Source organism: Dendropsophus ebraccatus, chromosome 1 (genome assembly GCF_027789765.1).
Source record: "Dendropsophus ebraccatus isolate aDenEbr1 chromosome 1, aDenEbr1.pat, whole genome shotgun sequence".
Taxonomy (NCBI): Eukaryota; Metazoa; Chordata; class Amphibia; order Anura; family Hylidae; genus Dendropsophus; species Dendropsophus ebraccatus.
The window spans coordinates 147,321,872-147,393,960 of NC_091454.1; the positions used below are offsets into that span (position 1 = coordinate 147,321,872).

At 43.2% G+C, this 72,089-nt stretch overlaps 2 protein-coding genes across 8 annotated transcripts in view; both read right to left on the bottom strand.

Moving 5' to 3' along the window:
- Positions 1 to 1,516: 1,516 nt before the first annotated feature.
- On the bottom strand, positions 1,517 to 51,633 carry AP3B2 (adaptor related protein complex 3 subunit beta 2). Of its 7 annotated transcripts, none has more exons than XM_069956460.1 (28): positions 51,490 to 51,633; positions 35,089 to 35,164; positions 34,942 to 35,016; positions 33,619 to 33,714; positions 31,884 to 32,044; positions 28,701 to 28,767; positions 27,818 to 28,000; positions 27,385 to 27,561; positions 26,809 to 26,906; positions 24,994 to 25,048; positions 23,599 to 23,670; positions 23,029 to 23,091; positions 22,138 to 22,270; positions 21,543 to 21,652; positions 20,824 to 21,000; positions 19,840 to 20,026; positions 17,568 to 17,686; positions 15,796 to 15,907; positions 15,041 to 15,203; positions 14,175 to 14,364; positions 13,691 to 13,763; positions 12,544 to 12,650; positions 12,178 to 12,409; positions 11,887 to 11,971; positions 11,478 to 11,575; positions 10,128 to 10,266; positions 7,011 to 7,049; positions 1,517 to 2,008 (listed from the first exon to the last, which is right to left on the bottom strand). In XM_069956460.1, the coding sequence occupies exons 1-28, from the start codon at positions 51,594 to 51,596 to the stop codon at positions 1,858 to 1,860; spliced, it is 3,345 nt and encodes a 1,114-aa protein (XP_069812561.1). In that variant the 5' UTR covers positions 51,597 to 51,633; the 3' UTR covers positions 1,517 to 1,857. The 7 variants fall into 7 exon arrangements, with proteins under 7 accessions (XP_069812561.1, XP_069812560.1, XP_069812558.1 ...); XM_069956459.1 differs by having other exon boundaries at positions 17,556 to 17,686; XM_069956457.1 differs by lacking the exon at positions 51,490 to 51,633 and adding an exon at positions 42,228 to 43,206.
- A 9,862-nt stretch (positions 51,634 to 61,495) lies between these two features.
- Positions 61,496 to 72,089, bottom strand: part of OAZ2 (ornithine decarboxylase antizyme 2) — a 17,251-nt gene continuing 6,657 nt past the window's right edge. The window contains 5 exon segments of the mRNA XM_069981674.1: positions 61,496 to 61,952; positions 68,045 to 68,130; positions 69,271 to 69,446; positions 70,925 to 71,005; positions 71,007 to 71,082. Of these exon segments, the coding sequence (XP_069837775.1) occupies positions 61,822 to 61,952; positions 68,045 to 68,130; positions 69,271 to 69,446; positions 70,925 to 71,005; positions 71,007 to 71,082 (550 nt within the window). The 3' untranslated portion in view covers positions 61,496 to 61,821.

Genomic DNA, 72,089 nt, shown 5'->3' on the forward strand with positions numbered 1-72,089 from the left:
TCTGTATTGTGTTTCTGTACTTCCTGGTTGAGCAGTTCCCAGAATGCAGTTCTGGTTCCAGAATGCAATGCTTTCCCTCAGCTGTTCATCACAGTCCACAGTCCTTGCTGCACCTGCTTCTGGCCGGTCAGAGATGGTAAATCACTCAGGGGATTGGTGGATCCAGCCAAGCCTCCTGTGACATCACGCCCTGCCCCCTGTCTGCATCATCAGCAAACACACACAATGTGAGACAGAGGCATGGAAGATTTGTCTCCTAAGGTGGGAGAGCAGTGGGGGCAGGAGACAATGTGAATTGGCACAGAGGCCATTTTCCTTCACTTCCTGAATTTCAGCTCCAGTGTGGCAGAACAGATATGGTAATACATTGTATAGACACATCTATATAATTTTAATGTACTTTTAATAAAAAACTAATTTTCCTTATGTGGAGTTCCCCTTTAAATTCTGCTTGCCTTCTGCTTGAATTTCGCTTGAATTCTGCTCAAATTCTGCTCCTATTCTGCCACAGCTGAATAGGCGAGGAATTTCAAGCAGAAAATATTCCTCTCCAATTCCTCAAGAATACATCAGTGTGCACATACCCTAAAACTGGAAGTACAGTATAATACAATAGTACAAATATTCTGAGGGGAAAAAAGACACAACCAATTCATGCTTCTTCATGTTCACCTTTTATTGAGAGGGTCAACAATGTTCATAAATAAAATTATATTCTTACACTGAAAACAGTACACAGGGCTAGGAAACAGTACGAACAAGAGTCACATCAGGGGTACAGTGTACTATTGTCACATTGTCATTTCCCATCAGCAGGTGCATCAGTCAAGGAATCATAATTTGTTGTGTAGGAGGCACAGCACAAACAGGAATACGAGTAGATCTCTCTAATGGAACCTGAATGTATCAACATTAATAAATTATAATTTTTACACATATTTTAGTTGTGCTGTAAAGTAACTTCCCATATGATTCTACAGAACACAACCCTATACCAATATATTCCCAAAAGATCCACATATCAATATATTGTTACCTATGTTTGACCTTTTCTATTGTGAAGCACTGGTAACGCTAAAGGCTTGTAAACACTATATTAGTAAGTGGTTCATCCATTCTATCAGTTCTAAAAAATATAAATAATAAAAGACAACTGCAGACCTGTATTTTTAACAGTATGCTATAAAGATACATAATATTCTGCATTCATTGTTCTACCCTTTGCTACTGACATTTCTGAGTCAAAATAATGTTAAGGCCATGCGAGTGCAGTGTCTTTGTCTCTTTTACTTCCTCCTGTCTCATAATATATATGACTTAAGATTTAAAGGGATTTTCCAGAAAAACACCAAATTCAACCCCATGCCCCCCAAGGTACTAAAATAACAAATTCCCCCACACTTACCTCACCTTCTCCCTTGACATTGCAGCTTGATATCTTCTGGTTGCAGCTCCTATAGCTCTTCTTCCTTTACTCCCATTCAGCCAATCACAGAGCAGAGCAGGGGAGTGGGACATTAGCAGTAAAGCAATAGGACATCATCGGATGAGCAGCACAGGAGCAACCACTGGAAGATATCACAGCTGCAGCTTCGGGGGAGGTAAGTATGTTGACGGTTTTTGTCTTTGTGTATGGGGAGGCATGCAGTTAACTTTGTTTTTTTTTCCTGGAAAAACCTCTAATATTTTGCCATGATTCCTTTTAAGAAGAAAGACTAACCTACAAAATAACTTATTCATCAGTAATATAATATGTTCCACAGGTCACACTGCATCTCATCTTTACATATTTTTCAGTGCAAGGATTAAACCAATACCAAAAGCACTCTTGCTGTAACTATATCAAGCACTAACTGCTCATTGTGTCAGAGCCTGGACAATGTCCTTGGCTAACATGGTCGCAATCACCATTTTTTCGCTATTGATAGTCAGCGCTGCAGAAGTAGCATCCTTCATAGTCAAGGTCACCAGGACGAGGGTTCCACTGGATACTGTTTTAGCTGCAAATCTGTAGAGTCATTACAAATATTATTATTAATATAAATAATATTAATTATGAAAGTGAATATACCACCAGGTACTTCGCTTTGGGTTTTCTACATTAATAGATGCTAGTGGCGCGACCCCTTTTTTAAACCGCTGCGCGGTTCCCATGCACGTTGTCGGTCTGTTCCTGAGCAGCAGCCCACCGACGAGCACTGTGAGAAGGCCCGCCAGCCCCCAGTGTTATGAAACACCCTCCCCTCTGTGATGTGGCTCCATTGGAGGGGAAGGAAGATCGTCACACTGGGGGCCAGCGGGCCTTCCCCCAGCATCGGTTCAAAAGAAGGAACCACCTGCATCCCCGCACCGGCTGCGGGCTGTTAATGTAAAAAAACTCAAAGTGATGTACCTAGTGGTACATTCACTTTAAGTTGTGTGTGTATATAAAGTTATATTTTCTTCTATAGCACAGTACTGAGTTGTACGATAATGTTTTACCAGGTTAAAAACAGAACAAGGCAAACAACTAGAAGCAGTAGGTGAGAAAGGACAGGTAGATTGAAACAACCAGGGGTCAGCACTCAGATACCAGATCATAATATCACTTAGCTTTAGAGATGATTTACATTACATTTAAAGGGAATCTGTGAGCAGCAGCCCAGCTTCCAAACTGCTGACACTGTTAGGCAAGGAGACACATAACATCTTTCATATGACTGAATTTATCACCATCATGTCTGTCAGTCTATATACAGCAGCATCTCAGCATCATGTCTGTCAGTCTATATACAGCAGCATCTCAGCATCTTGTCTGTCAGTCTATATACAGCAGTATCTGATCCTCATGTCTGTCAGTCTATATACAGCAGCATCTCACTATCATGTCTGTCAGTCTATACAGCAGCATCTCAGCATCATGTCTGTCAGTCTATATACAGCAGCATCTCACCATCATGTCTGTCAGTCTATATACAGCAGCATCTCAGCATCATGTCTGTCAGTCTATATACAGCAGCATCTCAGCATCATGTCTGTCGGTGTATATACAGCAGTATCTCAGCATTATGTCTGTCGGTGTATATACAGCAGTATCTCACCATCATGTCTGTCGGTCTATATACAGCAGCATCTCACCATCATGTCTGTCGGTCTATATACAGCAGCATCTCACCATCATGTCTGTCAGTCTATATACAGCAGCATCTCAGCATCATGTCTGTCAGTCTATATACAGCAGCATCTCAGCATCATGTCTGTCGGTGTATATACAGCAGTATCTCAGCATTATGTCTGTCGGTGTATATACAGCAGTATCTCACCATCATGTCTGTCGGTCTATATACAGCAGCATCTCACCATCATGTCTGTCGGTCTATATACAGCAGCATCTCACCATCATGTCTGTCAGTCTATATACAGCAGCATCTCACCATCATGTCTGTCGGTCTATATACAGCAGCATCTCACCATCATGTCTGTCAGTCTATATACAGCAGCATCTCAGCATCATGTCTGTCAGTCTATATACAGCAGCATCTCAGCATCATGTCTGTCGGTGTATATACAGCAGTATCTCAGCATTATGTCTGTCGGTGTATATACAGCAGTATCTCACCATCATGTCTGTCGGTCTATATACAGCAGCATCTCACCATCATGTCTGTCAGTCTATATACAGCAGCATCTCAGCATCATGTCTGTCAGTCTATATACAGCAGCATCTCAGCATCATGTCTGTCAGTCTATGTACAGCAGCATCTCAGCATCATGTCTGTCGGTGTATATACAGCAGTATCTCACCATCATGTCTGTCAGTCTATATACAGCAGCATCTCAGCATCATGTCTGTCAGTCTATATACAGCAGCATCTCAGCATCATGTCTGTCAGTCTATGTACAGCAGCATCTCACCATCATGTCTGTCAGTCTATATACAGCAGCATCTCAGCATCATGTCTGTCGGTGTATATACAGCAGTATCTCACCATCATGTCTGTCAGTCTATATACAGCAGCATCTCACCATCATGTCTGTCAGTCTATATACGGCAGCATCTTACCATCATGTCTGTCAATCTATATACAGCAGCATCTCACCATCATGTCTGTCAATTTATATACAGCAGCATCTCACCATCATGTCTGTCAGTCTATATACAGCAGTATCTGATCCTCATGTCTGTCAGACTATATACAGCAGCATCTCAGCATCATTAGGTGTCAGTCTATATACAGCAGCATCTTACCATCATGTCTGTCAGTCTATATACGGCAGCATCTCACCATCATGTCTGTCCGTCTATATACAGCAGCATCTCACCATCATTAGGTGTCAGTCTATATACAGCAGCATATTACCATCATGTCTGTCCGTCTATATACAGCCAGTAGCGGTCTTTGGCACGAAGCACCCCAAGCAATCGCTTGGGGCCCCCAACATCCAGGGGGGCCCCCACGCCCGCTCTTCTCTTGTGCTCAAGACCACTAGACAGGGCCGCTGCCCCGCTCGCTGCTGTGATCTGAACTGTAACTATGAGCACTCGTAATGAGCGCTCACAGTTACATGCAGCAGCAGCACTGACAGGGCGGGAGCCATTGGCTCCCTTCCTGTCAGTCACTCTTGTGGCCGCAGGAAGTGTTTTCCCTGCAGTCACAGGTGGCCGCTCTGTCCTTGTGGCGCCAGGACAAGGGGAGCGCAGCCTCTTGTGACCGCAGGGAAAACCCTTGCGGCCACAAGAGTGAAGAGGAGACGCCCGGACCCAGGTAAGTGTAAGTGTTTGTTTTATTGTGTTATATACTATATGGGAGGGGGAGCACACAGGAGCCTGTGTAACTGGGGGAGCGCACAGCGGGGGTCTATATAAATGGGGGGAGCACACAGTGAGGCTATATAACGGGGAAGACACAGGGGGGCTATATATAACTGGGGGAGCACACAGGGGGGCTATAGACTACTGGGGCTTCACAGAGGGGTCTATATACTACTTGGGTCAGCACACAGAGGGTCTATATACTACTTGGGGCAGCAGAATGGGGTCTATATACAACTGGGGGAGCACACAGGAGGTCTATATCCAAGTGGGGGAGCACACAGGAGGTCTATATCCAAGTGGGGGAGCACACAGGGGGGCTATATACTACTGGGGGAGCACACAGGGGGTCTATATACTACTGGGGTAGCACACAGGGGGTCTATATACTAGTGGGGTAGCACACAGGGGTCTATATACTACTGGTGGGGCACACAGGGGGTCTATATACTACTGGGGGAACACACAGGGGTCTATATACTACTGGTGGGGCACACAGGGGGTCTGTATAGTGCTGAGGAAGCACACAGGGGGTCTATATATAACTGGGGGGGCACACAGAGGTCTATATACTACTGGGGCAGCACACAGGGGGTCTATATACTACTGGAGGAGCACACAGAGGTCTATATACTACTGGTGGGGCACACAGGGGTTCTATATACTACTAGAGGAACACACAGAGGGTCTATATACTACTGGGGGCAGCACACAGGGGGTCTATATATAACACAGAGCACACAGGGGGTCTATATACAACTGGGGGAGCACACAGGGGGTCTATATATAACTGGGGGCAGCACACAAGCGGTCTATATACTGCTGGAGGAGCACACAGTGGTCTATATACTACTGGGGGAGCACACAGGGATCTATATAATACTGGTGGAGCACACAGGGGGTCTATATACTACTGGGGGAACCACACAGGGGGTTTATATACTACTGGAGGAGCACACAGGGGTCTATATCCAAGTGGGGGAGCACACAGGAGGTTTATATCCAAGTGGGGGAGCACACAGGGGGGCTATATACCACTGAGGGAGCACACAGGGGAGCTATATACAAGTGGGGGAGCACACAGGGGGTCTATATACTAGTAGAGGAGCACACAGGGGGTATGTGTAACTGGGGGCAGCACACGGGGTATATACGACTGGGGGCAGCACACAGGGGGTTTATATACAACTGGGACAGCACACAGGGGGTCTATATACTTTTGGGGGAGCACACAGGGGGCTATATATAACTAGGGGAACACACAGGCGTCTATACACTACTGGGGGAAGCACACAAGGGGTATATACTACTGAGGGGAAGCACACAATGGGTATATACTACTGTCGGCTGCGCACAAGGGGTATATACTACTGGGGGCAGAACACAGCGGTCTATTGTTGTGGAGTGAGTGTCGATGGGGGGGGCCCAGACATAACTTTGCTTGGGGCCCCAGAAATGGCAAGACCGCCCCTTTATACAGCAGCATCTCACCATCACGTCTGTCAGTCTATATACGGCAGCATCTCACCATCATGTCTGTCCGTCTATATACAGCAGTATCTCACCATCATTAGGTGTCAGTCTATATACAGCAGCATCTTACCATCATGTCTGTCCGTCTATATACAGCAGCATCTCACCATCATGTCTGTCACTCTATATACGGCAGCATCTCACCATCATGTCTGTCCGTCTATATACAGCAGCATCTCACCATCATTAGGTGTCAGTTTATATACAGCAGCATCTTACCATCATGTCTGTCCGTCTATATACAGCAGCATCTCACCATCATTAGGTGTCAGTCTATATACAGCAGCACCTTACCATCATGTTACCATCACCCCCCCGCCGCCGCTCTATTCGCCACCCCCGCTGCCGCTCCGATCGCCACCCCCGCTGCCGCTCCGATCTCCACCACCACCCCCGCCGCTCCGATCGTCACCCCGCTGCCGCTCCGATCGTCACCCCGCTGCCGCTCCGATCGCCACCGCCGCTCCGATTGCCACCCCCGCCGCCGCTCCGATCGCCACACCGCCTGGCTTTGGCTTCAAATCTTTGGCAGATAATCTGTCAGATAATCTTTCTGTGTAAATGGACCATTATTCAAATTCCTAAAATAAAAACACATGCTTCACTTTTGTTCGTAAAAGACCAAAGGGAGAATGAAATTTTAAAGGCTGGATGTACTACTTTAAACACACCATGCAGGCACTACCTTATGCATGGGGGCTCTGCCTCTGGAATATCTGGGTCACTGTATTAGGAAAACAGCTGATTAACACAGGCTAAAGTCCAAAAGAAAAAAACACTGTTGCATATACAGACTATGACTAGGTTCACACTATATAAAAATGACATCAGTCTTTTATAACAACATCCGTCACTGAACAAATAACGTCCTTGTTTTTTTAAATAGCACGTTATTTGCGCAATAACGGCTGTTATTATGAAAAACAGACATTATTTTTACATAGTGTGAGCCTAACCTATAAATCTTTAGGAATAAAAAAAATGGTATAATATAGTACTAGCACAAGTTATAAAAAAATAATGTAGAAGCTTTTGTTTATTGATTATTGTATTTACCTTTTTTACTCTATAGGGAAGATTTATTAAACATTGTATAAAATAAAATTGTCTTAGTTGCCCCTAGCAACCAGATTCCACCTTTCATTTTTCAAAGAATCTGTGAGGAATGTAAAGTGGAATCTGATTGGTTGCTAGGGGCAACTGAGCCAGATCTACTTTACACCAGTTTGATAAATCTCCCCCTATGTGTCAAATGTGGGTCATTGGCCTTCTTGGCTTTATCTTCCCTTCCCTTCTGTAATCTCCAAACACACTCTCATGCACAGCACTGCAGCTTGGCCAACTGCGTTTTTGAGTCTCCCAGATTACCAGTTTATGCTTGGAAATGGACCAAATGCAGTCACTAGTATATGTTGGCATACTGGTATGCCAAAGTATACCACAAACAGAGGGTAATTATTAGATGTGAAAATATTCTTATAAAAGCCAGAAGTGGTATTACAGGGGTTTTCTTGGACTGTTTTAGCTAGAGCCATGGCACCCACCTATACAGTAAAAAGAGCCAGAAGCAGACAGCTCTGTATATTATATAGAGGGCCGTACTGGGTTAATACAGCTTAGGCTACGTTCACATCAGCGTTTGACCATCCGGCACCATTCTGTCTACTTTTTCCGTTTTGGAGTAAGCAAAACGGAAACTGTCAGATCCGTTAAAATCCCCATAGATTCCCATGATATTTTAGTGTGCTCTGTTTGCCCTAATTGTGCTCCGTTTGCATGCAATCCATTCAAGATCCGTTTTTTTGAACGGAAGAAAAAATAGTGTTTGCAGTATTTTTCTTTCCTCTTAAAAAAACGGATCACGAACGGATGCACTTCCGTTTTTTTTTACACTGTAGTCAATGAGGACGGATCTAAAGCGGAAGGTATTTCCGTTCACATCCGTTTTTTTTCATCCGTTTTTGCACTGAGCATGCGCAGAAGCAGCAAGAAACCAAAGAAGAAAAATAAACGGATAGAAAAACGGATGCTGACTGATGCAAACGGATGCAAACTGATGTACAAAAGTCAGTTTTTTTAAGCCAAAATACAAATGGACCATAAAAAAAGATGAACATTTTGCAATCAGTTTGCATCAGTCTGCTCATCAGTTTATGCTCATCCGTTTAATTAATATGGGCGGATCTGTTAGAAACAAAGAAAAAGGCTAGTGTGGCCGAGCCCTTAGCTCACATTCACTTTAATGGGAGTCGAGTTGCAGTAACCCAGCACAGCCACTACAAAATGCATGGGGCTGTCTGCTTCAATCTTTTTATTACTTTGTATGCAGATTATGTAAATGCCACGGATCAGGCAAAGGACAGACCCTTACTGATCAGGTATTGATAGCCTATCACCTCAATGAAAAAAAAAACAAAAAAAACCCACGAAAGCCTGTCTGGAGTTTGCAAAACAAACAAACAAATAAACAAACAAAAAAAAACTCCACCCAAAGGACTCTAAGACTGTGAGAAACAAAAATCTTCTGTCTGATTAAACCAAAATTGAACTTTTTGTCCTCAACTGTAAGTATCATTTTTGGAGGAAACCAGGCGCTGCTCATCACCTTTCCAATACCATCTCTGATGGAGGCAGCATCATGCTCTGGAGGTGTTTTTTATTTGTTGGGACGGGGAGACTAGTCAGGGCTGAGAGAAAGCTGAATGGAGATATTAATTAAACCGGATCCAGAGTGCTCTGGGTGAAGGTTCACCTTACAAAAAGACAATGAAATAAGTGGCTTAGGGACAACTCTTTGAATGTCCCTGAGTGGCCCAGACGGTGTCCCGACCTAAACCCAAATGAACATGTCTGAAGAGACCAGAAAACCCCCAAATCCAGGGATGCGAACCTTGTCATATTAAATTCAATAAGACTGGGGGCTGTAATAACTGACAATGGTGCTTATGCAAGTACTGAGTAAAGGCTCTGAATACTTCTGTCAATTTAATATTTAAGTTTTTCATTTTCAATATATTATCAAAAGAAAGATTTCTAACAGTCTGCTTTCACTTTATCATCATGGGGTATTCAGTGCACAATGATGGGGGAAAACATGAATTTAGTTATTTGAATTTTAGCATAAGGCTGTAACATAACAAAGTGAAGAAAGTAGACTGAAGACTTTCCGAATTAACTGTATGCACTTTAAGGCTATGTTCACAGAACGTAAGTTCAGTATTAATCACGGCCGTTTAAACTACGACCGTGATTAATACTAAACTTACACTGTGCTGCCCTCTATGGAATCCCGGCCGGAGTGTATACACATAGGGAGAGATTTATCAAACATGGTGAAACTGTCTCAGTTGCCCCTAGCAACCAATCAGATTCCACCTTTTATTTTCCATAGAGTCTGTGAGGTAGGATAAGTGGAATCTGATTGGTTGCTAGGGGCAACTGAGCCAGTTTCACTTTACACCATGTTTGATAAATCTCCCCCATAGTGTACACTCCAGCCGAAATCCCTAGCAGAGTCACAAAAAACTGACATGTCAGTTTTCTGCGGTTGCTATTTAATGAATAGCGGCCGTAGAGAACCTGTCATTGTGTGCAGCGGCGGATTCAGATGCGGGCGCGTACGGATGCGCCCACATGCGAATTCAACACCAGCCGTAGTCTTACGCCATGTGAACATGGCTTTAAGGTATATTCATTTAGGCTAAAACACAGGATGCTGCCACAATGATTTGCCTGCCAAAATGTTTGTCTTTATGGACTACAAATTTTATATCAAATGTCTTAATTTTTCAGTGTTTCTTACCTGTATTCTTTATCTGCACCACAAGGAACACGGTTCAAGTTAGCAGCAGAGGTGACTCGCTGTACAATGACATGGTCACTTTGATATTTCCCAGACACTGACAATCGTTCTGTGATCTCATTCATACCAGTAAGTTTACCTGCATTACAGAAATATATAGTGATAAATGCTTTAATGCTATTATTTCTTTTGTAGTAAAAGGCAGACAATGATATTTTGATACATTTGTGTACAGATTATAAAAATGACAAAATATTACTGAACAAATTGACAGCATTTTTATAACTACATAGAAAGTATACTGTTACATACCAAAAAATACCATCTTAAGGCTGGGTTCACACTATGTATATTTTAGTCAGTATTTTGGTCCTCATATTGCAACCAAAACCAGGAGTGGATTAAAAACAGAGAAAGGATCTGTTCACACAATGTTGAAATTGAGTGGATGGCCGCCATTTAATGGCAAATATATGCTGGTATTTTAGAACAACGGCTGTTGTAATGAAATAATGGCAGTTATTTACTGTTATATGGCGGCCATCCACTCAATTTCAACATTGTGTGAACAGATCCTTTCTGTGTTTTTAATCCACTCCAGGTTTGGAGGACCACAATACTGACTGAAATATACGTAGTGTGAACGTAGTAAGGCTATGTTCACACTCTGTACAAACAGCATCCATTCCATGTTGTCTAACGCTACCTCCTGCTGGAATTAATGATCATAATCATTAATGGAGCAGAACAGCCATTGTTTGTACAGTGTGTAAACATAGCTGAAAAAACAAAACACTGTAGTTAGGTTCTTTTCATACATGGTCTTTTCTCTATGCTTAGTACATACAGAAAGTGATCCCATCATATATGCCAAATGTAAGTCTTCAATGACTCCCAAATATACACTGCAAGGCTATGTTCCCACAACATCTTTTTTACGTGAAAAATGTCTGTCTTTTAATAAACACATACATTTTTAAATTTTTACATTTTAAATGTAAGTAAATAAGACATTGTGGAAACAAAGCCCAAGAGATAGGAGATTTCTGCCAAGTAACCTAGTGAATGTGCTGTCCAATAAAGGGGAAAAGGACAGACTAAGATATACCAAATGAATATGTGTGAAAATTTTGCCTTAGGACAATACATAGGAATATACCCACTAGGCAGGATTAACAAAGCGTAAACATTGCCCAACCAAGCAATGTTTGTGAAGTAAAATGGCATTTCTTACTTACAAGATAGTTTTTATTTTTTGAGAGTACTAAGGTGTGTTTAAAAACTAGACCTACTAGAAAATAATATTGGTCCAGCAAGAACAAGTAACATGTTTTCTCTTCCAAAACTCACCCTGCTCTCTCTTGAACTCATTTTCACTCATGAACACAGGAAGCATTAGCTCTCCCACTGGAGGTTGGATGGACACGTAGAACTGGCGTGTGTGTGTGCTGCAAAATAAATATAGTACATTATGCTGCATTTCTTTACACTATTATTATTTTTTTCCAAACATATTTATGGAAATTTTCGCCATTTTGACAAAGATAAGTATAAAGTACAGTATCTCTTGTATTATCACAGTAAATGATAATATGTACATAGTAATACAGAATATGAGATAATTCACAGCACTACAGTATACATAAAAGAGATAAGAATGTCCAAAATTAAGACCCCTAGTATTTGTAACCCTATTGAGATATAAACTGAATTTGCAAAAATAAACTATGTTTTTAATAAATATAATTTAGGCTCTCACCAGAGTTGGAAGTTGGCAGCTTGCGTGGAGTCACAGAAATCAATGCCCATTATCACAGTGGCACTTTCACCTGGTGGAAGGGATTCTGTGGAATAAAATGGATATACTGATGTCAGAGTGGTTGGTTCAAGTTGTACAGGTAGGTCAAAGGAAATGGATAATATTTCCTATAATAGAGAAAAGATTTCATATGGGAGGAAGTATCTTTTCTTCTATGTCATATTAGTAATGAGGACAACAGTTGATGTCCATGTAAATATAACTATCTTATATAGCATAAAAAAGATTGACCTGTTTCTGGAAACTCCTGCATCCTCATGCCACACAGAAGCTTGGGCTCGCTTATACGGATATTTCGCACTTCACTTTCAGTGTTGTTGGAGATCTTTATTTGAACTGACACCATGCGATGATCAGTAGTAAAGGGCTGGCGGCTGAATATATATTCTACAGAAAGACCCTCTCCTGTCATTCGATGTAGTAGCTCAAATGTGCGACTAGAGGAGAATATAGGGCTGATTACCTGAAGAGGAAAATTGACAGGAATACAGAAACACTTGTTAAACATGAAATCAAAAGTTAACATTTTGTTAATGGCAAATTTTTACTCCACTAGGGCTGCTAAAAGCCACCATGAGACAGCATAAAGTTACTCACTGTGGGGGTTAGAGATGTATCTGTTAGTGATAATCCTTCCAGGTCAGTGACCAGACTGGATGAGACAATGCTTCCTGAAGTTGATGGAGGAGCAGAGGGCACTGAGACTAAAACAAGAAACACTTATGCTAATTTATATAACAAGAGTCTGGGGACTTTCTTCTTCAGAATAGTATACATACATACATACATACATATATACATACATACATATGTTATTCTACATATACTGGAATTCTAAATGCTTAAAGTGATATATCTGTTACCAGGAATAATCAGAAATAAATACCCGCAGCACAAGACAAAGCAGTAAGAATGGAGTGAATGTACATCTCGTATCGGACCCAGGTAGGTGGTATATCCAAAAAAGGTAGAAGTAGACAGGACGTATTTAAAAAAAAAGGGAGTTTAATTCACAACAGTGAATGACGTTTTGCTCTTGTGTAGCCTTTTTCAAACACTGCTAGAAAAAAGCTACAGAAAAGCCAAAACGTTGTGCACTGGCAGACAGCATGGCAGCTGCAGGGGACTGATTAACAATTGTCACTGGACTGATTAAAGGGAAACTAACAGCATGCATATGCAAAGTTTCACACTGCCAATCGCACAAGCAGTGCATACTTACCATTCACGCTGCTCTGTGATCTGGCATCCTAAAAACCATCCTTTATTCCAGAGATGACAGTGTCACAGTGGTGAGTGTGTGACACTGTCTGCACCTGCTCTGCACAGCCTCAGCCCACCACGCTCTCCATCCAATGCTGTATCTTCAGGCCACCTCCTGCCTCCTCCGGAATGATTGTCAGCCAAAGGAGGCGGGCGGTGGATTGAAGCTACAGCATTAGATGGAGAGCGGAGCAGGCTGAGGCTATGCGGGCAAAGACAGTGTCACAGACACATCTCTATGAAACTGTCAGCCTGGGGAAAAAGGATGCTGGATCACAGTGCAGCGCTCGTGGTAAGTATGCACAAGTATCCTATGATACTTGGCAATGGGAAACTGGCAGCACGGATATATGGATATCTGTCCTGTCAGTTTCCCTTTAAAAAGCTGCAGAGTAAAGTGTTCAAACTCTTTCAAACATTTCTTCAAACGCTAAAGGTGTGCCGCACTGGGTGGGTGACCAATAATACAAAAAATTCTTACAGTCATCTAGATCCAGTAGAGACATCTCCTTGGTGTCCCTGGACTGCTTCACTGTTGGCTTAGTAACTGTAGACTGTAAAGAAAAAAAAAGTCACCCTTAAATACAGTAGAACTCATTTGTTAGAAGCTGAAACAACAGATTGATAAATCACACTTTTCGGTTCTCCCATAAAAACCAAGAGGGTCTTGAGAAAAGGGAGACCATCAGGAAAGCCATCAAGGATAACCCATGTCTTGGTCAAGAATAAATAACTGTCTTTGTTCTTGCAGTCTCCTTTACTCCCAGGCACCAACACCAATGTCGACTCTATTCTAAGGAGTTCTGATATTGGCGCACTGCAGTAAAGAGGTATGCAGGAATGAGGAGAGGTGAGTCTCTGCAGAGTTTGGTCTGGTATCTGTATTAATCTAGAGGGTCTAGTGTCTGTATTAGTTTACGGTGTTTGTTCTGTATTTGCTTTATTAGATAAAGATTAAGACTTACAGGCTTCTTCTTTTTGGGCTCAGGCTGTGTTTGTTCTTTCTCATCCTCTTCCTCATCATCCTCTTCTGAAGAAGATTCACTCTCAGATTCGCTCTCTGAGCTGCTTTCTTCTGAGGCTGACTTTTTAGATGTTCTTACGGGGGTTTTCTTCCCTTTTGGTGTGTTTTTTTGATCCCGATCACTTTCATCACTGTCATTGAAGAATGTATCCATTAAGTTTAATCATTCTTTCTTTACTTGCGAACTTCTTTAAGTAATTCCTATCAATATGTCTATTAATAAAGAAACATTACTTAAATAGTTTGATATAATGGCCAGTATAGGTAAGACTTTAAAAAAGGTAAGTTTACAGTGTCCTATATAGACAGGGCTATATATTCCATTAGACAATCTTGGTCTTGTAAAATGAGTCCACAGCTCCCTAGTAAGAAAGATTCAGACTTTATTCAGGTACATCTGATAATAATTCACATATAGATTATGTACTGTATGTATATCCTTTTAAGATGTTCCAGAATAAAGTCTGAATCTTTTATACTACAGAGCTGTGGAAGATAAATCCATGTTTTTCAACCAAAGGAGGAAACCTCTCCAGGCCACAGATGCCAGGCTGTGGTTTTCCCCTTTAGTTGAACCACGTGGATCAGAACTGATGTGAAATTTACGTTGTTCTGTTATTGTGTCATTATGTTGTGGATTTGTGAATGGTTTCACTATTTTTGAGGGGTCTACAAGGGTGAGATCCATGGTGAATGCAATTTGTAACATCTGCAAAAATTATGTTATCACACTAATGGACTGTATTCAGTCTCAGTGCCTAGGGCAGTATAGGCTGTAAATACAGGCCAGCCTATACTTCTTCATACCTCCCCTCACTCTGTGGTTCATCCTTCTTTCCCTTTTTCTTTTCCTCATCCTTTTCAGACTCTTCTTCATCTTCACTTTCTTCCTCCTCCTCTTCACTTTCAGACCCTGAACCACTGCCACTGCTACTCCCACCACTCTCCGACTCACTCACTGACTCTGGTTCTGTAATAAAAATATTAAAAAGCATATGTCAGCATATGTGAATTCTAAAATGTAGTTCACTCATATCTAAATCAATAATCTGTGAATAGCTTTATCTTAATAAAATCACAAAGCTTAAAGGGAACCTGTCACCATGAAAATACGACTTAAGCTATCGGCATCATGTTATAGCGCAGAAGGAGCTGAGCAGATTGATATATATATCATTATGGGAAAAGATTCAGTAGAACTTGTCACTTATTGATTAAAATCTCTGATGTGTCCATGCTAAAGAGTCCAATCCACTGAGTGACACTGTCCACTGGACTCCTTAACACAGAATGATCCAGGATTTTAATCAATAAGTTACAAGTTATACTGAAGATATATATCAATCTGCTCACTTCTTCCTACTCTATAACATCATGGTGATAGATTAGATAGCATTATCTTGGTGACAGCTTCCCTTTAAATATAAAAACAATTTAAAATGAGAGAATACATAGTCATTTTACATTGCAGGTACATGTTAAGGTTCTTAACTTTCCTTGTGGTTTATCAATGTGTTATTTACATAATCAACTGCAGTACTAGATTTTAACTAGTCCCTCACCACTGTCTGCAGACTCTGTGGGTCCTGATTCTCCATCTGAGTCAGAATAGAATGGTTTCTCCTCCCTCTCTTTCCTCTTCTCCCTGCTTGGACACTTAGTCCATTCAGGTACCTGGAGGAGTTAAATGCCTTATTATATGCAAGAAAAGGTAAAGTAGAAATTACATGCCAAAGCAGAAATAAATCACTTGTTCAGTAAAATATAATAAAAAAAGGGATAAAAAATAAGTAAAACTAATTGAAAGAAGTCAATTTGTATGTGCCTGTTTATCTAAGGCTAAACAAATTCATCCTATTGGAACCTTGTTTTCTGTGTTATTTAGGGGCCTGCTGCCAAGTCCTGTGCGGCATGTTATTGCTAGATAACACCTTCAAAAAAGTTCTATGGTTTAACTTGCCTATAATGCAAATCTGGCAGATTGCAAAAAAAATGTAAAAGCTGTCTTTTCCCTCTTCTCTATTAATTTGTTGCTAGGGCACGTGATGAAAAATGAAATGCGGCAGATATTCCATCTGGATTTATGGGTGGGAAATCCACAATGCTTTTAGAGCTAAATGGTAAAATATAGCATGTGGATGGGATTTTGTAAACTATAATCCACTTTGCTTGTACTATAATAAGCTGCAAATTTCCCACTCGCAAATTCGCTGTTGAAAATCCACAATGTATCTGCCCCCTGTGAACTTACCCTTACTGCACCGCCAAATAAGCGTGGTTGGTAATTCTTTATTTTGTACCACTATTAGCTGTGAACTTCTATGCGAGCACCAGGCCGTCAGTGTTAGGCTATGTTCACACAACGTTTTTTCAGCTCCGTTTAAAATGACATCCGTTAAATAACAGACGTCATTTAGCAGCTTAGCCTCCCCTTAGTGCAATGACTGGTGTTTGTACATTATTCTTGTTTGGGGTCACTATGATATTAATCCTTCGTATTAGCTATAGGGTAATTCAGAGTGCAGAAAAATATATTACTTTTAATACCAGAAAACAATGGTATAGGGTTCCAAGTGGATTGATAAAACTAAACAAAACAGTAACATTAAATTAATTTGAAATCTATAGAAACACAATAGTTGCTAAATGGCAAACAAAGTCAGCTAGGCAGAAGCTTAAAAAAAAAAAAAAAGATAGGTGCAGTGTAAGGGAGGTTTACAAAGTGAAGGTGAGGATCAGCAATAGAGAAGCACAGCATATAACAGCGGGCTGACATCCATGCATTGTAGGTCTGAATTCACACTGAAGTGATCCAGGGAAAATAGAGAGATTGTATCACTAGTAGAATCAGATTTTTTATGTACAATCATTGAGGACTATTTTAGAAAGTGAGGTGAGTATGTACTATAGGTCACTGCACACAGTGTAACCGGAGAGAAAGTGCACGCTCAATCACACACAGGTGACACCTCTTTCCACTCCCCCAGCAGGCTGATGTGACATGCTGTTGGCTCAGTGTCTTCCTCCTCCTGAATACAAAGGAAGATTTATTTGGTTGATTTTGGGTGATTTTGTTGAACCCAAAAATATACGATACCAGACTGCACTGTTGGATGATAACAGTATTATCTAATTTATATATTGGACAGGGTGAGGATTTTGCAGCAAAAGCATAAGCCTAAAAGTATAGCCCAGAACAGCGAAACAAAGCAAGCCCTTCGAAGAGGACAGATTCTTTTGCAGGATTAAAAGCAGCATTGCACTGCAGTGGGGCTAGCATTGGGGACTGCCCACATCCCTATATACTCAGGTTAGCACGCACAGCTTCCTTCACCTCCACGTTGCGCACAGATGGATCGGGAGCCTCCTCTGGCCAGTCTGGGAGCTCCTGATACCCAACAGCTTTGGCATTTAACAGGTGAGAAAGTGATCCCAACTGAAAGTGATCCCGATCTGTATAAAGGAGACAAAAATATTATTGCTTTTATAAGGTCCTCTCAGAAACCTGTTACTCATCTATTCAGCATTAATATCTCTCGTTACTTTATTTATAAATATTCAGCAAATCACTGAGCATTTCCAGAAACATGCTGGGTGGTTTTTAGGGTAGCTTCACACGTACCAGATTTGCAGCGGATTTCACGCTGCGAGTTTGCAGTGAAATCCGCTGCGAATTCATGTACTGTGAAGCAGAATTCTCATTCTGATGCCAGTATGTGACCCGGTCACTTTAACCGCCCGCAGCCCCCAGCCCGGAGCATACATTACCTGCTCAGCGGCGTGGCTGCATGTGAGGCTCCCATTGGTCCCCATCAGCCAATCTGTGCACGGCAGCACTGACAGGCTGATGGGGACTGACGGGAGTCAGGGGCCTCACATGCAGCCACGGCGCAGAGCAGGTAATGTATGCTCCGGGCTGGGAGCTGCAGGCGGCGGTGGGTTAAAGGGGCCAGGTTACATATCCGCAGCAGAATGAAAATATGTAACTTCACACTACCAGGATTCGCAGATTTCGCTGCAAACTTGCAGTATGATATCTACTTCGAATCTGGTACGTGTGAAGCTACCCTAAAACTGCATTTTTTAACACATAAGTATTAAAGGGGAACTATCAGTAGGCCTCTCTGCTCTTCAATCATCCCACACTGCATGCTGAGAGGGAGAGAGTGGCGACTAGTCCTGGGAGGTTCTCCGCCCAGATGACCAGTTGTTGCCCCTCTCCCTGCCTTGCACTGCTTGATTAAACATCTTTTTGTCCTCAGCAAAGCTACTGCTGCAGCAGGTACGTACCGCGAGCTGCAAAGTAGAACTATACACTGCTGCAGGGAACCATATCAGCATATCAGCTGATTGGTCCCCTTTAAGTAAGTTGTAAGGAAAAGGAACTACCAGCCTATTGTGTCAGCTCTAGAGGTCAGGGTGTACTGTACATGTTTATTATTAAAAATAAAATAACTGCCATTTTATGATGAAAGTTTCCCTATAAGAGAGAATAATATTAATAATAGACCAATTCTTAGTCCTCCAGAGAAATTTTGGGTTGAATCTGAGTGCCCATGATTAATTTTTACAGAACACAAACATACTTGCATTTAACTGCATCCTAAACTAGTTATAACATCAATATAACATCAATAATTATTATGAATACCGCAAAAAGAGAAGGGGGGACATTTATGAAAGATACGCCCGAGGCGCACACCAGGGAGAAGGTGCAGATTCGCTCCCTCCTCTCTGGTGTACGCCTCCCGTACACCCCGCTCGTCCGATGCGCAGGCTGAGGGAGCTTAAGGTGGTGGGAATCATGATGGTGATCCAAATCTACACCTGCTGGAAGCAGGTGTAGATTTAGTACGCCGGGCGCAGATTCGGGTGCAATGCAATATTCCAATATCTGGCATCTTTACTAGTAGTAAAACAAACACTCCATAGTGGTGGACTATGGAGTGTTTGCTTTACTAATAAAGATGTTGGAATATCGCATCGGTTCTGGACATCTTCTCGTTTTTTGGTATCCTAAGTGGGCTGCTTTGCCACGCAGCAGTCCAAGCACCTACTGATAGACCAGGAGAAGACGGTGAGCTGCTATATCTACTTTTCAAACTGTATTATGAATAGGGCTGTGGGTATGGAATGTGACCCGCGGCTCTATTCATTCCTATGGAGCTGACGGAAAGAGCCAATACATCGCTCTTCCAGCTAAATCGCCTTTTTCTGTCACTTCATAGGAATGAATAGAGCTGCAGGTCATGTGCCGTACCCATGGCTCTATTTATAATACATAACACAGAAGTTGGGGTCCGATACAGAGATCGGTGGGGGTACAGAGGTTGGAACCCCCTGGGATCTCTTACTTTTCCCCTATCCTGTGGATAGGGGAAAAGGTGATTCTTCCTGGAATACCACTTTAACTCCAAATTATCTTTGATGTCTACTGTAGGGACCCATTATGTTTTGTTGGTGGGCCTCCCTGACCTTTGACAAAGTATATTTTTTACTTTTAGAACATTTTATATATATATATATATATATATATATATATATATATATATATATATATATATATATCTAACAATACAATATAATACAATATAAACTAACAATACCTTTAAATGGAGACTCCAAAATAGGTGCAGGCTTTTGAGCCAGAAAGAGCTTCTTGGCATGCTTACTAAGAGCTCCACTTTTTTCCGTGGGTACAATTAACTGGCGGATGAATCTTGTTCTGTCTCTGATGTCATAATTTTGGTCATACTTGGCCAGATTCAGAACATATTGAGTGAGGAGCTTTGTCTAAGAACACATATGATGGGGTCAAATGTATGTAAATAAAAATCACAGTAAAAACACCAACATGATCTGCATAAAAAATTAAGACAGTCATAAAGCATGTTACTTCAGTTATCCTAGTTTTACTTGAGCAGTATATTTTTTTCTTATTATAGAAAAGATAAAAAAGGTTCCGTGGAGCCTCAGTTGCGAGTCTCAAAACATGGGAATAGCCAGAAATCCGTTGCTAAGGGGTGCATTACAGTGGGGAGATCACCAAACCACACTGACATGTAGCCCCTGAAGTCCCACTCAGTCGTGAGTATTAGGACACAAGTAAGGAAATACCAGGATGGACCCAAATAAAGTCTAACTCAGTTGTGAGTATTGTGACATGACAAGGGAAAAAGGGAAAAAATCCAGTAGCTGCAGTCCCAAGAGTTATATCTTTCATTGAAGAACTGGGGGGATATTCTGGATTGTCAATTAATTGGAAAAAAATCAGTGTTAATGCCATTGAATCATGATTATGTCATACCCATAGATCCACTATGTGGACAGGATGAAAGTTTTCGTTATTTGAAGATTTAGGTATTCAGGAATATTAAGCAATTTAATGATTTAAATATAAATAAGCAAAGACTCATACTGACTACATGACAGAAAACAAATATGGATGTTGTATGGCACCGTGCAGAAAACAAGACACAGCCAGTCTAGCCACCAAGGTCCTAGAATAGTGAAATTATATACTAATGATTTTATGCAGATACTTCTATCTTACGTAGCATAGATCTCTAGTCAGCTGTTCGGGCACATACCTGCTTTGAATTAGTCAGATAAAGCTTTGCTGCAAGGTTTATGATCTGCAGTTTAACAATGTCTTCTTCATTAGTGAATGACTTGGCCATCTTCCTCAGTACGTCAGGAGCTATTTTAGGCACATGTTCACAGTACTCACCAATAAGCCATAAGATGCTAGCTCGAGCCATAGGCACCTGAAAAATAGAAGTAATGACCACCTGGTTGCTAAACAAATAGGAATTGCGCACAAAATACCTGGTAATAGATAGACTAGTATGAGGATGTAATAATCAAAAAATAACCGACAGCGCACTTCGCCAATAATATTGAAAAGTCCATCCACATCTGATCAGACTCCACCAAGTCCACTTACACTGTATACTCCAATAACATAGATGTGAAAAAAAGAAGTATGAGAAATACCTCTTTTGTATTTCTCATATTTCTTTTTTCACATCTATGTTATTGGAGTATCTAGTATGAGGATGTACCTTTCCAGCCTGCCTGCTATAACTGAGAGTAAGGGTATGTTCACACTGAGTAAATGGGGCGGAATTCTGTGGCGCCCGCATCTCTATGGGAGAGCAGAGGCGCACAAGCTCTCCCTTAGAGATGGGGTCTGACACTGAAGCATTCTGACCCATTTGCTTAGTTTGAACATACCCTTAGGGTCTAAAATTACAATAAGTTGATAAAAATAAATCTGTTTTTGCATTACCCGCATTTATTATTATACCTGGATATTGTCTGTTAACTTAGCCATGTGTTTTATTATTTCACTGTGCTGTGCTGGCTGCATTTGGAGTAATTTCTTGATAACCACCACTGATTCTGCAACAACCAGCTCTGTAGGAAATGGAAGCAAATAAAAATATTATGATTAAACATAAATATATATTTATGGTTATGTTCTATAATATTTTCTATAAATGGGGTGTTTAAATATTATTAGTATCATGACTCGTATCAAAATATACAATATAAACACTTTAGAGCCAATAGAAAATAAAACTCCACAGTGCTAAACCTCATATACAGTACAGTACCTTTATCATAGCTCAGCAATTTGTGCTTCCTTCTTCCTAAATCACTACCAGTAAGCTGTTATCATTATCTGCCTTGTTAAACGGAAAAGCAGCTTGGTCACATTCACTGTTTCTACAAGCCTGGAAACTGAAATAACATTTCTATTCCTCCAACTTGCCTGAAACAATAGCCAATGCTGCTGTAATCACAGGACTTTACTAACTAGAAAGTTCATTCTACAGACACACAAACCACTTTTAACCTTCTTTTTGGGTACTAAACAGTCTATGGTTCATTTGTCTTACCATCCCGGTTTGATAGAAGTTGGACAAGCCCATTAAGACAGGTATCACGGACTTTGCCTATGTTGGTAGCACATCGGCCAATGGCCTGTATTGAAGCAGCCACAAAATCTTTATCCATGCTACGAATGTAGGTCTAAAAGGAATATCATAATTACACTTTAACATCTCATTTAGTTATTATTGTTGGCTTGGAATAATGTAACAAACATTAAATATTGTGAAATTACCTAATGTTGCATTTACTCACACAAAGTATTTTCTTTCTTTTTATAAATTAGCATAACAGCCATAGTTCTGGCTGTAAAGAACAATTATCAATTTTCTTATGACAAAAGTATTATGTCTTGACAGTACAAAATTTGGCACTGTCCGGAGAAGTTAGAACACAGTTTAGGAAACTCAGTACATGCATATACAATGATTATCAGGGAGAGCCTCCAACTTTAAGAAGATAGCAAATTTAAAGTGAATCTGTCACAGCCTCAAAACCTACAAAGCAGGGGGAACTGCTGAACAGATAACAATAAAAGCATTAAGAACATAACTTTTTTGCCTGTGTGGGTGTTTTTATTTTGAAAAAAAAAAAACACCTTTATTTGGGCTGTGAATAGTGCTGAAGAGGTGGAGCCTATTGTTCCCTGGGCCCTAGCACTGCTAGGCCCTATTGTGTTATATACCCTATGTATAATCAGTGATACAGGAAGCATAGTGATTTTAGGGCCTCTATCCATTGGTAAGCTGTTAGGGGGTGACGGATTCACTTAAAGTAAAAAATACTATTAGGGGAAGCACTATATATGAGTTTGTTACCCTAAATTCTGCACTAGTTTTCACAAACCATGTTCTGACATGTTTTACAGTGAACTCATGTAATTTTGGCCGCACACTTACTTGGAATTCTCGCAGAATGATAGAAATGTTGGTCTCATTAGCCAGGTTTGTCAGAACTTCCAGCTGCACCAAATAAGAAACAGGGGTAATATGTAACAAATTTTCTTAAGCATGCTTTATTTAAAGATTATATATTTTATCAAAAATTTTAAGTAATTTACTCCTAGAATGTGACAGGTGACAGAATGTGACAGGTTTAAACACTACCTGTAATGCTATGCTCCCGTCTCTGCATTAAATCATCAAGGAAAGATGCAGGTTCTGTGCAAGTTCCGTGCCCAAGTACTATTTATTAGAAAATGACTAGTTCACAGAACTTGCTGGGCATTATACAATTGCCTTAGCAACTGTACGGCCCAGCATGGACATGCGCTTCTCTACACCTGTTTTGATGACCAGACAGGAATATCCTACAGATGGTGACTCTTAAATCAATCACTTAGTAAACAAAAGTAAATACAATACTAATTATTTTCCTATGGTTTGATGAAGAGTAACTCCAAGTGAAAATACACCTTACACCAATTCTATTTATATCACACACAATTTCAATGCGAACTGACATATTACCTTCAAAATCTTAATCTGGGTTGGGTCCGTAGATCGGATGTAAAAACTTTTTAGATATGGCTCAAACATCCCCTAAGAAAAAGAATCAGTGATTAAAGTAACAACAAATTTAAATTTGTTTATTTCTTATCACTGTGTTTAAAGGAGTATTCCCATTATAACATTGATGGCATATCCATAGGTCATACCGCTTTAAACCTAACACATTGTTAACAGTAACAACAATACAATAACTGAATAAACATAGGTCTTTCAATAATTTATTACATAGCTGGTGGTTAAAGGGGTAGTGCGGTGCTAAGAAATTATTCACAAAATAACACACATTACAAAGTTATACAACTTTGTAATGTATGTTATGTATGTGAATGGCCCCCTTCCCCGTGTTCCCCGACCCCCGCCCCTGGACCCGGAAGTGTAGTGCATTATATATACCTGATTCGTGTCGACCCCCGTCCGCATTTCTTCTGACAGTGATGTAATTTTCGGGAGGCCAGCCAACCCGCTCCTGCCGTCCCTCACGCCGGCCCCCCTCTGCCGCGTCATCAGCTGCTCAGCCGCGATTTGCTGAGCATAACTGTGCTCAGCCAATCACGGCTGAGCACAGTTATGACGCGGCAGAGGGGGGCCGGCGTGAGGGACGGCAGGAGCGGGTATAACGTTGTATTGTGTGTTATTTTGTGAATAATTTCTTAGCGCCGCACTACCCCTTTAAAAGTGTTTAAAATCAGAAGTCCTATTAAGATCTTGGAATGGATTCATCATTTAAATGAATTACTCTCCAAATTAAAATGTATAGTAAAATAAAAATCTGCATCTGTGTTTTTCATCTACATACAAAAAATAATAGACAGAACATGCGCCAAGTAGATAAATGTATGCATAACAATAAAGGGGGGATTTATCAACACCGGCATACTCATACGCCAGCCTAAAATTAGGCCCCATCCCCTTTTCCCTGGCCGAATTCACTAAGAGGCGCGCACATTTTAGTGAATCCGTCCGGGCCTCCAAACCTGTGCCTAGCGTACCATGGCATATGCCAGGGAGAAGGGGCGAATCTGCGCCTTTTTCCTGGTTACGCCCCTTCCTGACCTTTCATTAATGGCCCCAAAAGTGGTATATATAAATATATAAAATAATAATATAAAACTCCACCCTATAAGATCTAAAACACACAAAAATAGCTAGAAGACCACTTGGAGTAACTTGGACTATACGCCAGGATTCTGGACTTCTGGACATGTTACTGTAAAAACAACACTTTGAAGCATTTAGTTAAAGGCTAATGAAAACTTTACTATTTCTTATGCAAAAAAATTAATTTGTGTGATCCAAAAGAACCAAAAAAGTGTAATTTTGTTAATTGTACAGGTCATGTCATATTTTACATACCCTTCTCTTGATGGACATGGTGGCTACGTTTTGTAGTACAACAAATTGCACCTCACTGGAAAGGGAGATAATATTTATTACAAAACCACACTCAACAATAAGAAAATATGCTAGAACAGAAATGAAGCCTGTATAATAAAAAAGGAGACTTCAGAAGACTGAGGGTGACCACTTGCACTATGGGTAGGATATTGGACATGGCTACTTGGTCTGGCTCCTTCCTATATGGTCATGGCTTCTTCCTATATAATTAAAGGAGAAGTCCGGCGAAAATTATTTTTTTATATGTTATTACTGATGGAAAGTTATACAATTTTCTAATGTACATTAATTATGGGAAATGCTCCTATACTGCTATTTCCCTTAATTTAGTGTACCAGGAAGTGTTAGAATTCTCTCAGAAGCAGTGACGTCACGACGAAAGGTTTAATTCCTATGGAGTGTCCAGCAGGGGGCGCACTATATATAGAAGTCAATGAGTACCATTGACTTCTATATATAGTGCGCCCCTGCTGGACACTCCATTGGAATTACAATGGATGTGTATGTAATGTAATATACAGTGTTTTTGATTGAATACATTTATGAAATACTTTGGGGAGCAAGTGTCCTTGCTCCCCAAAGTATTTCATAAATGTATTCAATCAAAACATCACAGTAAGCCCGCCGCTACCGAACGCCCGCCGCTGCCGCCACTGCCGCCGATGTGGACTACTCTCAACTACTACTCTCCCCACCTGCTCATAGCATGTGCAGGTGATGGGAGAGTAGTAGCCGGGTTATATGGCTGAGATCGCCGCCGCGATGCCGCGCAGGGGGAGCCGCTCATCACTGCAGCCATCATCCCCCTCCGCTCCCCCCTCCTGCTGCTTCCTTACTCTATGTGATAGCTGACTTCCTGCCCGGCCGCCGGCACGTGTGAACGGAGAGTGGCGGCCCGGCAGGAAGTCAGCTATCACATAGAGTAAGGAAGCAGCAGGAGGGGGGAGCGGAGGGGGATGATAGCTGCAGTGATGAGCGGCTCCCCCTGCGCGGCATCGCGCCGGCGATCTCAGCCATATAACCCGGCTACTACTCTCACATCACCTGCACATGCTATGAGCAGGTGGGGAGAGTAGTAGTTGAGAGTAGTCCACAGCGGCGGCAGCGGCGGGCGGCGGGCTTACTGTGATGTACTGATTGCTTACATTTATGGAATACTTTGGGGAGCAAGGACACTTGCTCCCCAAAGTATCTCATAAATGTATTCAATCAAAAACACTGTATATTACATTACATACACATCCATTGTAATTCTAATGGAGTGTCCAGCAGGGGCGCACTATATATAGAAGTCAATGGTACTCATTGACTTCTATATATAGTGCGCCCCCTGCTGGACACTCCATGGGAATTACACCTTTCGTCGTGACGTCACTGCTTCTGAGAGAATTCTAACACTTCCTGGTACACTAAATTAAGGGAAATAGCAGTATAGGAGCATTTCCCATAATTAATGTACATTAGAAAATTGTATAACTTTCCATCAGTAATAACATATAAAAAAATAATTTTCGCCGGACTTCTCCTTTAAGTCTGATGGGGTGGTGACTGAGGGTTTGTGCAATAAGGTATTAATACAGTAAATTACATTTTGATGATGATGCCATAGCTAATAATTGCACTTTAACACTTTCTATCTTCATCCATTAAAATTAATGTTTGTTCTCTCCCGTTTGTGTCCTGATAATTTATGACACTGTTTGTCCAGTGGTTAGACTGGAACACTGCTAACAGCTGATCTAAACTGCTGAATGGTTTATCTGGTTTTGTTACCTGTGACTGCGTAATAAGCGAACTAAGGCCTTCGCTATGACACCAACTTCTGCTTTTGGTGCGAGATGAAAGTACAGTTGTGCCACTGCCATAACCACCTGTTGAAAGATGTATATTTTGTAAAAATCTGAACTTATGAGCACTGTATTTTTATAATATTTTCATCTTCAATTCTTGTAAAAGCTTGCTGTGGGACCCAGCCATTTCTAGTTAAGCCACTGGACTTCAGTATGATATTGTCTGTTGTTAGGCTAACATATTTTTTTTTGAGTAGCAGACATACTAAGTCTATGAAAACATAAACTATATATTTTATGGATGTAATAAAACCTTCTCTTTTTTATATTAATGCTCACAAATAGTAAAACAATATATAAATATGGTTGCAATTTTAAGTGAAAATAAAACAGGTGAACAGGTTGGTGGGGTCGTTTATCTGGTGTGTAAACATAGCCTAAGACAGCAAGTATACAGTAGTAGACAGCACTATGTACTATTTTCAAAAATGTAATCTATGTAGACAATATCTTAAATTCCCAGTATTGTATACTCAAAAAGGAAATTGCGTTATTTTACAGCAGCATTGCGACTCTGTAAGAGGGGCTTGGTGTTGCGAAGAAGAAGACGGTGGTCTGGGTCCATAATGTATGGTTTGCGTTTCACAACAGACGTTTCTGCCTTTTCTTCTTTGCTTCCTTCATCCTCATCTGAACCATAGAAAGCTTTCTCTGGATTTTCTTCCAGAAGAGACTCCTGACATTGCATAGTAAAGAAAATATAATGAGACTAAAAATAAGCTAAGAGAGAATTATAGGAAAAATACTAACTGCAATATTTTGCCAATATTATACTGGTTTAACTAATACAGCAAGAGATAAAGCAATATCAGTATTACATATAATGAACTTGTGGCCAAGTTAATTGACAATACCGAAAAAAACATGTTATAGTATAGTAAAGGAGACGGAAGACTCAACTTATAGTAAGAGAAGTAAAACGTAAAACTTACATTTTGGTTAGGGTTCAGAAATTGGGTCCTTGCATAACGTGTCAGCATGTTAATAATGACAACCTGCCCCCATTCCTCCACATCAATAAGAAGGTTACACAACTTTCGATAATTCTTATGTATCAGGTCAATGCGTTCAGGACACACTTCTTCAAAAGCCATCACTACACTTCCTGCAACCAGCTGTGGAAAACAGAGAAAAGATCTGTTATAAACCATGCTAGACTCTCATCTCAATGCTGCAGAGAACAGACCTTTGTCCTTATTGAGCTGGCTTCCTATGACAAGTGTCTAACAATGGCTGCCCGGTTAAACTAATTTCTGGTTCTGTAGACTCACATCAGCCCTGGAGGCTCAGCTCAAAGACCAAGTCACAGTTTCTATGAGATTTCTTGGGATGAATAGCACATAATACAGCACTATACTTTAAAATGAAAAGCATCACGACAGACCCCGAAGGACGAAGTCACGTTGGTCCATCGGATGCCACTGGTGTCCATTATGTGTAAGATCCTTTACAGCCTGAATTCTACCTACTGCTCCTATGATGGAACAGAAAAATATAATTTGGAACGCAAGGGGTGGACAGAAGCAATTTTTGTCTGACTATGAAAAAAAATCACTGATAATGATAAATGAAAAAATGCTCAAGCAAAGTCAAGGAGTAACCATACCCTTACTTGACACCATTACTTATGAAGGTAGTATGCAGTATATTACACATGTGCACCCTATTCTTGTGTACTGTGAGATTATAAGAAATGCAAGGTAATTACACGTATGCTAGTTAGGGGATAATATAATTAAATAACGTATAGACGTTATTTAATTATGGAAAGTCCTGAAAAAAACTCTTTAACCATGTGAACAGTATAAAACTCACTGTGGTCTTATCAGATAGAAGTTTCTCAATCACTTCAATGAGCTGATCTTTCTGGTCTGAATCCAGACTGCAAAAAAAATGAAAAACACACCATGAGGGTTTCACACATGGCGTTTATTTAGAAACTCATGGCTTTTTTTCATGAACAAACCTTGAAGTCAAATATATGCTGTTAGTAGGGTCAATACCTTTTTGTTTCTGGCATTGTTTATTTTACTTGGGGTGCATTTTTGAGATCATGTAGCATGATGTAGCCATGTCATCACCTAGTGTGTGACATTTTCTCCCTATAGACCTCCAGAGGTTTTCTCCTACCTTAAACACTGCACAAAAGAAATCCGTGAATCCCCTGATCAAAGAATCACATGACTTGTAATGAGAAAAATGCAAAAAAAAAAATGTCATGTACTAAGGCACACTATTTTAGGGAAAGAAAGTCACAGAAGCTGTATGATAAAACACACACAAAAAAAAACAAGTCACAACTTATTGGGAGCTTCTCCATGCCCCATCAGCCTTCATTTATAGATCCTGGCGCCAAAATTCCCCAGGCACAGACTTGGCGCCAAATCCTGCCTGCTATCTGTTTAAATGGGAGGGCTTGCGTGCCCCTCCAATCAATGAATTGACAGGGTAATTCTTTGAGCAGAGAAGCGTGGAGAGCGGAGGCGTACAAGCCCTTCCATTCAAACAGATAGCAGGCAGGATTCGGCACAAATTTTGTTGCCGATTCTGTAGTGGGAATGGGCCCTTATAGGAAGAGATCTATGAATCAAGGCTGGCAATGCAGTCAGAAAAGTGATGACAGGTTCCCTTAAAAAAAATGTTGTGTTTTATTGTTGCAATGAAAAATTACACACAAGGGAAATAAATCGGTTGTCCTTACAAATTAGCATGTCATTTTCACCACTTGAAAAAAAATAAGTTTTTATTGAAAAATTATTTCCTTTCTGATGTCACTCCTTTGTACTTCCTGGCTGATGAATCAGCCAGCTGTGTGGCCATACTGATCAACAAAGAGCTTTCTCCCCAATCACCTATCGTTACAATATAGTAAATGTTTCTTTACTTCACAGGCAGCTCACAGAATCTCTAGGATCATATAGTGATCTGCCGCATGAAGTCTTTCTTTCCAGAAAGGCAGGCCATACCTTATGATAGGAAGTAGGATATATAATAAAGTGATGCAGACAAAGTATAGGCTACTATCCTGGAAAGAAAGGCATGCCCATGCAGAAGATAGATGTACAGTGTGATCCTGCAGATGCCGTGGGCTGTCTATGAAGTGAATAACCCAAACTACTGCATATTGTAGTGCAGGGCAGCAGTGTCTCTCCTATCATATTAGATAAGGAGCCAGACAAAAGACAGAAGCCATCTGGCTCTCCAGTAGCTCAGAGTTCAAATTACACTGCGTCTTGTTCTGTCAGTGCATGAGATGCTGGAAGGGTACACAATGTGGCAGAGCAATGTGATCTGCACACACACATCCTTCCAACAACTTTGGCCAATGGACATAACCTAACAGTGGGTGCCCCACTGACTGCACTGGCAAAAAACATGTTGTCATCCAACCCCATAATATTTTTTTACAAAGAGCAGATAAAATAAAAAAGGAGCAATGCTTCAATGCCACTTAAAGAACATATATGGTGAAACCACCATTACTGCCGGCACAACCTATGTCCATGTAAAACGCAAACACAGTGTGCATTTTGTTTTGGGTAGTGTAATTTTATTTTTCGGTTTACTTATTTTACTTGATTTTTTTTTTCAATAGGGACACAGGTTTGCGGCGAACCCATTTTCTATGTGTTCCCCTCTGTCCCTCTATACACATCATACACATCACTGATATTAGTTATCTAACAATAACAGCCCATTAAATCTTTGTTATCAGTGATCTGTATAGTCAAGCATAGAGACAAGATGCTGATTGCTACTTCTCTGCATGCCACTCAGCAGATTCTGCCCTATAACATCATTCTTGGCGTCATGGGCTTCCCCAGCAACTGCATGAATGTGGAAATGCTGTGCTTGGGGTTCTCAGGGAAACTGATTTTTTCCGGTCCCCTGTCACAGTACAGGGTCAGGCTGTCCACGTGATAGCCCGATCCTGCTGACAGCTCTGCATGCAAGCCCACACAAACCTTTCAAATCGCACCATATTAACTATTATGGAGTAGTGCTCGTGGGGTTATATAACTGGTACTGTAAGTCTTAACCCACCCTTATTAGCATTATCTGGGTCACTTTTACCCCAAAAACATAACACACATTTACACAATTTTTAAGCAGAAAAGAAAACAAGAGGTCTATGGAAGAAAAATGTCACACAATTTCCAATTTAGGGTATGTTCACATCTCGTTTTTTGTCCTCACGTCAGGCTACACGTTGGCAAAAAGGATGCTGACGTGCAGCCCGGCGTGCGGCCGATGGCCACATGACGGCCACATTGACTTAAATGAGAAGGACGGAGTCATTATGTGACTGTGTTCTGCTTATTTGCGGGACGTACATGCCGGGCTGCACGTCAGCATCCTTTTTGCACTGATTCCTGACGTGTAGCCCGACGTGAGGACAAAAAACGAGATGTGAACATACCCTTACTTCCAACTAACATAAGTTTTTTTAACACAATCCTGTTTCTGGATGTATGTGTCCTTTAAAAGTGTTATTTCTGTCAAATGTCAGCATTAACTCTCGTCCAAGAGAATTTTTTTTTCTGTTCATGGCTTACAAAATGTAACAGAAAAAAAATCATGGTATGCTTCATCAGATGTTGTGTTAAAGTGACTGTACCACCAGGCCCAGGCAGAAGCACTGGAGGCAGGCCGACCCACCCTTAGTGGGAAGAAACTCCAGCCCCTCCATGACATGACTCCATTAGAATCAATGGAACCCTATCATAGAGGGGCAAGGGTTTCCTCCCACTTAAGATGGGTCGGCCCGCCTACAGTGCTTCAGCCTGGGCCTGGTGGTACAGTCACTTTAAAGTCCTATTCTCTCCAATAAGCATTGCATCTGGGGAAGAATAGCATTGTATTATGATGCCACATGAAGAATCATACACTGGCACACAGGGTGCACATAACTGCAGTACTGAACTGCTTGAACTATACTGGGCGCACTCAGTTCTCTCATGCACATGAAATCTTACAGTATACTATTTTTGTTGTTACCTATACAGTTTTGGTATAGCATGTGCTGCTGTCTTTCGTACATAAGGAGACATGTCTGAAGCAGCTTCTTTTATTGCAAGCATCATAATTGGCACAATGATTGGCACACGGATACTGGAGAGAACACGCAAGGCACTGGCGCGGATCAGCTGATTGGGATCCTGTAGGAGAAAACACAGTAAATGTTAATAGTTATTGCTTCATTTTTTTTTTTTTTTAACATTATTTTCATTTATTTATTATTATTTTTTTATAATCTTAAACTGATTTAAATATAAGATTTGACATTTGTTTTACTAATTAAAACCAGATACTGAAACTTTTTTATTCTAATATTTGTCTTTTATCTCATTGGCCCACGTTTACTAACACTGAGTGACCTCCGTGATCGCATCGCGGGGGGGGAGATCCGTCCCACTAAACACCAGGGACGTGAGGTCTGAAGCACTTCAATGCAGCTGTCAGGTTTGACAGCTGCATTGAAGTGCTTAATTAGCCGTCGCGGCATCGGGACCCGGGTCGGCTAATAGAGGCGCTCCCCGGCTGCAGATAACAGCTGGGAGCAGCGCCGTTCAGAGCGGGGTCCCACTGGGACAGCCCACGGCACCTTGACATACCAGATACGTCATGGGTCGCTAAGGGGTTAAGAAGAATTAGACATAGACTCACAGACTTCAAATATGCTGGATTAAAGGGGTACTCCAGCGGGGGCATTTTTTTCCTGGGACCGGGGAGGAGGTGGCTGAGAGAAAAGACGTCCACTCACCTTCCCGGTTCCAGCGGCGGGTCCCGCATCGCGGTGCTTCAATTCCCTGGTTTCAGGCCGCTTCCTGGTGTCTGACGCGGGACCCACCGCTGGAACCGGGGAGGTGAGTGGATGTTGTTTCCCTAAGCCCCCTCCTCCCCGGTACCAGGAAAAAAATGCCCTCCCGCTGGACTACCCCTTTAATCCCAGTGTATGAACCTAATTCAATGGCTATAGCTATATGGGTTGTAGCTACTAAAACTGGGCCCATAAATTCAGTTGAACCCTCCCCCCCCCCTCTTTAGAATTGACCACTTATGCTAAGCAACATTGACAGGAGCCTAGGTGTCATATGGGTTGGAGGTCAAAGTCATAAAACAAGAGCCTGCAGTGTCTGGAGCAGGGAAGATAAGAGCTGTGTGTTAACCACTTCCTCTCATTTTATCGGCCTTTTCACCAACAAGGGTTAAAAAATTAAACAATAATTTGTAACTCGTTATTACAAAGATTGATTTTATTAATTATAGTTATGGTCAGGGCAAGATTAGCGTTACAGCTCCTGGACCTTCAGCTCCAGTCCCGTGTAGCTACATAAGGGCCCTATTACAGCAACAGATTATCTGACAGATTCTTTTGAGCCAAAGCCAGGAATGGACTATATACAGAGAACAGGTAATAAAGGAAAGACTGAGATTTCTCCTCTTTTCAAATCCATTCCTGGCTTTGACTTCAAAAAAATCTGTCAGATAATCTGTTGGTGTAATAGGGCCTTAAGTCTACAGGGGCCCGCACTTAGCTCCCTGCTGATACTGACTGCCTCACCTCTAGAGGCAGTTTATCTCACCAGTATAATCTGTATCTGAGAATGACAGTGACAATGAGAATACAATAAAAGTTAACATCAAAACCTCAAATAATTGGCTATTTTAATAAAACACTACATTGAACAAACAGCAGAACACATCAAGAATACCATGGTTATTAACCAACCTTTAACCCCCGTTGAAAGGTAGAAATGGAAAGAAGAGCCAGATCCTGTTGTTCCTCAGCATATCGAACCAAATAAACATAAACCAATTTCTTCACCTACAAAGACATATAAGTTTTTCTGTCAATGTGCAGAGATCAATACTGAGGGTTAAAGGGAATCTGTCAGCCCCCGGGCCCTACCTGAGGTGCTGACAGTGTGCTGTAGCTGGCAGTCCCCTAGTGAGCATGGTGCCTTTTGGTAATTTGTCTGTGGATTATGCACAATCTCACGTCTCCTACTGTAATGAAGTGTCAAAGAGGAGTTGTTCTATTTAGGCTATTCAGCGGGGCCTATCATTAGGTCAGACAATCAGTAATAGTTTGGCCAGGGAGTGACTCCCGGCACCCCTGCAAGTTAGCTGTTTGAAGAGATAGCATGGCTCAGCATTCATTGTGATTAATGGATGTCCAGTATGCATTGGTTTAATTGCATGTGATTGTTTGTTTGTTTTTAACTTTATTACAGTAATTTCTTTTTCTTAAGAGTTATACGCACTGAAAACAACTAAACTACTAAAGGTCCAGCATGTGCACCTAAATTGAGCCTCACCAACTGTATTAGGCAGCTTCACGCTCACCAAGCTGCCTCAGCAATCAGGTTCCATAACGTTCCAGAAACGTTTCAATATAGTGTATGACCCCAACTTGTTCCCACCTGCTCTCTAGCACTAATCTGAACCTACTATGCATGACCTCAGCCTGCTTTTACCACAAACTTTCACTTTCTACCATAAAACGTAAACATATCTCTGAGCACACATGTACGCTGCCAGCTCAAGACTTCAGGCTATACTTGTCCCTGTGTGTACCCTAGGTACCACACACTGGTGTCTCTTGGCCTGCTGTGCCTGTTACCACCTATATCCAACCACCTATATCCTAGCCCCCCTGCAACTAAGATATGATCCTCATAGGAAATTGCTCAAAGGTGAAAACCAGGGAACTACTTAGACAGAGCCCTCAGCAGTATCCCAAAGTGAAAATAGGTGGCACAGTGGGTCCACAACATTGACAATTACATCTCTATTTACTGTATAGTTTGATGTTATCTATAGGCCCACGAAAAGACATAAAAAAAAATTCTGGTGTTGATCACCATCTTAATGGTAAAAAAACATTTAAACATTCAAAAACATTTTTATTATTATTACTATTTATTTATAATAAACATTCATAAACACACCTAACAGAAAATATGATATATGTGAAAACAAATAATGATAATAGAAAACCAGCTGTATTTATATTGTATTCATATTAGCTGCTGACTTCATTAGGCCTCACCTCTATGTTCTTGCAGGCCACATTTTTCACAACAGCTGGAAACAGGTCTGATGTATTCTTTCCCCGTGCTATCATCTAAGTAAAAAGAAATGATATTATATATTTGTTTGCGTAAAGCTATAAAGAAATAAAAGGTAATAAACTTACAGCAACTATCCTTTTCATAGCCTCCAACTTCAAAGAGTCCTTGTTACTGTCCAACATTTCTTTCAAGTCATCGTGTCTGAATTAAAATACAAAGAGAAAAAACATAAATGGCACCTGAAATCCATTTATATATGAAAGGACAAATTGTTAACTTCTTGCAAACGTGCACGCAATAATTTGTGACAACGTCTAAATGTGAACTGCTCAGGGGTGTACTGCACAGACTGGTAACTGTTGCAGTTGTGCAATGTATTGTTGGTGTGCAGTTTGTACAGGTAAAGCTATAGTAACACCTAGATACTACACTGTATCATATATTGGATGCTGACAATTTGCATCAGGCCTAATGACTTATGAATAGAGATGAACGAACCGGGTTCGGGTTCGAGCCCATCCGAACCCGATCGTTCGGCATTTGATTAGTGGTGGCTGCTGAAGTTGGATAAAGCTCTAAGGTTGTCTGGAAAACATGGATACAGCCAATGACTATATCCATGCTTTCCACATAGCCTTAGGGCTTTATCCAAGTTCAGCAGCCACCGCTAATCAAATGCCGAAAGTTCGGGTTCGGATGGACTCGAGCATGCTCCAGGTTCGCTCATCTCTACTTATGAACCAAAGTAAAGTGTATTGTAAAAGAAAAAAACAACCTATAAGAGTTATAAAGAGACTGGAAGTGTAACTAACATGTCCCGAAAATTAGGAGGCAAAGCAGATTATAATGCTGATACAGCCTCAAAAGAGGAAGAAAGTGAGTAATCTGTTAAGGAGGGGAATAAAACAGATATGTGACAGAAAGAAAAACTGCAGCATTACTAAAATAAGTAATGGGGAGAAAACCTATACTGATGGAGATAAGGCAGTCACTGACTATTTTAATAGCTACTTCTGTTTTCAGCAACAGGCTTTAACAATCACAATATGGTTGGACATATCATTGCCTCCAGCTATATGTATTCAGCCCCAAAGGCCGATATTTCAGAGAAACCTGCTCCCAATATTTAAAGTTGAAAAAGTTAATGAGTCCAGATGGTTTCCACCCCGAACTTTTAAAGAACTGCAATCAGTGACTGTTGTCCCACTGACAGATTTGTATAAAAAAAAGTGCCCATTGTGCTGCTCATGCTTCTGCAGTTTACTCTAAACCAGGCGATAGGTCTTTTTTATAAATGACATTTACCATTATTATTTGTAACAACAGTACCCATTTAAGGATCTAAATCAGTATAGTCTGGAAGAAAGAAAGTAAAAGGGGGCCATGATTGAAACCTTTACATATGTTAAAGCAGTAAATAAGGTTCATTCATGAATGATCCTTGTATTCTTCGTGCAGCCCTAGAAACTTACAACGCAGATATGTACATCTGTTTCCAGATCACAAGCGGCAGTGCATACTTGCCATTCGTGCTGCTTGTGATCTGGCATCCAGGTCTCCATTCTTCTGGCCACTGGCTGTGTCTTCAGGCCCGTGCAGTGTCTTCAGCAGTGGCTGGACAACTAGAGACCCAGGCCGGGTCACAAGCATTGTTCTGTGTTCTGGAAACTAACAGCACTGATATATACAATATTGTTATTGGCCACACATAACCCTGTTCACGCAGGAAGATGTGTGCCCGATAGAGATGAGCGAATAGCTTCGCAAAGCACTTTGTTTGATTCTTAAGCGGCTTATCAGCCACCTGCCTTTTAACTCTGTTTCACACCGTTCTGCTCCACCCGGGGGTTGGGAAAATCTGGATCCAGTCCTGAGAAACTGGGAGACTTTACCAGGACTGGATCCAGCTTTTCCCAACACCTGGGGAGGAGCGGCTCAAAACAGAACAGAGTTGAACGGCAGGCAGCTGATAAGCCACTTATCGATCAAACACAATGCATCACTTCATATAGATGGGCGATTTTGATGGCCCTGCTCTAAAGACTCTGTCAGCCGAGGATTAAGCATTTTCCCACTCCTCGGCTGAACTGTGTCACCTTTACACAGGCTGATTATCAGCCAAAAAAGTGTTTCTAGCATTTTTCCTGGCTGTAACTGGCCTGTGCAAAAGGGCCTTTACTTTACTGAAAGAGTAGTAGATGCCTGGAAAAAACTTTCAGCAGATGTGGTTGGTAAATCTACAATAAGTGAATGTAAACATACCTGGGATAAGCATGTACAGTATTTTCCTGGGTATAAGACTACTTTTTAACCCAGGAAAACTTCTAAATAATCAGGGGTTGTCTTATACGCCGGGTGTCGTCTTATAGGGCGGGTGCTGAAAAACTTCAGAACCGGACTGAAGAATCTGTGGTCGCCCCATACGGTGGGTGTTGCTCAAAAATGGACGCATCCCCGCCATATGCAGCGACTGTATGAAGGGCAGAGCATGCTGCAGGTGTCTGGGCTATGGAAAAAAGTGATACGGTAGAGTGGTGCTGTACATAGCAAAACAATTGGGAGTCGTCTTGTACGCCGGAAAATATGGTATCTATCCTAAGATAATAAGAAAGGAAGTTATTTACGGCAGTGCTTCTCAATTCCAGGCCTCATGGCCCACCAGGTCATGTTTTGAGGATATTATGTGTGATAATACCTGATGCACCTGGGTATAATTATATCACCTGTGAAATACTAAGGAAATACTACAAAACCGAACTGTTTTTGGACCATGAGGGCAGACTACATGGACCAAGTGGCCTTTTTCTGCTGACAATCTTCTATGTTTCTATGACTGTTGGATGAACATGTACTTTTATTTTGCATAATCTAAAAGCACAGTCTACTCTGCTTCTGAGTCTGATGTAGACCAGTGACATTGTGCAACGTATAGATGTGAACATAGCCTAAAACATATGTTCACAATACCAGATAACAAAGGCTTATATAAATACACCACACATTTCTGTAAGTTTATGGCTAACTATATGATAGCTTTAGGATTTATGAAGATGAAATGTGTACTCCAGCCATATACTTTATAAATCATTTCTCTTTACATTCTTCTGGGGTGTCTCACTGACTGATCTGTATCTGTTAAAGTAGCATTATAGCAGCTACCATAAGGTTTCATACAAATGGCAAAACAGTCTGTGCGGTGGTGCAGTTCTGTACTTTAAAGCTGTAGGCACTCCATGTGCAGCCATATGGTGCCCTTCTATGATGCAATGCTTCTAGTAAGGAACAGTAAAGTAACAGACTTCTATTCGTCCTGTATTACAACGCCATTCAACGTCTTGCCTGTATAGACCTATAATAAGGCTGTGTATATAATGACTAAGGATATGTCTTTACATTATTATTTTTGCCTGTTTGATCTTTTCTCAAGATCTGCATAGACTGAGGTGTGATTGTTGTGCAGCCAAGGTAGATGCAGTTTAAGAATAGATGCCTTCTGGCATATGTTAATTTGAAACTAAGTATGTACCTGTAAATATGGTATTATATACCGATATCTTACAAGATTATTTTGTTTTATTAAGGAACTCACAGCTTTGTGAACATTGCAATTTCTTTTGCTTTATAATTATTGCATTAAAAGGAGAAGACAGTGTTAAGTGTCCCCCGTCTGTTGCTACCATATAACTTGACAGTAGGTTCTAAAATATTCATTAGTAGTGTCTTATTACACCAGAATGAAAGGGGAAGCGAGGCCACAGCCGGTATCCGCAGCAACCCTGCCTCTAAGATTCCATTAAATGATGCTATGTATCCCTCTAGTTAATAGCAATGAAAACCTAATGCTGAAACATTTTTCAGGGTTGTTTGTGGCACTTTCACTAGCATTTTAGCAGTTTTTCCCCCCAAAATGTCACTGTTAAGTGCAATTCATGTCCTAAACTGCTGATAGTGTTAGATAGCTGTTAGATGAAGGAAACACATGGTACCTTTCATATATCTGTCTGTGCTTCCAGAACATAGAAATTGTTTTCATTCTTCAGTGAAGATTGTCAGAGAGGCTCCTGATCTGCTGAAGGCTGAAATATCTTCTAACTACTCCTTCCATACCATGGAATGACCGTCATCTGCACATTGAGGGTAACGGATGGGAGGCAAGGAGATGTTACAGCCCTCAGAAGATCAGGAGCTTGGGAAAGCCTCTCTGACACATTTCACTGGAGAATAAAAGCATAGGTGGACATATGAATGTACCATGTGTCTCCTTGTCCTAACAGCTTTCTAACTGTGTCAGCAGTATGGAAAGTGATCTGCAGCTGACAGATTGGCCTAAAAGTCTATAGCAAATTACTGAAAAGTCTCCACAGCAATTCTGTTTTAGTTTTTTTGGGATTGTGGTATTATTGTACGCTTTTGGTATATGATTTCTTTCAGTGTTTTCCAATAAGTTTTTCTAAAGAACGTTTTTTTTAGGCGTAAATACAGCCATATTTTCATAACCTTGGCCATAAATAATGATCTTGCTCTTAACTCCCATATTTATCGAAATATGCTGTATTTTCGCTTTAAAAACGTTGTGTAAACATACCTTAAATGTTGCAAAATAAGAAAAAACAGTATGAAAATTTGCCTGAAATCCACGGCATATTTTACAATGATTTAGAGTGAATCTGTAACCTCCTGAGCACTTACCAAGCTGGCTGCACCACTGGATAGGTATCAATGAAAGTATTCATAACACACCTTTGTTGCCTCTGTCTGTTTTTATTTTTTATTAAAGAAATATAAATTTATTTGGGCTGGCAGTGGTGTCAAAGAGGTGGAACCTAATATCTCCTGGGCCCTAGCCCTGCTAGACCTTACTGTGCTGTATGCAGAGTGTACAGTGCTTATTAAGCAGAGGGCAGGCATACAGCAGAGTAAGGGGTAGCGGCATCAGGGCAAAAGGAATAATAGGCTCTACCTTTTTGACACCAGTCACTACATTAAGCACACAATAAAATATAAACTATTCCTGCTCACGCATAAAGCTCTTCATAATGCTGCACCTCCCTATATCTCCTCCCTCATCTCTGTCTACCACCTTACCCATGCTTTATGCTCCTCTAATGATTTACGCTTAACATCCTCTTTAATCCGCACCTCTTACTCCCATCTTCAGTACTTTACCCGAGCTTCACCAGTTCTATGGAATGCATTACCCAAGACTGTCAGACTCACCTCCAATACCCTAAGCTTTAAATGTGCCCTCAAAACACATCTTTTCAAGCAGGCTTACCAGGGTCCCTAATCTGATCCCCCCCCCCCCCCCCTCCACACACACGCCAAACATTTAAGCACTTGGATCTGTAGTATGCAGGCACTGGTTGGTGACTGGTTCACCCACTCTTACCTGCACTGCCTTATTTATAATGATGGCTGGACCTTAATAATACTGAAGCACTTTGCCCCTCTGTCTTTTGTCTCTAACCCCCTCCTGGTCTATAAGCTCTAGTGATCAGGGCCCTCACTCCTCATGTACAGCTTGATAATTATATATGTATCTCTGTAATGTCTGATTTTTGGCTTTGTGTGTACCCCAAATTTGTTAAGTGCTGCAGAATCTGTTGGCGCTCTATAAATAAAAATTATTATTATTATTCACAGCCCAAATAAAGGTGTTTTTTTATGAAAATAAAAACACAGACTCATGCAACAAAGTAATGTCCTAAATGATTTCATTGATATCTATCCAGCGATACCATCAGCTCAGTAGGTGTTCAGGTGGTTACAGATTTACTTTAAAGAGGATGTACCATCAGGTACCATCAGGTACATCGTCTTTAATCTGTCCCAGGGATAGAACGGCACCGTCATGGGGAAGCCGGTACCGCGGTCCGTTTTTTGAACCGCGGCCTGGTTCCCGTGTATGGCGCAGTTCTATCAACGGGTCCCGGGCCGGAGCTGAAGCACAGGAGGCGGGCTGGCCCACCCCCAGTGGGAGGGAATTCCCTCCCCTCTATGACGCGGCTTCATTAGAATCAATGGAGCCGCGTCATACAGGGGCGGGGGATTCCTCCCAATGGAGGTGGGCCGGCCCTCCTCCTGCGCTTCAGCCCCGGCCCAGGACCCGTTGATAGAATGGAGCCATACACGGGAACCAGGCCGCGGTTCAAAAAACGGACTGCGGCACCGACTTCCCTGTGATGGCGCCGTTCTATCCCTGGGTCAGATTTAAGAGGATGTACCTGATGGTACATCCTCTTCAAAGACACTGAAATGTGTTGGTGTTAAGCAGACTTAAAAATGTGCTTTAGGAGTGCAGATAAAAGTAAGATGTTACACTGTGTGTAACCTAGGTTTGGACAAAATACTGAATTCAAGTATAAAATCTATTTAAAAAAGAAAAACAAAGAAAAAAAAACATAAAATTTAAGAAATCACGGTTAGATGGATTTTGTCTTCTGTTATACAAAGTTCACAACCTAACACATATTTTAGCTTGCAAGTAGTAATAAAGTTTTAGTTGAAAAAAATAAAGAAGAAAATGTAGGAAAGAGAGGCACAGTGATGTAAGTCTGACCATCTACCCATTTCACTTTCACTGTAGAATAGATATAGACATGTGAGGCTTCCGACCACTGAGCTACTTGCAACTCGGAGTGCCCCCACATCCTTGTCACTCCATAAAACTACCACCACTTTACAGAAATGTATTGTGATACTAGTGGCCAGTGAACTAGTGTAACTAGTGTAGTGTTACGAGTGTAACAAGCTTTGCCTTCTTTCTACCTGATTTTGACAGATCTGGAGAGATTTGCTTTTCATCACGTCTATTTACTTTCCATCTCACGAGCCCCTGTGAAGGACATGTCCTGTTCATGGCTACACACTGCAACCTGCATTCACCTACAGCAGCCATGGGAACGTCGGAAAAGTAAGCTCAAAAAGTTATATGTCTACATTATTGGGACAAAGACAGCAGACTGGGTAATAGACTGAGAAGAGTAGGAATAGTTACAGAATAAGACACGTAATAAGATATTAAGTTACTGTCACCAAACTTCTTCTCCTGGCTTATGTGAAGGAATTATTATCTTCACCATTAAGTATATCCTTGCACTTCTATTCCTAAATAACCCAACATGTTTAACGCAGCATGCTTACCAAGATGTCTTATAATTACAGGCAACTCTACTAAAGATGGCACCTAAGCACTAATGCAAACTGATCTCTTAAAGAGGTTGGGCATGCTTTACAGGTACTAGGTACTTCAGGGGATCCATACCGCACAGGCTGACTCTGGGAGCTGGTTCCGCTGTTTTCTGTGCTGGTTTCCATGTCTGGAGATTTGAGCAATTTCAGCTCATCTGCTTGTAGAGCATTGTAAAAAGTTTGGACTCCTCCATCTGGTGTCAGAACAGGGCTTTTCGCCTCCTCTGATCGGTGGTTCTTTACTAGATTCACAGCTGTCACTGGCAATTGCAAGAGCTTCTGCATGGGCATCATATCTGCTTGGTGGATGCTGGAGGCCCTTTCCAGCCAGAAGCAAAATGTATTGAAGGAACTGATCAAACGTGCAGCGGAAATCAAGGTAACATTTAGAGGGATCGCCAGAGGTTTGTATAGATGTAGATCCTGGACATACTCTGATAAGGGTCACAGACTAGTACAGATATAAGTCTAAGGTCTGGCTGGCTCTTTTAGTGCAATGCAAAATGCCAGAGTGTTCGCTTTGAAATCTTTCAGTAACATCCAAAATAATCCATAGATGATCTGGAATATTGTAGGAGCATTACAAAGAAATTTGCCTCATTTTCCATCCACAGTTGGGAAATACACGGAGTGCAGTCTCACAGCATACTCAGCATACTAGCTGTTCTCTTCAGTACGTAGTGTGACATAACGCTGTCTACCTCTGTCCCACTCATCTGTGAAGAGTGCAATGCACAAGTTCTAGTAGTCTTTATACTGCGGATCAGATTACAAATTCCCCCGCCTGTTTCTTTCCCAACAAGCCTCCTGTCGGCTCTTTACCTATCTCATTTCATTGCTGTCAGTATCTCTCTTTCAGTCCTGTCTCTTCATTCTCTCCATTCTACTTTGCCTCCCATCATCTCTTTTTCCCCATACCTAATTCTCTTTACACTCTTTCATTGAATCCACCCACGATCTTGTTCCGGTCAATTCCTACACAAATGTCTTTCAGTCTGACCTGATTGTTGTGTTGTTCCCTCTTGCTTTATCATTTAGTTTCAGGTTTTGCCATATTGTATCCTAAAAGTGTGTTCCGTTCTTTTCCCCTGTTTTACCAGCTGATCCTGTTTCAGTCATTTCCCAGCCACGTTTGCAGGTCATTCCCCTCCTCCAGCTTCTCCCACCCCTCCCACATATACACACATCTCTGAGAACATGACTCAGCCTAGATGATGTGCTGTATACACTGCCTCCTTCACACTCCCACCTACAGCATCCCCTCCCCAATCCACCATCAATAGTCTAGCTTTCCTTTTCAACATGTCGTACTTTATATCTAGCAGATCATGTTACTCTGTTATACATATGATAGCTAGGATTGACTATAACAAAGATCACTAGTTAAAACAGGGGATTCTTAAGGCCCTATTCCACGGAACGATTATCGTCCGTATTCGGCCGATATCGGCTGTTACGGACGATAATCGTCTTGTGGAATAGGAGGCAACGATCAGCCAACATCATGTCGGCTGATTGTTGAAGTTGTTTGTCTCTCAACATGTTGAAAGACAAACGACTTATATAGCAGCGATCTGCTATTCTACGGAGTGGCGGCAGCAGACCGCTGCTATATCCTATGGGCTGCCCGGGCGATGACCGGGCAGCCTCCCCCCCGCAGCTCCCTGCGACTCCTCCTGCACTCACCTGCTCACTGCTGGCGCATGGAATAGCGGCGGCAGCGAGCAGGGAACGAGGAGCAAATGAGCGCTGACAATGCTCGTTTGCTCCTCAGAGTCGGGCCGTGGAATATGGCCTTTAGGGTCCATTTACACAGAAAGATTATCTGACAGATTATTTGAGAATGAGATTTGAAAAGAGGAAAAATCTAAGTTTTTCCTTTATGACCTGATCTCTGTTTATAGTCTGTTACTGGCTTTGGCTTCATATCTTTGGCAGATAATCTGTCAGCTAATCTTTCTGTGTAAATGGACCCTCAGTTTACAGCTCTCATATATTCATAGATGAGTGGCTACAATGACCATTTCTTGCTCTGGAGGACCCTTCCTGTAAAAGCCCTATTCCACGGGCCGACTGGAGGAGCTGTCAGCGCTCGTTTGCTCCTCGTTCCCCGCCCGCTGCCGCCGCTATTCCTCGTGGCAGCAGTGAGTGGGTGAGTACGGTAGGGGCCGTGGGGAGCTGCGGGGGGGCTGCTCTGGTGATCGCTGATCGTCCGGGCAGCCCTTAGCATATACCAGCATCTGCTTCCGCAGCTCCTATTCTACGGAGTGACGGCAGCAGATTGCTGCTATATGAGTCGTTTGTTTTTCAACATGTTGAAAAACAAACAACTGCAACAATCAGCCGACATGAACGATGACGGCTGACCGTTGCCCTCTATTCCACGGGACGATTATCGTCCGTAACGGCCGATATCATCTGATAATCGTTCTGTGGAATAGGGCCTTTAGTCTTTTACACGTACAGTGAAATGGAGTTATCCAGGATTAGAAAAAAGCACAGCTACTTTCTTAAAGAGGATGTACCATCAGGTACATCTTCTTTAATCTGACCCAGGGATAGAACGGCGCTGTCAGTGGGAAGCTAGTGCCACGGTCCGTTTTTTGAACCGCGGCCCAGTTCCCGTGTACGGCGCAGTTCTATGCATGGGTACCGGGCTGGGGCTGAAGCACAGGAGGCGGGCCGGGCCGCCCACAGTGGGCGGAACCCCCTGCCCCTCTATGACGCGGCTCTATTGATTCTAATGAAGCCACGTCATAGAGGAGGGGGAATTCCCCTGTGCTTAAGCCCCGACCCGGTACCCGTGCATACAACGGCGGCATACACGGGAACCGGGCCGCGGTTCAAAAAACAAAACGCAGCACCGGCTTCCCCGTGATGGCGCCGTTCTATCCCTGGGTCAGATTAAACCTGATGGTACATCCTCTTTAAATAAACAGCACTACCCCTTTCCTCACGTTGTGTTTAACAATTCAGCTTCTTTTACTGTAATGCAACTGAGCTGCAAAACTTACACCCAAACTGAGGACAGGAGAGATGCTGTTTTTGGAAGAAAGCAGAAATTTTTTTTAAAACCTGTATATCCCCTTCAAAAGTAACCTGTTAAGTTTCTTAAAGTGATATTATCACTCCCCGATTGATATGTGCAGTTCTCAGCACCATGTAGAAGTTTACATGCTGCACAGTTCATACTTACCTGTGTAAAACATGTCTCTGTTGTCTTTCTGGTAAAAAAAAATGCTTTTATCCATTGGTGGACAGTGTCATCTGGGCGGGGCTTGGCGGCTATTGTTCCCCACATTCTACATTTTTTACCAGAAAGACAACAGAGACATGTTTTACACAGGTAAGTATGAACTGTGCAGCATGTAAACTTCTACATGGTGCTGAGAACTGTACATATTAATCGGGGAGTGGGTGATAATATCTCTTTAGGGTGCCCTCACACACACCAGATCCGCAGCGGATTTCATGTTGTGGATTTGCAGTGAAAACTGCTGCGGATTCAGTGTCAATGCATCCCTATGAGTGCATCCCTTTGAGTGTGTAAGTTAACCCCTGGGCAGCCAGAGCATACATCACCTCCTCCCCGCTCCGGCTTGCTTCGGGGGTTCATGGTTGCACGTACTACTCAGCCAATCAGTGGCTGCGGCAGGGCAGCCCACTGATTGGCTGAGCGGGACCAGCAGTCTCCGGGAACCCCTGAAGCAAGCCGGAGTGGGGAGGAGTTGATGTATGCTCCGGCTACCGGGGCGGTTAACTTACATACTCGCAGCGGGGTGTCAATCCCGCTGCGAGTATGTATTCTCATAGGGATGCACTGACACTGGATCTGCAGCGTATTTCGCTGCAAATCTGCAGCGTGAAATACGCTGCGGATCCGGTGTGTGCGAAGGCACCCTTAGAGAAAATGAATCGCCTAGATTTTTTTCAGCCTAGGCCAGCCAAATACTGAAACAATCTCTTTTTTTCTAATCAGATTTTCTGATTGAAATGTACTAATTTTTTTGTACATTATTATGGGAGAGGGGCCAAGGCCGTCTCGACAGCATTACTGGCCCCTGAGCTGAGCTGTGAACTGCCCCTCACCCCACCCACTGACCAAACCCCACACTCTACAGATCTCTAGAGTTGAGAAAACTTTGGATGAAGCTGAGTTTGCTGAAAGTTTGTGCAACTCAATGGTAATGGCAATGGTAATGCTGCAGTACCGGGGGTGGTGGTGGAGGGGGATCGGCTACAGAAGGCCAGCGAGGCTCCGTGAGCGCACATCGCTTAGGCTGCCAATCAAGTGTGACTGTGACTAACTTATTGCCAAGGGACCATAAGCATAACTTGTAGCTCCAATGAAAAATCTCTAACAGGAGCCCATGTATATCATTTGCCATTAAAAATGGTGGGTTATCATGGAGCAGAGGTGCCTTGGAGCTCCCCTTAGTTACCAGGGCCCCTAGTTCTGCCCCTGCAAGAGACCCTTCTGACCAAAAAGGGTTAAATGATTTGTCTCAACATTAAAGGGAATCTGTCAGCAGACTGAAGAAAATGTTTTTTTATGTCCCTCCAGCCACTACTGCAATTGCCCAGGAGACAAACCCTTTTTGTTTGGTCCCCAAGCTCTTTCTATTGAAGCTTTCCAAGCTCTTTCTCTGCTGTTCAGCAGCTCTACCCTAAAGCCGTCAATTATAGCTAAATGAAGAGGTTGGGGAAGATCTTTTAGATCTTTCATGTAGAAAGCACCATCTTGTGGCCTGTTTGCTCTTATCATGCAGCAATGCTCATGTTGGTATTGATTGCATTCTTCAGGTTTTCTGGTAACATTTAGTGAAACTCTTGTCTTATCCAACTACGGCGGTCACAGATTAGCTTCTTTTTACTACAGAATAAGGAAGAATGAAAATGTCTAATAAGTTGCTCCTAGGAAAATGTAAATTCTATATGGTTGACCTGTGTATCATCAGCAGCATGGGTCGGCAACTGTGATTTCCACTGCACATTTACCACAGAACATAGGCTGATGGAGCCTTAAAGGAGAAGTCCGACAAACATTTTTATTAAAGTATTGTATTGTCCCCCAAAAGTTATACAAATCACCAATATACACTTATTACGGGAAATGCACATAAAGTGCTTTTTCCTCTGCACTTTCTACTGCATCAAGGCTTCACTTCCTGGATAAAATGATGATGTCACGACCCGACTCCCAGAGCTGTGCGGGCTGTGGCTGCTGGAGAGGATGATGGCAGAGGGATGCTCAGTGTCCCTCAGTGCCCCCCTGCCATCATCCTCTCCAGCAGCCACAGCCCGCACAGCTCCGGGAGTCAGGTCGTGACATCACCATTTTATCCAGGAAGTGAAGCCTTGATGCAGTAGTAAGTGCAGGGAAAAAAGCACTTTATAAGCATTAACTAAAATTTTCTCCTTTAATGACAACACCAGCAGTGGATTCCTTCTAGCAGAGATCAGCCGGCTGAATTTAAAGTCTGTGACGCTCTGCGTGCCTGAAAAAGCTGGATCCAGTCCTGCGAAACTGGGTGAAGTTTTATAGGACTGGATCCAGCTTTTCCAAGCACCTAGAGCTGAGCGGCATGAACTTCAAAGGCAGCAGCCTGACAAGCCATCTGCCAAGGTAACAAAGCACTTTGCTTCAATAATACTGTAAATATGCTCATCTCTTCCTCTTCCTTCCTCCTTCCTGCCTGCGGGTTTACTGTATATTATCGAACTACTTATTCTGCAATTGCTAATACAGTGATCCCTCAACTTACAATGGCCTCAAGATACAATATTTTCAACAATGTTCCTTTTTGGACCAACAAGACTCAACATACAACATACAATGCTACAGACAGTCAGGATGTGCAGGACATGTGAATAAGTACATGAATGATCAATGAAAGTGGCCATTTTACTGGTAACACCCCAGTATTAGTGAAGTGCATGCAGTGATTGGCTGTCTAGTGTCTCCTCTCTACATGTCCTGTACTGCTGTGTGTCTAGTATCTCCTCTCTATAGTATAGTGTGATACTACATGTCCTGTACTGCTGTGTGTGTCTAGTATCTCCTCTCTACAGTACAGTGTGATACTACATGCCCTGTACTGCTGTGTGTGTCTAGTATCTCCTCTCTACAGTACAGTGTGATACTACATGTCCTGTACTGCTGTGTGTGTCTAGTATCTCCTCTCTACAGTACAGTGTGATACTACATGTCCTGTACTGCTGTGTGTGTCTAGTATCTCCTCTCTACAGTACAGTGTGATACTACATGTCCTGTACTGCTGTGTGTGTCTAGTATCTCCTCTCTACAGTACAGTGTGATACTACATGTCCTGTACTGCTGTGTGTGTCTAGTATCTACTCTCTACAGTACAGTGTGATACTACATGTCCTGTACTGCTGTGTGTCTAGTATCTCCTCTCTACAGTACAGTGTGATACTACATGTCCTGTACTGCTGTGTGTGTCTAGTATCTCCTCTCTACAGTACAGTGTGATACTACATGTCCTGTACTGCTGTGTGTGTCTAGTATCTCCTCTCTACAGTACAGTGTGATACTACATGTCCTGTACTGCTGTGTGTGTCTAGTATCTCCTCTCTACAGTACAGTGTGATACTACATGTCCTGTACTGCTCTTTACCTGTGCCAGGATGTGTTGCTCCTTTAGGCACCATTTGAGGGCGACTTCATTTTAATTTTCTGGGACCCTGACCAAACTGTACAGGACCCTGAAAACACACAATCTTCTACATAGGAAGTAATTTACAGCTTCGAGTAGTTCTTTCTGACTGTTGTATGTAAGGACTTGCTTCATCTATCTATTGGAGTGATATCTTGTGGCTTCAGAACCAATTACCAGTTTTCCATAGAGTTACGGACTTAACATACAATGGTTTTTAACATACAATGGTCCTCCCAGAACCAGTTAATATTGTATGTTGAGGGACCACTGTATAATTATTTAATCTTCTCCAGATGTTAAAGGGAAACTATCAGCAGGTTAGAAGCATCTAACTTGCTGATATGTTCCTATGGCAAACAGGGCGCTAAGGATGAAGGTAAGTTACTTACTTGAGCCCCTCCTAAGGTTTGGTGCTTCTCCTAACGAATATTAGCAGAGTGCCACCCCCATTATTCATTAGGAGGGATGGGCTGGCCGGGGCGGAACAATGCACTGAGGTGAGTAGCCCCGCCCCCAGTGCTGAATTAGTATATGAAATAACCTACAGGGATTTAGGTAAAATCAGCATACAGATACGCCGATCCTAATTAATCCCCCTAAATAACCATGAAAAATAGAGGCCTAAGGCTACGTTCACACGTAGCAAAACTAGCGAAATTCCACGGTGGAGAATGCCGTTAGCCTCCCTCTCATAATGGGAGTCTATGGGAGGCGCGTGCTGCTGCTCTCGCCATGCTGAAGAATGAACATGTTCATTCTTCAGCGCGGAGAGACGCTGTGAGAACAGCAGCGCGCGCCTACCATAGACTCCCATTATGAGAGGGAGGCTAACGGCATTCCGCGGCAGACAATTCTGCCGCGGAATTCTGCTAGTTTTGCTACGTGTGAACGTAGCCTTACAAGGACCTCTTATATAAAAATATTAGGAACATTTATTTTAACTAATTCTTAGACAGTGTAAACTTATATGGACAGACTTCAAATGCACAAAGTGTATCATACTGATTGATCAATCTGGCACATCTATAGACTGTCTAGTCCAAGAACCGCAACTACGGACAGGCTAATTGTCTGCGTTTGCACAGACTCCTTCATTTGAATCAGTAATCAAGGACCAAACACAGATCTGTAACACCTACAGTTGTGTGTTTAGGGACATCGAAATGAGTGAGCCTGCATTCTACGGGTCCACAAATGCGGTCAGAATAAATGGATGTGTGAATGGGACCTAACAGTGTCAGCAGCTTAGAAGCTGGGCTGCCGCTGAGAAAATTGCTTTTCCCCAAATTACACTGAAGGATTATCACCTTACTTGGACAATTACTGACCGTTCAGGTGTTTAATAGCAAATGTTGAAAGACCACGATCAACTGATCGCGACCTTTAACATTTTGAAAGATCACAATGTGCGCAGAAATGATCTGCTGCTCATCGCTTCGTGTGACAGGGGCCCTGGCAGCAGACCACTGCTGATTTCAAAGGGCCACCCGAAGGATCTAAGGATCATTCAGTTGGCCCCTTCTGCTGCTCCTCGCTTGCTGTCTATGCATGTAATAGCATAGGGCAGCGAGTGGGGAATGAGGGGGAAACAAGAACTGATCTGACAGGTCAGCGCTTGCTTCCCCGAGAACATCCCCTGGAACATATTGCCTTTAGGCTTGGTGGGTTACTTTGGTGCTTTTTATCAACTACACATATAAGCATATTCAGTACACATACCCATCATCCTTTGCTATTTGTGATTGTGGCTGGGTTTACACTGCATATTTGTCAGCCCAGCAAAGTATCAGCAAAAAAAAAGGGAACAAAAGTGGAAATGATGTTAAACATATCCAAGAGAATTTTGGGAGGGGCAAGTTGAGGCTTTTGCATTAAAAATCTTTTAGTTTATTAGAAAAAAACAGATGCTAATTGATGCTATCAAGTGAGACCAGGCCATGAAAGATGTAGGTTTCTTTAACTTCCTTTGTTTGACCTCCAAGTGATTTCCCTTTAAGTCTCCAGTGAGCTCTTTTACAGTCCCAGTCCTTCATCCACAGGGGTCAATACATGTAAATGTCCTCAGGGTGGATGTGGGCCCTATAGCAGCTGTTATTAGTGCAGCCCTTGTGCCCCCCCCCCCCCCCCCATCCGGCTCATGGACCCCCAGTATTGAGAACATTCTAGGCCCATTGTTACATATTGTGATATATATCTTTGGTGTATTATATTTACAATAAATAAGAACTGTTGCACTTACAATGACACCTGTATCGGTGGTCCCCAGCCTGTGACCCCTGGGCTGTTAGCACAACTCCCATCATCAAGGCATAGGGGGGTCAGCTGGAGAGCCACAGGTTAGGGATGACTGTCCTGTATGTTCTCTCCTATGAGACCCCAGCCTCAGTTATAGCCACTGGGGGCTTATTGTCACCTCCATGCCCAGAGGCAGTCATGTAATTCTCTGCAATCTCCCATAGTAAATCTCCCGGCCTGGAGGAGGACAATGCATGCTACAAGCCTGATGTCTATACAGAACCGCCCAGAAGCCGCATGTGTGTGTGTGACACCTTTGTGCCATCTTTAGGCCCGAGCCGTCCCCATCACTAGCCCAGCATAGGCCGCCCCTGTATGTGTGAGCGCTATGAGCCCTGCTGCCTCCCCGCCCGCCCCTACCTCTTATAGTCGCTGCTGAAGATGCCCCCGCTGGCCGGGTCCTGGCCATATTCGGGCTCGCCCAGGCTGCCCCCCTTCTCCTCGCTGTACCCCGGACTGGCGGACATGGCTCAGCACTGTGCTCGCGGACAGCGCCTGGCAGTATACCCGGCGATGACGTCACCAGAGGAGGCGATTCCTCACAAATCTTCCCCCCTGGAGTTAACCCCGTCAGTGCCGCTCAGCTGGCCGGCGCTTCCTGTGAGGTGGAGGGGGACGTGATGGCCACAGCCTGCTCAGTGCTACGTGTCTGGCTCCAGGCTGGACCCCAGCGCAGCATCACCTTGTGTAATAACAGTATGTGTAACATCCCTGTATACAGGAGACATAATGCTTATTATGGACTCCAATGAATGGCGCTCCGGTGGAGGACTATATAGGCTGTCCATGGCCTGGCCGGCTCATATTAGCAGCGTCGCCTGCCGCCTCAGCCTCATCCCCTCCATAGTCAGCGCAAACAGTTCGGAGCCGTGATTGATACAGCGAGGAACCATTGGCTCCCTGCGGTGTGAATCCCTCTGCCTCTGGCCACAAGAGGTCGCTCCCTTCCCCAGCAATCAGGCGGTGCTCGAGTGACGTCGGAGCAGGGAGAAGGAGGAGAGCCAGAGGACAGAGCAGGTGAGTATGTTTTTTTTTTGTTTTTTTTTTTTAAGGGGGTTGGGTGGGGGTAGGGGGCAGTTTGTAACTGATCTAACATGGGAGGGTGGGGTGGCAATATCTACTGAGAGGGAGGGGTAAGGGTAACTATCAGAGGAGCTACCTACAGTGGGGTCCGACTACAGTGGGGCATACTACATACTAGGGGCTATCTGCCAGAGGAATGCCTGTCCTGCTGGGGAAGGGGTTGATAACTAAGAGGGGGAAATGCCTGAAAGGGGGGGGGGGTGCTAACTACCAGGTGGGATTAGCTACATGGGGAATACTACATCCTGGTGATGCCTAACTACCAGAGAGGCTACCTACCAGGGTGGATTAGCTACATGATGGTACTACCTACAGGAAATGCTACCTATTACAGAGACTACCTATAAGGTCGGGATATTAGCTGCCTGGGGAATACTACTTGGGGGGCCTACCAGCACAGGCCTATCATCTATATGGAGGCCAGGGCCAATTCCAGGTTGTCTGCCGCCGGATCACTAATGTCCCCCGGCGCAACCCGACCTCTGGGTACTCACCAAGGAGCAGAGCAGAGACAAGACATGCAGACGTCAGTAAGCGTGCGAGGCGGGACTGCAGGGATAGAGGTGAGAGGCTGCTGAGCAGGGCTGTGGCTGCTGTCATTTTTGTTGAGTTAAACTCAACAAAAATTACAGCAGCAGGGAAGACGTTGCCGCCCCCCCCCCCTCAGGGACCGCAGAATCTGCCGCCTGAGGCGGAATACTCATTTCGCCTCATGGCAGAAGCGGCCCTGATGGAGGCACAACAGAGCCCACTATACTATATTGGGCCACAGATAGCGGCCTTTCTACTATGTAAACTGCCCCCAGCAATCAATCACAGCTCAGCTTTCAGCTCTGGTAGAATAAAAGTGGAGCTGTGATTGGTTGCTGTGGGCAGTTTACACCAGGTATATATTAACACCCTTTCATAAATCTCCCTTAGTGTCTCAAAACAGCTTGTAAATATCTGCTTTCTATACTTTTAGCCCTAAAAAGGGCTTTTGGGGGTCCTTTCCTACCTAACTTCACCTAAAAGCTTTCTCTCCCTGGTATACAGTCGGTCCCTCTCTACCTCCAACCAGCAAGTGAAACGAATCTGAAATCCACTATTCTTAAATTCAGGAGGTGACGTAGTCTAGCTAGCCAATCACAGTAGAGGTTTTTTAAAGTCCTCCCTATTCCTAGTGCCTGTTCCTCCCCCCTGCATGTTAATTGGCTGGAAAAAAGCACCAGGGGGGTGGGAGGGTGAATCAAATTTTTACTGCGTTTTCATTCGAATATTCCAATGAAAACGAATAGCTTGAATAGCGCAGTATACGATCGAATAGCTATTCGATCGTATGGAGGTATAAATGGTCTCCATATAGTGTACTGTATACATTTTGAACAGAATGCCATCAGCCTTAAGGCCGGCCCTGAGTGACAACATGTGCTCTGGAGAGGCCACAACAAGACAACCCACAAAAAATAATAGTCTTGCAGGTGGTGGCCACAGGCAATTACTTTCCCCTATCTGTTTCTTCTTTAGTTTTGTATTTTGGTGGTGTTCTTGTGACTACTGGTAGCATGAGGGGGTGTACCTGCAGCCCATTCAGGTGGCACAGGTAGTTCAGTTCCTCCTGAATTGCACATCCATATGTGCCATCTCCAGAAGGTCTGTGGTGTCTCCCAGTGCAGTCTCATGGAGCAGATCACAGTGAATGTGTGATTACATGATAAAAGTATCAAAAGTAAAAACAGGAGATGGCTGGAAACAGCCGTACCCGGATGATAACCAGCGCTGCCCAACAAAGTATACAGGAGTAGAATGGGAGTAAAAAATGTAAACATTTATTAGATAATGCACATATAACGCGTTTCAAGAGTACTAGGCTCTCTTCATCAGATTGCGTGCACTCATGCACTCAATCTGATGAAGAGAGCCTAGTACTCTTGAAACGTGTTATATGTGCATTATCTAATAAATGTTTACATTTTTTACTCCCATTCTACTCCTGTATACTTTGTTGGGCAGCGCTGGTTATCATCCGGGTACGGCTGTTTCCAGCCATCTCCTGTTTTTACTTTTGCTTCTTGTCCACACGGGCCCCTTTTTTTGGGAGCATCCCATTCATGTACCCTTAACTAGCTTATGCAGCCTGACATCGCATCAGAAGGATCCTCGCCTGGACCTACAATTGGATCACCTTTCTACTTACCTACCCTAACATCAGGGTGATACGCACTAAGCACAAGGGGCAACAAGGTGAGCCTTGCAACTTCCCTTTTCTTATCACCACCAACATTTGCGGTATCACACGAGGCGCCGCCCTCTGCCTGTTTTTTCTCCCTCTTGCTCATGATAAAAGTATGGGTACATCAGTCTGGATAAATTATGAACTTTTGGCCTAGTTTAAGGTCCAGAGCACTTTGAATCAGGTTTTCATCAAGAATCTCACTCTACTCCATTCAGCTTTCCTTAAATTGAGCCCATCCTACAGCATAACAAAACAAAAAAGAAAAAATAGGCCTGGGAGAAAAACAAACCAAGAAGCTCTGGTCGGGGGGAGGGGGGCTTCTTGGTTTGTTTTTCCCCCAGGCCTATTTTTTCTTTTTTGTTTAAGGATTTAATGCATACATAGACCGTATACATCAGAGCCTGCTATATAGGACATCCTACAGCATGATGCAGCCATCACCATGCTTCACTGTAGTGATGGTATTGGAAAAGTACTGAGCAGTGCCTGATTTCCTTCAGACATGACACTTAGAATAGAGGCCAAAAAATTCTACCTTGGTTTCATCAGACCAGGGAATCTTGTTTAGAACCTTTTTTTTTGTTAACATCAGATAGGCTTCAGATTCTGAGCTCTACAGGCAGTTCTTTCCCCTCATGGCTTGTTTTTTTTTTTACTGATATGTATTGTCAGCTGTGAGACCTTATATAGATAGGGCTGTGTCTTTCCAAATCATGTCCAATCTACTGAATTTACCACAAGTGACTCCAATCAAGGTGCAGAAACATCTCAAAGATGATCAAGAGAACAAAGTTAAATTTCAAGTGTCATAGCAACGGTTCTGAATAGCTAAACTGATTATCCAGAAAAACCATGCTACTTTCTTACAAAAACAGCGCCACACCTATCCCAGGTTTTGTGTGGTATTACAACTTATCTCCATTCACTTCAGTAAAACTGAGCGACAAAACTACATCCAAACAGGAAGAGGTGCCGTTTATGGAAAAATCAATTAGCCAAAATTTTGAACATTCTTTTTTTCACATTCCTATTGTGTGTAGAATAATGGCAAAAATATATTTTTTTAATTTTTATTTTAGAACAAGAGCAAAGTGTCTGAAGACTTTCCAGATGCATTGTAGACTCTGTATGGCAGTAGTTTTGGTTTTATTAGTGTTTGTGTGGTGGTAACATACAATGGTCCCTGACTATGTGATTAGGTGGTTCCGTGATTCACTTTTGTCTTCTTGTGTTCATAGTGTGGTTTACATATGTTAGAGTGACAATGGGTGTGAACAAACAAAAATGGTTTCACACGCAGAACTTTTACATATCAATATAGTCTTAACTTGTAATATGGGGCACTTTTTTCCCTGCCTTATAAAGAATCTTAAAAAATGAAACATACATTTACACTGCCACAAGCTGTATTGTTTGTTATACTTTTACTCTAGGAAAACCCTGCTGTTTCACTGGAAGCCCCCAAAGGTGCCCTCTTTCTGACTGGATTAAAATGGTAGCTGCTGATCTCTGTACAGAGTGAACAGGTACAGGTCAGTACCACTACACAGTGAACGGAGACAAACTCCATACAAATACACACAATGCCCATGATAAAACAATTCTGGGTCACCTATATTTATAGATCTGAGATGTGCTGTTCCTCTATTATTCTGACCCAGTAACCGACTGGGTGTTACGAATCGGAGGCATGTCCCTACACTCAGTGTCGGACTGGGATACCTGGGGCCCACCAGAGGAAATGATCCTTGCGGCCCACCAAAGAAGAATCGGTAAAAAACGACATACTGACCCGGCCCTATCCTGGATTCATCTGGATCTGCGACAACTCCCTTGTCCCCCACTCAGAGCAGGCTATAGGGATAGCACTCCAATGACTGACTGTATATACTGGTAGTTTGTGCCCATATAATCATTTTATTACCCCATTCATCCTCCTGCCGCCCATCATCATACTACTACCCCTCATCCTCCTGTTGTCCATCATCATACTACTACCCCTCAATCATCATACTACTACCCCTTCATCCTGCTGCCATCCATCATTCTACTCCACCCTTCATCCTCCTGCCCTCCATCATACTACTCCCCCTCCATCCTCCTGCCCCCCCATGGTCATACTATTACCCCTTTATCATCCTCCTGACCTGCGATTATACTACTCCCCCTTCCTCCTCCTGCCCCTCTATCATCATACTACTACCTCCTTCATCCTCCTGCCCTCCATCATCATACTACTCCCCCCTTCATCCTCCCGCCCTCCATCATTATACTACTCCCCCTTCATCCTCCTGCCCTTCATCATCCTCCCCCCCTCCATCCTCCTGCCGTGCCATCATCATACTACTCCCCCTTCATCCTCCTGCCCTCCATCATCATAGTACTACCCCTTCATCATCCTCCTGCCCCTCCATCATCATACTACTCCCCCTCCATCCTCCTGCCCTGCCATCATTATACTACTCCCCCCTTCATTCCCTGCACCTCCAAGAGCATACTACTACCCCTTCATCATAATACCACCCCCTTTATCATCATACTACTACTCCCTTCATCCTCCTGCCCCTCCATCATCATAGTAGTACCACTCTCATCCTTTTGCCCCTCATCAACATATTACAGCCTCCATAATTCTCCTGCCCCTCCATCTGTATTTAAAACAAAAAACAGCTATACGTACCTCACCTGTATGCTTCCTCTAGTCCCCCAGCGACTCCTCTCCCCACTCTGCATGAGAGAGATCAGTCACGCCAACAGGGGCAGGGCTTCCCGCAGTGGGGGGCGGGGCTTCCGGGTGATACCCGGGGCATGGTGTTGCCGGGGCTGGAGTCCAGGTATCCTCTCAGGGCTGATAAAGACCTGACAGCTGCCGCAGCGTCCGGCACTGGGGCCCACTGAGGACAGGCAGCATCACTCTATGGCTGTCTGGGGGCCCCAGCTGCTGGACGGTCACTGGGAGTGGGGGAGAGGCCCACACTGCCTGAAAATATCCAATGAGAGCTAAAAGTGCCACTGTTTAGGGACCCACCTCCAACTGGTAGCACCCAGTTGGTTATTGAGTAAAGAATAACAATCACAGAACTATAAGAAAAGATGTTCCAAAATTGTTATTTCATGGGAAATACAATTATTTACTTAAACAGCTAGGTCAGTAGTGGTGACAGGTTTCCTTTAAAGGGGTTATTAAGGATTGGGAAAAAAAACACATATCTGTCCTCAGGTTGTGTATGGCATTACAGCTCTGCTCCATTTACTTCAGTTGAGCTAAGCTGCAATGTCACATACAAACAGGACAAGAGTGGCACTGTTTCAGAAGAAAGCAACATTTTTTTTTTTCTAATTCTTAATAACCCTTAAGGGGGTGGTGTCAAGAAGCAAAGAAGGTATAATTAGGGGTGTATCACATCCATACATGTAAAGGAGAACAAATATGCTGTTTTTAGTAAGATGTTTAGATCACCGTACCATTTTTCTTCCCTATGCATCCGATTACTTTTTGGTTTCCTCTGTGACAATTTCCCACAATCCCCATTGCTTGCATGTGAATTGAAAACCAATTGTAAGTACTAATGGGACAGATCATGTGATTGAACTGAGCACCCAAGTGCATGATCTAAGAAAGTGGATGCCTGGCAGCCTGTTATCAAGGGCAACAGGTTATAAAACAAAGCAGCACATGGGGGGATTACTAAGTCTATACCTGTCAAACCATACATTTTAAGAAATGCTTGATAATGCCTCATATTGGAAGAACTCCTTGTTTCCCCACCTGGTTTTTTGGCACCAGTTATACTTTGCATTGACACCTTTTATTTTATCACAGAATATATGGTAAAACAGAAGAAAAATCCTTTGTGGCATAAAAAAATTACCAATTCTGACCCCAATATTTTTATTTTTCTGTATATGGAGCTGTTAGGGCTCACTTTTTTGCACCATGATCTAAAATTGTCACTTTGCTATTGGTTGAATTAATATGGGAGCCCCAGAGGCCTTCAGAGTTCCTCCAGCTGCCACGTTAACCAGCCAGCACACCACGATTGCATTGAGATGTCTATGGAGTCTGCCATACACTGCACACACAAAGAGGAGGAGATCTGGCAGCAGAGGTGAGGACAGACTAAAGGGGAGCAAGTGTGTTACATGGAAGGCCAGAGGTATAATGCACTGTTCCTCCTTAATAAGGTACAATAGACTGCCAACCCCTCTAAAACCAGTCCCTCCCCACTTAATGAGTTATAATATATTTTGCTACCCTAACATATATTTCATCTGTACGCCCAGGCCGCTATCGTCTGAAAACATTGGTACATCACCAAAGGCGAGCCCATAACTTATTCTTAGAGGCAGCATTTGAATCACGCTTAGAGAGGCATGACTACATTGGATTATAGTCCACCCACCGTGACTACTTGAAAGAAGAAGAATGCCCAAATGACTAGTTGATCATTTGCATACAGCGTGGGACACAAGTGTTTTCAGCCAATAGCTGGCACGGGCAAACAGATTAAATATATGTTAGGAATGAATGACTGAATTATTGTAGTCAATATTATGAAAACTGCCTCCTAAGCCGAACCTCAACAGGAACTAGGAGGCGTTTCACCGCTGAGGCCCACCTTACAGTCTGAGAAGCACTGGTTTTAGGAATGAGGATTAGACAAAGGTAAGAAACTAATTTCTGGGCTTCAAACACTGCAGCGATGAGATATAGATGAAAGTAATGGCGGTCTAGATCAGATATGTGAAAGTAAATGTTGGGCATGGCCAGTGTCCCCTCTCACCCTCCCGATTCTACAGACTAGCCTCTATAAAATGATTAAACTCCCACCTTCCCCCATATCCTTTACTGAAACAAAAAACAAACAAAACAGAGTTGACAGTACTGTCCCGCCTGGATCAGACATCTGGTGCAGAGAGAAGGAGCCAGCAGTTTGCTGGGCAGTAGAATTGCTAAGGCTGCTGACTATAGTTTAGGCATTGGATTATTAAAAATTAGATCTGTGCACGATACTCAGCAGGTGTCGTATAGCAACCTTTAGTCCAGTGTGCAGTAATGTTGCACTTACTGTGTGTAAAAAAACAACAACAAAAAAAAACAACTTTTGCTTACTAGGATTTTTATTTTTGCACAGTTCACTGTGCAGTAAAACTGACGTGTTGTCCGTATTCAAGTGAGTAAAATCAATTTTAATAGTTTTACTAATTTAAAAGAAAACCTTAGGAAAGATGGCATAATTTTAGAATATGGTGATTTAACAGTCTATGAAGCTGTATGAGGACTCTTTTCCCCCACTATGATCTAAAGCTTTTATTAGTAACAACATGAAGACCAGACTTTTCGATAATACTTTGTAAAGACTTTTTTTGTAGATATGTGTCAAAAATAGAAAGGGAAAAAAAAACCTTATTGAAAAGGGGGGGGGGGGGCTGATTTGAACTCTTATTGGGAAAAAATTTACATGTTTATGGTGCATTCACACCTACAGGATCTGCAGCAGATTTCATTTAAATAACTGAACACAGCATCAAATCTGCTGCAGATCCTGTAGGTGTGAACGCACCCTTATAAAACCTTTTTTAGAGTGATCATTACATTGCTTCCTACTGATCAATGCAATGCTATTTCATTGATGAGTGTAATCAGTGTTGTTTATACAGCCCGCCCCTGGCTATAATCCATAGTTGTATAGATAAATATGCTGTTTTAGCTAATGAAAAAATAAAAGCTATGCTTTATTCCATCTATTCTGGATGAACTTCATCTTCATATATATTGCACTACATGTCATTCTATTGGAAGTAATCATCTGTGCAAAGCCTGGTGAAACGTTAGTGGTGAACTGGCTTTTTGCTTAATATACCGCATATAGAGTAGGCTCAGCTTCTAAACTTGCTCTATATGTAATCAGTAGAGATGAGTGAATGTACAGTAGGAACAAAGCAAAGCTCTTCGTTCCTATCTGTATTACACTATTCAGGCTGCAGTCTTTGGAGTCTGCTCCGCTCCCTGCATCTCCTCCCTAGGTGCTGAGTAAACATGGATCCAGTCCTGGGAATCTTCTCCAAGTTTCCCAGGACTGTATCCATCTTTTTCCAGCACCCAGTGAGGAGTGGCAGGGAGCAAGGCAGCCCACAGCCTGATGAGCAGAATCCCAATAGGAATGAAACGCTTTGCTTCGTTCCTACTGTAGATTCGCTCATCTCTAGTAATAAGCATTGAGCTGCAATGAGTTGTATTGGTGGTTAGGAGGTTAAAGGCACTGAGAGCATTAAAGGGGTTGTGCAGTGTAAGTGACTATTTTATGTTGCTATAAAAGGACATAACAGTGCTGTATACTTACCCGAACAGCTCCACAGTAGATGCCGTTTCTGGCCCCCAGCTGTCCTCTTCATTAGAACTTCCCCTTATGTGGCATGCAGACAGCTCAGCATACTGTCTAATTAGGCTAGTACCAGTGGATAAAATACTGCACAATTGTAAGGCTGTAGAATCAGGATCTAGCCAGACGGCTATAACAATGAAATGAGAAAATTAATTTTATATATAATTTATTTTTTTATTCTAAATGCTGTCCCCCTTTACCCGTCTGCGCTCTGGCCTGCTTCTGTGGCTCTCATAGGTCCTGTTCAGCCAATCAGTGGCTGAGCAGGTTACCAGGGAGCCTGGGGCACCAGAAGCAGGCAGGAGCACAGACGGGTAAAGTATTCACCTGGCTGCAACGGGTTAAGGGGAATGGGGTTTACATGCTCGCAGCGGAATGAAAAATCTGCTGAAGGTATGTAAACCCATTCAAACTGACAGTACTGGGAATCACAGCGGATGTCTGCTGCTATTCCGGTACGTGTGAAACTGGCCTTCGCTCGTCTTTAATCATTTGTTCCTCAGAGAGCGTACTGTGCTGCCAGAGATGTCTGGAAGTAGCTTATTCCCCTCTCCCCAGTAAAACAATATACACTCTTGGATAATTCTGCCAAAATATGCCAAAGAGTGATCAGCTGTCATGTTTACCAGCCTTCTTGATAAAAAAAAAAAAAAAAAAAAAAAAGAACACACCCACAACAGACTGGCATTTATGATAACTATTTTTTTCATATGCAGCTTCAACTACATTCTTAGTACATGTTTGTGATCACAGACTGCAAGGTGCTTGAAGTTGATGCTTTTGAACAAAACTGCAGAAAAAGTCAACAACAAAATCTTATTCATAAAACTGAAATAAAGGCAAAAAAAAATATATATCAGTCCATCGCATGACCATGCGCGCTTGTCCTCCCATGCCCAGGGAAAATATGCGAGAAATTCCAAACAGCTACTTGGATACACACAAGGAAAATAAAAAGGAAAAACTCAAACAAAAACTGAGCTACAAGAACTACATGTCCTCTTTATATCATTCTTCATCCGATGAGCTCTGGTCAAGTGTGTACACCATAAACAGAACTTCTGGACGTGCAGGAACACAGGGGTGCCCAGGGCGCACAATCTCAAAACCCAGGAAACTGAATGTCTTGAGGAGTGGACCTGTGGAAAGAAAAAGGGACAGAAATGTTACAAATAAGTAAAAAGATATACGTGTGCCCCATTATAATACAAGTAACCCATGGAGATTTGCTTAAAGAGGTACCACAGTTATCAAAAGTTGCTTTTTATGTCCAATAAACATCAAAAGTTTGGAGAACAGTCAGGAGAACAAATTTCGGAAAGACCATTCCCAGTGCGTTCTCTCCCGACAGAGGCGGTCCTATAGAGTGGGGAGAGAGGCCTTCTCACTCATACACTGATTGGCCTAGGACACTAAAAAATGTCAGTAACAGCTGGTTTGTACTTTTGGTCCCTTCCATGCCGATTCAAACCATTTGTTGCCCAATCTGTTCTGTTGAATTTTATTTAGCACAAGAAGGATAATTAAATTAGGTAGTTTGGTGCATGGGGGGGGGGGGGGTAGAATGCTCACTTGCTGCACGACCGATAGATCTTCAGACAGAGGGAAGAGACATCACTACAATACGCATACATAGGTATGCATAAGTAGGTGGCATAGAAGGAATGGCAGGCTGACCAAAGAGGTAGCAGATAGCTCCAAGTGCACTAAACTAGTGTTCCCTAACTCCAGACCTCAAGGTCATGATTTGTGATTATGCCGTATCAAGAACATCGGTCATATCTGATGACCTGACCTGTGAAACCCTTAAAACATGGCCTGTTAGTGGTCCCTGAGGACTGGAGTTGGGGGAACACTGCCCCCAGTAATAGCAAGAAGTCCATTTACTGCTACAACAATAATTATGCCGACGTTATAACAGGAAAATTGTCACTATACCACCTAGAAACAAACAGTAAAGTAAGCCAGTAAATAAAATACAATTTCTTATTCATGAAATCTAACATTAAAAAGCAGCATTTTTTGCTACATGCATTTCAGCTACAGCATAGCCGTGACCACAGCATGTTTCTAATCAAGGCTGTGCCGTAGCTGAAACGCTTCTAGCAGAAAATGCCGTATTATATGCTACATTTCATAAAGAATAAAGATTTAAGTACTGGAACACACTTCACTACACTAGGGTTAGGCTGGGCTCACATCATATTTGGGCTATACATTATAGCACGCGTCGAGATATCCCAACCAAGTTATGATATACATACACATATAGCTAGATATGCTGTAGAATAGTCTATAGAGATGAGTGGAGTACAGCCATGCAGGAGTCATGAGACATAAATGTAGCTGCAGCACGTCAGAGCCTAATTACTCATTTTGAAGCACAGAAAGCATTAAAAAGCCAGCCGCTACCAGGGGTAGGAGGGCAAATACCGCCCTGGTGCAATAGACACTGGGCTGCCTGATCTAGGAGGCTAGCGTGTGCATCGGGGCAGAGGACGGGCATATGAGCAGCTTCTGGCATGGATACTACATATTCTACTGGTGAGGGAACACTTGGGACACTTGCTACTACTAACTACAGTTTAACCGTAGCTGCAGCCCTGAAGGAACGCTGTCCTAGACTTTTCTTAGAATCAGAGCCCGCTTCCCATGCACAGCTCTGGTCTATTTCCAGTCACCGGCCTGGCCTGAAGCACTGGAGGAGGGCCCACCTGCCCCCAGTGTGGCAAAACCCCTCCCCTCTGACACGGCTCCAATGGAGCCACATTACAGAGTGAGGGCAGATCATCACACTGTCCTCCAGTGCTTCTAGCCAGGCCAGTGACCAGGAGTACTTACCCATCCCTGTGCATCTGCAGTGCTATCTTACTGCTCTGACAGCCACTGGCCTCCTGCTGTAACGTCACATACCTGGCTGGCTGATGAATTGTCTGCTCAGGCAATTAGTGACTGCAGTCACTGACTGGCTGTGCGGGCAATCAGTGGGACTATGACGTACCAGGAAGCCGGCAGGAAATTACATCTGGCAGCTGTCCAGAAAGCGGTGAGAGCAGTGCTATGTGGACATGCGAATGGGTAAGGGTACTTTATTTATCATGTTCCCGCACCCCCTGCCTGCAATTTTTTATTTTCATGGGACTTCTCCTTTAAGTTTTGCCTAGAAGTGCAGAAGCATGTTTTGACCCCTATGTGTCCAGATAAACCTGCTCATGCTTCTTTTGTCAAATTACACACAAGATTTACTTTCAGAGGTAAGCCATCTAATCCTTTGGGTATTTATAAAGGCGTCGTCAATTATTTGCAATACCCATATCCAGGTCATGGGATGCCAAAGGCTTGTCTGAAGCAAGGAAAAAATTACATTTAAATGTTATTCCATGGCTCACAGCTAACAAGCTACAGCTACACTTTTAGCCATTTCAACTAACAAAGATAAACTTATAGCTGGTCAAGTTGAGTATTTTACACATCCATTTTGCACACCCGCCACTTTTTGCTCCCATTGTTGACAGCTCAGCTCAGTGTCTAGGTTACAGACCACCACTGTGCTTTGAAAGCAGTAGTCTGGCTCTATTTATATAGCTAAAATGTAGATATATAGGGATATAGTGTGTGCGCCCCTTTACAAATAAATAAATATATATATATTAGGCTCGGGCGATATTGGCCTAAATCAATATCGCGGTTTATCGCACATGTAGCCGCGGTAACGATAATTCAACGATAATTATGACACGCCCCTTTTAGCAAACCACACCCACTTGCCATGCCAAACTGGCGATATTTTGATTAGAAAAAGTAAAAAAAAGAACTGAACAGCAACCCATGGTTAGTCTATTATCATTATTACTATTTGTCATTATTAGGGGGTCTCAGCAGAGACCTGGATGTGTATATACAGGTATACAGCCTCTACAGAATGTGTATACACAGGGGGTCATATAGGAATACATGTGTATAACTATATGGGGGGTGGCTAGGTGTGTATATGACTATATGGGGGGGATGGATTGGGGTGCATTACTATACAGGAGGTACATAGGGATAGAAGTGTATGACTATATGGGGGTGGGGGGTGGATCGGGGTGTATTACTATACAGGAGGTACATAGAGAGGTACATAGGGATGGAGGTACAGAACTATACATGGGAGTACATAGGGATAGGGGTGTATGACTATACAGGGGGGCGGACAGGGGTGTATGACTATACAGGGACGGCGGACAGGGGTGTATGACTATACCGGGGGGGCAAGATAGGGGTGTGTTACTATACAGGGGTGTATGACTATACGGGGGGGGGGGGGGGGGGACAGGGGTGTATGACTATACGGGGGCACATAGGGGGTAGGGGCAGATAGGGGTGTATGACTATACAGGGGGGCACATAGGGGTACGGGCAGATAGGGGTGTATGACTATACAGGGGGGCACATAGGGGTAGGGGCAGATAGGGGTGTATGACTATACAGGGGGGCACATAGGGGTAGGGGCAGATAGGGGTGTATGACTATACAGGGGGGCACATAGGGGTAGGGGCAGATAGGGGTGTATGACTATACGGGGGGCACATAGGGGTAGGGGCAGATAGGGGTGTATGACTGTACAGGGGTGGCGGACAGGGGTGTATGACTACAGGGGGGGGGGGCGGACAGGGGTGTATGACTATATGGGGGGATAGGGGTGTATGACTATATGGGGGGGGGGGTGGACAGGGGTGTATGACTATATGGGGGATAGGGGTATATGACTATATACAGGGGGTGGATAGGGGTGTATGACTGTACGGGGGGGGGGGGCGGACATGGGTGTAGGACTGTACAGGGGGGCGGAGGAGGACAGGGCTGTAGGACTGTATGGGGGGGGGGAGGAGGACAGGGCTGTAGGACTGTATGGGGGGGGAGGAGGACAGGGCTGCAGGACTGTATGTGGGGGAGGAGGGCTGTAGGACTGTAGTCCCCTCAGTAACAGTACAGGACTGTAACATAGGAGGAATGGATGTGCTGCAGCAGGCAGGATACCACACACAGCTATAAGTTATCCGGCCCGCTGCAGCCCATTATTCCTCCTATCCTGTACTGTTACTGAGGGGATGAGATGACAGGTCAGCTGCTCCCAAGTGCTGCTCCTCCACCTTCAGCTCTGACATGGGCGCGTCCCTGCACACGCAGGACAACGTGTGCAGCGCTCGCCGGCCGGGTGTGGGGGGGCGCTCGGACAGGACTGGACCAGGAGGGGGGACCAGCACAGTCCCGTCCGAGCGCCACCCCCCCCCCCCCGGCCGGCGAGCGCTGCACACGTTGTCCTGTGTGTGCAGGGACGCGGCCGTGTCAGAGCTGGAGGAGCAGCAGCAGCACGTGAAAGCGGCTGTCCTGTACTCCCCTCAGTGAGCAGGGACGCCGGACCGGAGGGGTGGTGGGCGCATGGACGGTGCGGCAGGACGGTGCCTCGGCGAGGGCGGACAGGTGCGCGCATAGGGGGGTGGGTCGCTTGGACCAGACGGCGGCGGGGCGGGCGGCATTGTCACCTGGGCCCTGCTGCTCCCGCACAGATACCGGCGTCCCTGCACATAACGTGCAGCGCTCGTGCCGGGCCGCTTATGTGTGTGCGCGTGGGGCTCTGGCTAAGTTGAAGTCGGTTAACCGACGCCAGTGACAGTATCGGTATTTTTGCGGTATGCCGCCCAGCCCTAATATAAATATATACATGTAGAAACATTGTCTGAATTGTGTTTTTCATGGTTTTTAACTGCTTAAGGGTGCCTTCACACCTACCGGATCCACAGCGGATCTCACTTCTGCGGATTCGAAGCGAGAACCGCTGCGGATCCGGTACCATTCACCCCTATGATAGCACATATTCACAGCGGGATTAACATCCCGCCGTGAACATGTGCTTTAACCCTTTGCTGTGCGCAGCCCCGCCGCTAATGAGCGGGACCGGAGTCGGGAGCCTCACTGCAGCCACGCCGCCAAGCAGGTACTTTATGCTCTCGGCGGCGGGCTGCAGGATGCGGCCGGGGATGGGCTAATGCGGCGGCGGGGCTGCAGACAGCGAGGGGTTAAAGCACATATTCACAGCGGGATGTTAATCCCGCTGCAAATATGTGCTATCATAGGGGTGAATGGTACCGGATCCGCAGCGGTTCTCGCTTCAAATCCGCAGAAGTGAGATCCGCTGTGGATCCGGTAGGTGTGAAGGCACCCTAAACATAAATTGTGACTGGGTAACACCGCCAGACCTGACCAATACAACCAGACCCCCTCCACCCCCCTTGAAAAGACACCAGATTTACTAGAAAGTCTGAATGGGAGGTGGGAGACTAAAAAAAAATAAAACCAAAAATAAGTTATTTTCTTCCCCCTGCTCCCTTGTGCTGCCCCAGGCACCGGACCACAAATGCCTAGTGGTAAATATGGATGGTAACTTATGGATGGAAGCCACAGGAGAATCACCAACTCCTTAATCAAGTTTTTTTTCATTTGTCAGTGTTTCTAAAGTAGCCTTAACTGTTTCCCAAAAAGGTTTTATAAGTTGGCACTGCCACCAAAAGGTGCTTTATAAGTGCCCACAGTCTGCTGGCAGGCCAGCAAGTGTCAGCACCCAATAGCCCAGCTCTAAAAGGAAGGATGGGGGTCTTGTACCACAGAGTGAGGAATTTGTGTGAACTCTCCTGTTTTTTTTTTCTTTTTTTGCAGAAATCAAAAGAACAGGCAATTTCAAGAAACTTTGTATTTGGGGTTATTAGGCAAATATGCCATTATCTGCATTCAAAAAGCCTTTCCCCAGCCCCCCCCCCCCCCTCTCCTCTCTCTCATTCACTGCTCATTATCAGGAAATATCGACTTGTTGCATCAGACATGTCCTGTGTAAGGGAGATTAGTTGGCAGCAGAGAACAAAGGATTACACAGCAGGAGCTGTGTGAAAGCCGGTATTCAGAGTTCAGAGCTGACTTCAGAGGAGAGAGCCCGATGATGTAGCTGTAAATTAACTCTTTGTTGTCCTGTTTTGGTGCCTCATCTCCCTCCACCCCTCCCCTCTCCATAAAAAACATGAAGACAGGGGGGAGAGCTTCAAACTGCTTTCTCATGATAAAAATGCATTTTTCAACTAATAAACCCAATTACAAGGTTTCTTAAAATCAACTGCACTATTGATTTCGGCAAAAAAAAAAATAAAATTAGACAGGTACACCTTAAAATTTGACAAGTAATATTACTTTCATATACCTCTATCTTCTCGACTCTTTCTGAAGCAGATAAAAACATATCTAATTTTCATCTTTTCTTCTGCAAACTCAAGTAGAGCCAGCAACCTATGAAATGACAGAACAAATATATAAGAAACAGATGTTTTAGTAACAGCTTAAAGTGACACTGTCAACTCCTTTTTGCATTATGACTTCTCTACACAGGTGTAAAGGGTAAATTGTGCAGTTTTCATACCTGATTTTATATCATATGTCATGATGCTTGTTCCAGTAAAAAGTGATCTTTTACCATCTGTAGATTGTGCTAGGCCCCGCCCCCAATGTCACTTAGACCCGCCCCTCAGTGACATCACCACATAGGCCACGCCCCTCAGCAGCCATTGGTGTGGGCCAATCTAGTGGGGGTAGGGCTTAGACCTTTAGGCCGGCCCTTCCAATGGGCGCTGAGGGGCTGGGCCCTATATATCGATGACATCACAGAGGGGGCAGATGATAAAAGATGACTTTTTACTGGAACAAGCATCATGACGTATGATATAAAATCTGGTATGAAAACTGCAAAATTTACCCTTTACACCTGTGTAGAGCAGTCATAATGCAAAAAGGGAGTGACAGTATCACTTTAAACAGCATCATAATGGAGATACTGATTATACAGTCAAGTATTTACATGACCCCTTAAATCTACCCCTTTAGATTGCGTTCACACGTAACAGATCCGCAGCGGATTTCTCGTGAATTCGCAGCGAGATCCGCTGCGGATCCCTGCCCTGTACACTTATGGGCAGACAAACTCGCAGCGGGATGCACATCCCACTGTATGTCTGCAGCCCACCCAGTTAGCCCCCTGGCCGCCGGAGCATATACATCACCTGTTTCCCGCTCCGGCTTGCTTCGGGGCTCCCTACACTTCCCACTCGGCCAATCAGCACACCGATTGGCTGAGCGGGACGTGAAGGCACAGGGAGCCCTGAAGCAAGCCGGAGCGGGGACCAGGTGATGTATACCATCCTGCGGCTGGGGGATTAACAAGGCAGGCTGCGGACATACTCACAGCGGGATGTTTGCCTGCCCATAAGTGTACAGGGCAGGGATCCGCAGCGGATCTCGCTGCGAATTCACAGCGAGAAATCCGCTGCGGATCCGTTACGTGTGAACGCAGCCTTAATGATAGATCATGCTCTAATGCGCTTTAGTACTATATCTTTATTACTTTAGATAATATTCTGAAAACCTGTTGCATACCCCTCTTTGCTCCCATCAGCTAAGATGCCCTCGGGTATTTCCACGAAGAGGCTCTGATTTGACAGCATGGCCTTCCATGAGGAATGTTTCCCCTCAGTCACCTTATATTGGAAATGGACGAGGTGGGGCTTCCCATCATTCCCCGGGAGATCCTGAGAAACCGTAAGCTTCTCGTCCTACAAACAATAGACAAAAAAGTAAGACAAACTAGAAGTCTTCAAAACTATTATATGGACTTTAGGTTGGCTACTGATATTACACAATTCTGTAATGTGAATTTTTTTTTATATACATTAAAGCAACTCTGTACCCACAATCTGACCCCCCAAACCACTTGTACCTTCAGATAGCTGCTTTTAATCCAAGATCTGTCCTGGGGTCTGTTCGGCAGGTGATGCAGTTATTGTGCTAAAAAATAACTTTTAAACTGGCAGCCCCGTGCCCTACACCACCCATACACAACTTTGCAACACCCGTCCGTCCCTCCTCCCCACCGTCTTCATCATTAGGAATGCCACTGGAACATTTTCTTCATGCTGAACATTTGCACAGGTATCTTAACAATCCAGCCCATGTGCTGGGCTGACACAGCTGATGAATAGGAGGCAATCTGCCTGGAATCTTCCTAATGATGAGGAGGGACAGAGAGGTTGTGCTAGCCTAATGCATACAAAATCTAAGCCACTCCCGTAGGGTACGGGGCTGCCAATTTAAAAGTTGTTTTTAGGACAGCTATCGGGGTGTCAGATTGTGGGTACAGAGTCGCTTTAAAGTTTACCTATCATTGTAACAAGCTTCTGACAGATCAGCGATCACTAGAATGAAGAGGCAGAAGCGATCAGCAGCGCTTACTGTGCCCCTTCATCCCTGCTCTACTGTAATAAATAGCTTACAAAATTATAAGGGAAGTCTGTGGGACTTCCAGTATACAGAACTGCCAGAATTCCCATAGACTTCATTATAACTGGGTAGACTGCTTTTTCTAGCTAAGCAGAGGAGAAATGAAGTAGATCCGTACTTTTATTGATGTGTAAAAAAGGGCCTTACCCTTATTAAAAAAAAAAATAATAATAATAAATTACACAAACAGCTATGTACATGCTAACCATGAATTCTGCTGAATAGTTATTCAGACACTTGACAGAGGGAGCTCTAAACACATAATAAGACAAGGCTTTAGCAGGTCACAATAAGATGATGTAAGAACACTGTAACAGAACACTGTGTACTATTTTGAGAATTTGCAGACGTCTGGGAGTCCCAATACAATCATGCCAGAGGAAAAAACTCAGCTACAAGGTAGGTAGCTGCATCAAGTCATGTAAAAAGGTACCAAAAAATGAACATTAAACATCAAAGGGTAAGTATATATATATATGTGTCTAAAATTACAAAAAACTATCAACAGCATAAAAGCTGCCATATGTAGATTCACTGTGCTCTAGCCAAACAAGAATAAAGCTGGCTGACCCTGCTGACCATATAACACATATGTGGGCCTCTTGACTCCGTAAGGGGTTTTCTCATCTCCCCCTTTTCAGCTCGGCCCCGGGGGAGTGAAGAAGGGCCAGCCCAGACAATCTTTGTAAGATTAAATTTTTTTTTTTTTTTTTAAGAAAAGTATTATGGCAGAATTTCTGAGACTGATTCTTACCTTATGAATCACAGCTGGGAGTGCAGGATCCCTGCTGTCCCCTCGCCCACCGGGGATCTTCGACAGTGGGTGAGGGGCATCAGGAGCACCACAGAGGCCCGGGAATGAGGTGCCTGCAGCACTGAAGCTGGGGATTGCTACTCAAAGGTAAAATACTACTGCAAAAGAAAAAAACAAATAATTTCACACAATGGCCTAGATTAACTGAATAGGAAGTCACTTTTTGTAGATTTTTTTTTTCCTTTTATAGTGTTCTGAATTTTTACCACGGATAAATCAAGTGTTCATGTCAGATGTCCTTTGCTTTTACAAATGCACCAACACATTTACTAAGGGTTTTCCTACTGTTTTTTTTGTGCATTTACTTTGAACTTTCTGACCAACTTCAAGGTGGTTGGTGTTCACATTGATGTGTAAGGCAAAGTTTTTGAGATCATTTTTGGGCTACAGAGAACATAATAAACATCCTATTCTTAGATAACTACAGTACCACCTATGGTGTCTTGGGGTCCCCCGCTGTAGGATCCCTCCCTACTTCCCAAATGGACTTGTCTCGGCAGTGACAATGTGCTCAGCCAATTACTGGCCACACTGCCGTCCTGCTTCAGTCAGCGATTGGCTGGGGAACTGTCAATGTCAAGACCAGGCACAAGGACTGTGGAGGAGCATGGTTAGGTAAAAAAAAAAAAAAAGAAAAAAAAAAGGATGATTATTTTTTTTTCTATGTAGCACCAGCACTACAGCAAAATGTTTAAGGGTGTGTTCACATGTACAGGATCTGGAGCAGATTTAAAGTTGCAGATTTAAAGCAAATCTGCAGCTCCAAATCCAGTCCATTAAATCTTCTGCGGATCCTGTATGTGTGAACGCCCCCTAAATAACCAGATTACCTCTTTATGCGAGTTGGATAAACAATGAGGCAACATACCTCTATCATCGCTCTCTTGCATCTACCTACTCTGTTTGCCTGACAGACACTAGATAAAGAGGACATATTGGACTTATCTGGGCTCTTGCTGTGCTGGGGAACGGATACCACTGTGGCTTGCACTGGTTTGCTAGACACCCACAGCGCGTTGGCCAGTAACACCTGCTCCGGCACATCCAGAGCGCCGTTGGAGCAGCCCCTCACTCAGGCCTGATGCTGCCCTCAGCATCTAATTTT

Excerpts from the sequence above, each read along its gene's own strand:
- AP3B2 (XM_069956456.1), bottom strand. The coding sequence starts at position 42,448 with ATGATGCCCATGCAGAAGCTCTTGCAATTGCCAGTGACAGCTGTGAAT. Across the intron at positions 28,768-31,883 it reads GCTATACCAAAACTGTATAG|TCTGGATTCAGACCAGAAAG; the intron begins GTAACAACAAAA and ends TTTTTTTTGCAG. Across the intron at positions 21,001-21,542 it reads AGTTAACAGACAATATCCAG|GTGCCTATGGCTCGAGCTAG; the intron begins GTATAATAATAA and ends TCTATTTTTCAG.